The sequence below is a fragment of the Rattus rattus genome, chromosome 4, assembly GCF_011064425.1.
Source record: "Rattus rattus isolate New Zealand chromosome 4, Rrattus_CSIRO_v1, whole genome shotgun sequence".
Taxonomy (NCBI): Eukaryota; Metazoa; Chordata; class Mammalia; order Rodentia; family Muridae; genus Rattus; species Rattus rattus.
Window position 1 is genome coordinate 131,969,073 of NC_046157.1, and position 72,089 is coordinate 132,041,161.

Below are 72,089 nucleotides of genomic sequence, written 5' to 3' on the forward strand. Positions count from 1 at the left end.
CTCCATCACTCATTCGTATTGAAGTTTCCGATTATTCAAGGTGCTCTGGGCACATTTAACATGGGTAAGTGAGACTTGCATGTACTGATACTGCTATATTTCTAGAGGAATGTCAATAAGGCTGCAAATGTAATTTTGGAGGTAGATTTTAAGTGGAGGAGGGAGGTGGATGTTGAGGTTTTCACTAAAGGCTTTGCAGCGACATTCCTACTTAGGGCTTTTATAATTTGTTTATAAATCAACTATTCATTCTCTCAATAAATATTTATTGAGAACTGCTATGGTGTGCTAAATACAGGTTTCACGAGAGTGAGTATGACGAGCACGGTCTCTGACTCTCTAGAAATGAGTCTAGACTACGGGTTGGTAAACTGCAGTCCGTCGGTCAGATACGGCCTGCTGCTTTGTTGTTTTGCCTGAATACTAAGAATGGCTTTTGCATTTGGAAATGGTTAAGAAGACATAGTTAACCAAACCAAACCAAAACAAAACACAAAGAATGGCAGGATGGGGAGACGGCTCAGTGTTTAAGTGCTTGTCACTCTTACAGAGCCCAGGTCTCAGCACACACACGATGACTCACGACTGAGAACTCCACCTCCATCCTGATGCCCTCTCCCGGCTTCCTTGGGACCACATGTGCATATATTCACACATACACATATATACATATACACATTAATAAAGTTAAAGTCTTAAATGCAGGTCTGGGGAGACGGCTCAGTGATTAAACACACTGGCTGCTCGTACAGAGGACCCAGATTTGATTCTCAGTACCCACATAGTGGCTCACAACCATTTGTAACTTCAGTTCCAGAGGATCTGATGTCTGATTCTGGCTTCCACGGGCACCAGGAATTACAGTATTATGCTGACATACATTCAGGCAAAATGCATACACACATAAAATAATAATTGACAAATTTTCATTAAAATGTAATTACATAATTTCTCCCCTTCCCTTTATTTCCTCCAACCCTCTTCTGTCCCCATATTCTAACTCCTCCCGATCTGTCTTTACTCCCTCTCAAATTCATGGCCTCTTCCTTTGATTATACACACACACACACACACACACACACACACACACACACACACACCCTGATGAGTCTGTTTATTGTCAGTTATATACACATGATTTCAGGGCTGGCCACTTGGTATTATATAACCAACTAGGGGCTCATCCTTGGGTTAGACAAAAATCCTCCGTTCTCAGTATTTCTTAGTTGCCTTTGTTTAATGATAGAATTCTGTGAGATTTCCTCCTTGCATATTAACACGTCTATTGGTCATTGTTTGGGTCTTGTTGAGACTGCCGTATTGCTGTGGTATCATGTACATAGCTTTCCTGTCCTCTCTAGGAGAGACAATCTCACAGCAGACTTCCCAGCCTTCTGGCTCCTATAATCCTCCCACCACCTCTTCTAGAATGTTGAGTCTTAGGAGTTGAGTTTTATATATGTCTGTTGGGATGGGCACTCTATGAATAGTTGGTCTTTGTAGTTTGACCAGTTATGGTTCCCTGTGATAGTCTCTGTCAGCTATGACAAGAAGCTTCTTTGACAAGGGTTAAAAGCTACACTTACCTGAAGATATGTCTTAGTTACTTTTCTACTGTTGTGATGAAGCACCATGACCAAGGCAACTTATCACTGAATGGAGGCTTAAGTGTCAGAGGGTGAGTTTATGACTTGCAGCAGGCAAGCAGACATGGCGACTGGGCAGTAGCTGTCAACAAACTGAGACAACAAGCATGAGGAGAGAGAGAATTAACTGGAAATGGTGTGAGCTTTTGAAACTCACCTCCAGTGGCACACTTTCTCCAACTGGTCCATAACTCCCAGTCCTTCCCAAACACGTCCACCAACTGGGGACTAAGCATTCAAATATATGAGCCTGTGTGTGTGTGTGTGTGTGTGTGTGTGTGTGTGTGTGTGTGTGTTGTGAGGTATTGCATTCAATTTCACAGAATATGAGGGTAAGTATTTAGAACGCAGTTAGAAATTTTGCTGGTCTAGTAAAGTGGTGTATGTTTTCTTCTACTATCCATGACCTCACTAGCCCCAGAAAGCTGTCTAGGTTTCCAGAACCAGGCATGATTTTCCTCCCGTTGAGCTTGCCTTACGTTCAGTTAGAGAGTAGTTGGTTACCATCAAGATATGAGAGCCACCACTGCACCTTTAGGAGTATCTTGCAGAGCTGGTCATTGTGGTTTATAGGCCTCCCGTGCTGTGGACTTGAGGAGAGGCGACATGATAAGCTGGGGATTTAGCTCAGTGATAGAGCGCTTACCTAGAAAGCGCAAGGCCCTGGGTTCGGACCCCAGCCCCAAAAAAAAAAACCAAAAAAAAAAAAAAAAAAAAAAGAAATTTTCTTGACACCCTTTCCAGCTCTACCATGGATCTAAGCATGAGGGCAAAGAAGCCATTTGAGGTATCCAGTTGACAATTGCAGCCCTGTCTGGCATTCTGCTGCAAGCCCAGAAGGGACCCTGAGTGAGAAGCACCCAGTTAATCAGAGAAGCTTTAGAAGTAATAATATATATTCGTGTTAACCCTGAGAGTCTGGGGGATGAGTCATTACACAGAAGTGGAGACAGGGTTTGAATGGGGACTTTAAAAAGTTCTGGGGATGGACGTAGGCTCTTCTGGGTTATCTACATCTGTGCAGGTAGCTTTAGGGTACAGGTCCATGCTGATATGGAGAAAAGTCTGCAGGCAAGATTGATATCCCACAGGTACATTGATGTAGTTTTAGTAATTATTGAAATATGGAAATGTTTTTGTACCAACTGGGAAATAACAGGACCAACTTCAATAAGCAATAAAATTATAGTTTAGCAAAATTCCTTCATATGTGATTTTAAAGCAGACTTTTTGGTTAGGAAACTTGAAGTGCAGATCTGTGGAGCATACAATGGCCATCAAATGGTTTATTTTAGGCATTGAGAAGTTGTGCCAGTTCCTAAAGTCTTGGTGTGTGGTGTGTGGTGGGGACAGGGTAGGAGCATCCTATAATGATCTGAGGAAGACTAATTCTGCATACTGCCAAGAACTAAACCTAACTATGCTCATGGGAAGAAATAAACTCCATGCTCAAAGGAAGTTGCAAAGGTTCTGCAAGACCCTGTTTAAGAATTAGGAAGCCATGAGCTTAAGCAAGTGACCATGAGAATTCTGTTACCTCCTCTCCTCTGAACCCACACTCTGGACCATTCGTTCCTTTTTTTGCTTTGTTCCTGGTCCTCCTCACAGTCACCAGAGCCGACAGTGTAGCCAGAGCTTCAGAAAACATAAGGTGAAAGCACTGACCTAGCTGCCAGTCACTGCTCTTTGTGTCTTTTTCTTTCTTCTCTTCTGTTCTTTTTCCTTCTATGGTGATGCATCCTCCCCCTGCTCTTGTCATCTACTGGTATAAGCCAAATCTCCTCAGCCTGTCCTCCTGCAACCTCCCTTCACCTATGGTGTGCCTATCCCAGGAAGGTGAAGGAGGTTGGCAGGCCTATGCAGAGGTCTAGGAAGCACTGGGAACAGGTAGAATGAAATGAGGGTGGGGGGAAGGACACCATTACTCACCAATTCCCAGTGACCTCACTTGAAGGAGAAGCCATTGAAAAAGTTTGACAATTCTCAAAATTAGTCCTCGGTTCATTAGATATAGTTTAGACAATAAATTAGTTTTGGCTTTTCTCAAAACCAGAGCCATAGGCAAGGATTTTGGTGCAGCTAGAGTGTTTTAGAAGGTTTCCTAGGTAAGTAAGAGTGAAGCCACAGGGAGATTAGTTAATACACTAAAGCAAGAGAAGATGACATAGGTATGTGCTTGTTCTGCTCTTCACTTTGGGCAACTGGGACCTTAAACTGCCAGTGACCCTTTGAAAAGCCACAGAGAATGCTTCCCCTAAACCAAGCCTACTGGACTTAGCCCCTGATTCCAGCTACTTGGAAGACAGAAGGGTGGCAAGTTCAAGGCTTTCCAAAAGTTAGAGTCTAGGGCTGTGGACATTGCTTCCAGTAGATGCCAATTTACTCTAATTTGACGTTGTTCCCAAGAGGTTTGCTTCTGGGCTTTGCCTTCAAGGAATAAGCTCCCGGGGCCTTAGAGAAAGCATTGGGGCAGAAAAGCAGATAGCTGTCACCACACTTGGGACAAGAGCAGAAGGTATACCTGAGAACTAACCAACAAAGCTATATTTGAATCCAGAGGCTGGCAGAGGGTGGAGGCTGGCGACCAGGAAAATCTTCCTCCTCTAGCAGTGGACACAAGATCATACCCTATGACCCAAGGATGCTTTAGATTTTACAGTGAGTTAATGAATGATTTATGCTACAACTTCTGTATATAGCAGTTTTATATCAGTTAATCTAGATAATTTGTATAAAAGAAAGTATGTTTTGGAACTTTTATTTGTATACTAGCATATATTTATTTATATACTAACCAGTATTATCAATTAAGCTGTAGTGTATTTTAGGTGGATTACTGTCTGAGTGGTATCTTTCAGATCTCCATGCTGCTGGCTGAAGATGGCTTGGTTGTGTCCTGATGCAGAGTCCACTTTTGTCTTTTATCTGATCCTCAGGACAGCATCATTTCTCCTCTCCACTCCCATTCTTGACCTGCCCATTAAACTCTCTCAGCTTTTGTAGGAAGTCAAAGATGGGTGTTAGATGCTTCTTGTCCTTATCTAAAATATTCCTTGCTTGTTTCTGGGTAGATGAATGTGTTTGATTAGGGAAAAGTTCATGTGTTAGTTGTGCAGGGAGAATGAACCCCAAGATGAATATTTTAGGTCATTAGTGCAATGCACTAATACTTGTGTTAAGAGCTTCCCAGCAAGAGTGGAAGACACTAGGAAAGGATTTGACCATCGAGTGGGAACCAGAGAATGCTCTGAAATGACTCAGCTCTAAAAACCTGAGAAGAAATTAGGGAACGGTCAGAGTGGACTGTGAGGTAAAGGAGTCAGCATGTGTTAAGGCTTTGAGGATCAGAGGGATGTGAGGGACATTTGAGTATGGATAGCAAGGGAGAAGGGAACCGACTTAGCTTCCTCCTGCCATTCTACTAAAATGATGAGAAAGGCATGACAGCCACTGTCACATGGTAAGGTCTAGTCAAGGATAATTCCTAAAGAAGATAAAAAGTGACACACACACACACACACACACACACACACACACACACTTGTTTGAAAGATGACAGAGCTGTTCACACTCCTGAGGAAGAGTTTACTACTGACGCTGCTGAGAAAAATCAAGCTGATAGAGACACATGGCAATGATCAATTCTGTGGAAAATAAAAGCCATTCAGAGAAGGAAGATTGTGGGCTTTGCTTCTCCGTGGCTCAGATGGGAAAATGCTGGCTTAACCGAATGGAGACAAGGGCTATTGATAAGCTCCCGATCTAATCATGATCATCATGTATGTGTGCAAAATCTCAAAGACTATCTCAAGATAGTTGAACATGTACACTCAGGGGCGTGTACATTTCACAATAGTTTTGTATGTGCATTCACATGTGTGGGGCACACACATATGCTGGTGCTCATGGATGCTTCTGGAAGCTGGAGGAGTCTTACTTGACCACTCTGTACACTTGATGTTTGGGGATAGGGACTTTTGCTGAACCCAGAGCGTGCCAATTCTGTTAGTCTGCTGAGGTCACTTGCCTTAAGGATCCCTTATCTTTATTTCTCAGTTGCTGGTATCACAGGCAGGCTGCCTCACTCACCCTGTCGTGCCCGTGACTTCCAGTGATCCTGGTCCAGCTCCTCATGCTTGTTTAGCAGGCACATTACCCACTGAGCCATCTTCCTGGTTCATGCAAACTTGTTTGATTTCCCTATGTAAGCATACCATCCCCGTAACTCCTGACTGCAAATGAAGCCATGCCCTGGCAGGTGTTTAGGGAGGGAGAGCATGGGTTGAGTAGAGTTGTGGGTCCTCTACAGGGCAGCGGGCTCATGGCCATAGACAAGGATTTTAAGGAAAACAAAGAGAGCGAAGGGAGGATTTTTTTTTTTTCAGGGAAGCCATATTTCAGGGAAGTTTATATTTCAGAGAGATGACTCTTGTGCTGTATTGAGATAGGAGAGAGTAGCCACAGGAGAGCAGCTTAGAGCCACCACTCCCACACTGTGATGTGGAAGGGGGGTCATTTGGGTGACGGTGATAGGGAGGGAGCTGTGGAAAGGAAGAGAAATGGAAAAATTCAGGATGTGCTTTGAAGAAAAACGATTCCATCAACACCGTATAAAGGAATGGAGGAGGAGGGGAGAGAGGTTTTTTCTATTTACAACCACCATATGTAACCTCAAAATCATGGATAGTAACTAAAATTTTTTCTGTTAAAAAAATAAAGAAAGAAAACCATTCAGATTACTGTTGAATGCAGTGTTGCAAATGGGCAAAGATATTCATTTCAGCTGAGTGCCTTTGCAAACTGCGTTGACTGCCCTGTCGTGGCCTTGCAGCCACCAGGCCCATTTTCTTCAATTAAGCTGCTGTTTCAAAGATGTCTCATCTGTTTACCATTAATACATATTAATACAGCCATCCAAGCGTCACCAGCAGAGGCAGGCCAGAAACCTGACATTACATTTAGATAACTTCTATGCTTTTCCAGATGCGTGCACATTTTGATTCCAAACCAGCATTTTCAGAGTGAAATACGGCAAAACAAGAGGAGAATAAACTCCGTGCTGCTTTTAAAGAGAAGCATTGGATCTCACGCTGTTAAAAATCATTCCCTTAGGGCTTTTGCTTCACTGTTCTTGAGAATGAGAGCCCAACTACCCCCACAAGCCAGTCCCCTCCACCCTGCACCTCTCACTGTAGCAACCCCACCCCCACCGCCACAACCACTATTTACTTCCAGGCCATCTGGCAGTTTCTCTTGGCCATGATTGAAATTTTTCTTAATATTTGCTAACAAAATTTGGGGTTTGTTTTCTTCCCATAATAGTCCCTTTCATTTCCCTGAGGATGAAGAGACTCTGAGATGCTTTGATAAAGGTTTAATTTAAAAGGAGTGGAGGAGGGATCGTGTACACTAACTCCCACCAAGCTCAGTCCTCCCCACAAAGGCACCTTGATCCTGTGTCCCTGTAACCTGATTTGCTGACTCAGGAAAGAGCCAGACAGATATCCGTGCCAAGCAAGAATTTGTATGTCTTTGGTTTAGAACCAAAGCCAGACAGTTTGGGAGAGCTGGAGTGGGGGAATCTCTTTCTGTCTAATTTTCTTTGCATATGCGTCTGGAACAACTTCCAAGCATTGACAGGGGATGGGATAGGAAGTGGTTGGACTGGTCAGAAAGCCCTGTTGTGTGTAGCGGGCACCCCTACACTAGGACCAGACACTATTTGCTTGGCTCAAACCCCCAGACTCATAGAAAAAGCATTATGCAATTCAGCACTCAGATTCTGCGTGTATTAGTACTTCTCCCATTTCCTACCATATCCTCTGTATTAGGAAGTTCGGTGCCACAGACATAGTGCAGCCCATTTTGTCTCTCTTCAGGACCCCACTGCTGTCTTCCTTTAGAGGTAAACATTGCTGTGAGAGTGAAGTGAGTCTCCCTTAGTCACATTTAGCACATGTCTGCATATCCACAAAAGCATGAGCAGCATTTAAAGGCTCCTCAGGAATGATTTAATAGTCTTCGTTTTTATTTTGAAACTACTTTTCCAGCACCGTCTTGCTTTGCGAGCTTCTGCATGCTGCTGTAGTATCTGTGGCTTATTCATTTCCGCTGTTACCCAGGGAGTCAAACTCTACAATCTATCACCCACAGTCTTCCATGAACACAGGTCATGTCATCTCTTTGTTCTGATTAGTTCTGCAGTGGCTGTCACCGCTGTCACTAAAGGCTTCAGCTCCTTACTGCTCTCTGTATCCATGTCCTTTACCCTGTGACTCTGGTCCCTCCCACTAGAGTATATCTTCCTGCTCCTTAAATTTGGGTTTGACTATATGCCTTCCTTTGGCCAATGGAATGTTATTAGGCAAAGCATAACCCAATCAGGGTTCAGTATGTTCTGAGGTGGCATACCTGAGTCCCTGTCATTGCCACAAGAAGAATGTGTTCGGGCTACTTGCTAGACCCTGGATGAGGATGAATAAGGCACACTGATCAGAAAGAAGCACACAGATGGATTAAGACTGCATCAACTGATCCCCAGTTAGGTAGACACTCTCCCAGCAGAGATCCAGAGATGCATGGCTCACCTACCCCTATCTGCCTACAACTAGCCCTATGGGCTCAACCATCATTGTCATGGAGATGCTGATATTTATTATAAAATGAAGAACATCTTAGGTAGTAAAAAAAAAAAACTGCCAAGATTTTGTTCAGACCTAGAACTGCTGAGTTTCAAGGGAAGCGAGTTTTCCATTGGGATTCTCCATTCTGTTTTCACCAGTGAAGTATCCTGTTCTCCTACATTCTCACCAGCACTTGCTATTCTGTCCAGTAATGATCCCTTCCCGGTTTCAGTTATTGTGATCAACCAGAATCTGAAAATAATAAATGGAAAGGTCCAGAAATAACTCATGGGTTTTTAATAATTTCCATTGAAAGTATTATGATGGTTTTAGCTTATAATTAGCTACTAATAATGTCCTGCCATGCTCAATTTATAAGTTAAAGTCTATCATAGCAAAGCTGCAGTCCGTATGGGTTCAGTTATTCATACTCTCAGACCCCTGTGTAAGGACAAGGAGCCCTTGGAGGAGGGCCCCTGCAGACAAGGGCGGGATGCTACGACGTCTCACTTACCATTTCCTTTGTACTTTCATGTTTTCTTCAGAGGTTTCCAGTCCCAGCTGAGACCATCTCCAGCCATCACATCTAGGGCTCCAAATGAAGCCATTTTGAAAATGGATTCTCCTGCCCCAGCTCTTCTACCTGTCAGCCTGGTGAGTCTTTCCACTAAGCTCTTCAGCCCTATAGAGAAGACTCACCCTTTGCCCTTTCAGAGACCCTGGTCTGCAGATTCCATGAGCATAGTGTATCACTGTTGCCCTATACCACGGTAATTTTGAGTGTTTTTCTCAACAGCAATATGTAAAGGAAACCTACTAGTCCCTTCAGACCGTGTGGAACCATTACAGCTGTATTGCAGTGTAGGGATTAGCCTCTACTTGCCTTTGTCTGCTGTGTACCTTGAGCTTAGCAGGCCTGCAGCATCTCTCCATACTAGCTGATTTGAATGACTTCTTTACTTTTAGCCAAGAAAAGAAATTCTGTCTTTGTTTTAGAGTTGCATCTTTAAACAGTTTTTGTATATATCATTTCCTTGCTGTGTGCCTGGGCAGATCTCAAACCAGTGCTGTTCTGTCTGGTTGGCATCTGCAGCACAAGAGCTCATCAAGCGCATGGCCAAATCATGCTCTTACATCATAGTCACACTTAATCTGCTCATTTATCATTGTCATCTACCGAGCACAGGCACTGCTTGAGACACACGGGATGATGATAAAGGCATTAGATCCTGTGCATGCTTACTCTCAAACTTACGGTGTGGTAAGAAGGGTGAGATCTACATAAATAACCACGGTATCACAGAAGCTGTGTAAGAGAGATACACAGTTACTGTGACTTGAAGAATAGGCCCGAATGAACCAGGTTGCTGGAAACCCCAGAGCCAGCACAGGCAGCTCTTATCAGTGTGTGCTCCAGAGCAGAGCTACACCTGTCATACCTTCGCTGCCCAGAGTCTAGCACCATAGCCCAGGTGACTCTGTATTTGCTATTTCTAGTCTGGACTCCACAAGAGTCTCTTTCCCTTCTTACTCCAATGACTCTGTTTGTTTGGGGGCATGCTAATATGTTGATAGGAAAATTTGGAGCCATTTTCCATGTTTCCTCTTGTTCCATCTCCAGAAATGTCTGAAATGTCCCGATGCGTATTCTACATATCCTATACCCTTCATCAGCTCACTCTTCTTTCAACATATATTTGGCATCTCTAACTCTAGGCTTTCATGGTTCCCGGCTGCTAGACTGAATTTTTTCTCTGAAAGCTCCTTTAAGATCTCCTTCTTGTGTGCTATATCTCATTTAAACCTCTCATCTAGACCTCAAGTTTTTTTCTTTCTCTTCTTTTATTGGGTATTTTCTTTATTTACATTTGAAATGTTGCCCCCTTTCCCAGTTTCCCCTCCGGAAACCCTCTAGGCCATCTTCCCCACCCCCACTTCTATGAAGGTGTTCCCCTCAACTCCCTCCCTCCTCCTTGCCCTGGCATTCCCCTACACTTGGGGCATCGAGCCTTCATAGGACCAAGGGCCTCTCCTCCCATTGATGCCCAACAAGAGCATCTTCTGCTACATATGCAGTTGGAGCCATGAGTACTCTATGTGTACTATTTGGTTGGTGTTTTAGTCCCTGGAAGTTCTGGGTTATCTGGATGGTTGATATTGTTGTTCTTCCTATGGGGTTGCAAACCCCTTCAGCTCCTTCAGTCCTTTCTCTAACTCCTCCATTGGGAACCCCATGCTCAGTCCAATGGTTGGCTGCCACCATCTGCTTCTGTATTTGTCAGGCTCTGGCAGAGCCTCTCAGGATACAGCTATATCAGACTCCTGTCAGCATGCACTGCTTAGCATCTGCAATAGTCTATGGGTTTGGTGACTGTATATGGGCTGGATACGCAGGTGGGGCAGGCTCTAGATGGCCTGTCCTTCAGTCTCTGCTCCACACTTTGTCTTAGTATTTCCTCCTGTGAGTATTTTGTTCCCCACTTCTAAGAAGGATTGAAGCATCCACACTTTGGTCTTCCTTCTTCTTGAGCTTCATGTAGTCTGTGGATTGTATCTTGGGTATTCTGAACTTTTGGGCTAATATCCACTTATCAATGAGTGCATACCTTGTGTTTTGTTTTGTGATTGGGTTACCTCACTCAGGATGATATTTTCTAGTTCCATCCCTTTGCCTATGAATTTCATGAAGTCATTGTTTTTAATAGCTGAGTGGTACTCCATTGTGTAAATGTACCACATTTTCATATTCATTCCTTTGCTGAGGGGACATCTGGGTTCTTCCCAGCTTCTGGCAGTCATAAATAAGGCTGCTATGAACATAGTGGAGCATGTGTGTTTGTTGTATGTTGGAGCATATTTTGGGTATATGCCCAGGAGAGGTATAGCTGGGTCCTCAGGTAGTGCAATGTCTGATTTTCTGAGGAACCTCCAGACTGATTTCCAGAGTGATTGTAATTCCACCAACAATGGAGGAATGTTCCACATCCTCACCAGCATCTGCTGTACCTGAGTTTTTGATTTTAGCCATTCTGACTAGTGTGAGGGGAAATCTCAGGTTTGTTTTGATTTGCATCTTTCTGATGACTAAGGATGTTGAACATTTCTTTAGGTGCTTCTTGGACATTTGTTATTCCTCAGCCGAGAATTCTTTGTTTAGCTTTGTACCACATTTTTAATTGGCTCTCTGGAGTCTAACTTCTTGAGTTCTTTGAATATTTTGGATATTAGTCCTCTCTCGGATGTAGGATTCATAAAGATCTTTTCCCAATCTGTAGGTTGCCATTTTGTCCTAATGACAGTGTCCTTTGCCTTACAGAAGCTTTGCAATTTTATGAGGTCCCATTTGTCAATTCTTGATCTTAGAGCATAAGCCGTTGGTGTTTTGTTCAGAAAAATTTCTCCTGTGCCCACATGTTTGAGGCTCTTCCCCAATTTCTCTTCTATTAGTTTCAGTATATTTGGAGGTCCTTGATCCACTTGGACTTGGGCTTTGTACAAGGAGATAAGAATGGATTGGTTTTCATTCTTCTACATGCTGACCTCCAGTTGAAACTGCACCATTTGTTGAAAGCTCTGTCTTTTTTTGCACTGGATGGTTTTAGCTCCTTTGTCAAAAATCAAGTGACCATAGGTGTGTGGGTTCATTTCTGAATCTTCAATTCTATTCTATTCATCTACCTGCCTGTCTCTGTACCAATACCATGCAGTTTTTATTTTTTTTTAATTTTTATTTTTATCATGATTACTCTATAGTATAGCTTGAGGTTAGGGATGGTGATTCCCCCAGAAGGTCTTTTATTGTTGAGAATAGTTTTTGCTATCCTGGGTTTTTTGTTATTCCAAATGAATTTGCAAATTGCTCTAGCTCTATAAATTGAGTAGGAATTTTGATAGGAATTGCATTGAATCTATAGAATGCTCTTGGCAAGATGACCATTTTTACTATATTAATCTTGCCAATCCATGAGCATGGGAGATCTTTCTATCTTCTGAGATCTTCTTCAATTTCTTTCTTTAGAGACTTGAAGTTCTTGTCATACAGATCTTTCACTTGCTTGGTTAGAGTCACACTGAGGTAGTTTATGTTATTTGTGACTATTGAGAAGGGTGTCATTTCTCTAATTTCTTTCTCAGCCTGTTTATCCTTTGAGTAGAGGAAGGCTACTGATTTGTTTGAGTTAATTTTATACCAAGCACACTTTGCTGAAGTTGTTTATCAGCTGTTGGAGTTCTCTGTGGAATTTTGGGGTCACTTGAGTATACTATCATATCATCTGCAAATAGTGATATTTTGACTTCTTCCTTTCCAATTTGTATCCCTTTGACCTCCTTCCATTGTCTGATTGCTCTGGCTAGGACTTCGAGTACTATATTGAATAGGTAGGGAAAGAGTGGGCAGCGTTGTCTCGTCCCTGATTGTAGTGGGATTGCTTCAAGTTTCTCTCTTACCTCAGGATTTATTATGCAGCCACACCTCAGCAGGACATGTCAGAGCCTCAGAAATCCTGGGATGTTTGCTCTTTGTCCTATCTTGTGTTCACATCTTTGTCCCTTTTGCCCGGTGTCTGAAAAGCCTTTGCCTGCCAGCACAATGCTCTCAGGAATTTTCTCTGGTAGCTCTTACTACAGATATTTCATTGTCTTTTAAAATTCCCAAATGGCAGGCAGTGAGCGGTACAATGTCCAGAGAGCACCTGTGAGAGTCCTGAAAGAGGGTGGCCATATGCTTTTTATTTTGTAGTAGGACAGGTCACTTATTTAAGGTTACAAAGCTGACCAGTTTCTGGAACTTCACATCTAACTCTTAGAGCCATTTCCACAATGTAACAGAAGTGACATTGTACAGAAACAATGGACAGAAAGATACTGAAGACAGATTTCTATCCAGAATGAAAAAAAAATGTGTCTTTAAACAGTTCAATTTCTATAAGAGCAGAATAAATAATCCTACTTTTAAAACATTACACACCCTTGACTTTAGGAGGGGGAGGAGCAACCTTTATGACCTGTCAGAAGGGTAAAATTTCCTGCTCCCAGCCTGTTTGCAGCAGCTTTTACCTGAGCATAGAAAGCTCAATGAAGTGGAGAAGAGAGGGGTAGGAAATGTGGTGAAGCTAATGTTTATTTAATCAGTAGTGTAGGTGACACCCGAGGGATTTACATTTTTATTTAGTCATTATAGCAGGCTCCTGGAATAGGATTTTTATCATGGCCCAAAATTTGAAAAGAAAAGGGAAGAAAAGAATTCAAGGTTAAGAGAGGCTAATAAAATTGCCCAAGAGCACACACCTGATAATTAGATAAAATAGAATTTAAGCCGAGTAAAGGTGGAGAGGATGACGTTCACCTGTTCTATCAATTCCCTCTGTGTGGGGTTGGCCAGGATAGCTTCTTCTCTAGAACAAAGGATTTTGATCATACATACAAAAGGTTTGTTTCCTTTCCCCTTCTCTCCTTTCTTCCCTCCTTTTCTCTCTTCCTTTTCCCATTTCACTTTCCCTCCTTGTTTTTGGTTTCCGTTTTATGAGCGTGTTTGTATGTGCATATGCATGTATGTGCAAATGCACCTTTGTATGCATGTGAGGGTCAGACAACAACCTTGGTACCATCTGCCTCAGTTGCTTTGCTATTGCTATGAAGGACACCATGATCAAGGTAACGTATACAAGGAAGTATTTAACTGGGAACTTGCTTATGGTTTCAGATGAGTCTATAACCATCATGGCAGGGAGTATATAGCAGCAGCAGCAGCAGCAGGCAGTACTGCATGGAGGTGGAGCAGTAACTGAGAGCTTATGTCCGATCGACAGGCATGAGGGAGGAGTAGGGGAGGGGGGGAGGTAGAGGGAAAGGGAGGAAAGAGTGGAGGAAGGAAGAGGAATGAGGAAGGGTGCCAGACCTGGCATGAGTCTTTGAAACCTCAAAGCCCACCTTTTCCAATAAGGCTACACCTCTTGATTTTCCCCCCAAACAGTCCACCAAATAGGCATCGACAATTTAGATACATATGGGGTCCTACGAGGGCCATTCTCATTTAAAATACCACACCACCTCCTGTTGGTTTGTTTGAGTTCTCTGAGCAGAATAGGATGGCTGCTAATTCCCCACCTCCATCCTGCCCCCCAAAGATCTACCTGTCTCAGCTCCCTCAGTGTTCACTCCAGAGATTATTAGAGCATATCATCATATCTTTCCTTACATATGTTCTGGAATCAGATTCTAATCTTTATACTTAAATGACAAACACTTTCCTGGCTCTACTACTGTAACCTTGGCACTTTTGTCAGTTTTTTTGATGATTTTTTTGTTTTAGAAAAACATGATCTCACCATGTGTTCAAGGCTAGGACACAGGTCATCCTGTATCAGTCTCCTGAATATTGAGATTGTAAGGTTTGACCACATCATGCTGTCCTTGGTAGGACTTTTAGAAATGTTTATTATTAGCTTGTCTAATAAAGAGAACAAATCAATAGATGGGACCAAAAGAAGAAAAGGACTTAAAAATGGGAGTCTATTGTTTCCGACCTAGTCGGCCCTTGACTGGAGAATAGGAGTATTTAACTCAGCAATGCTGGTCCTCAAGAGCAAACTATAATCATAGAGGACATCTAGAATCACCACCATAAAGCTCTTTCTGACCTAACATGGGGTTATGTAAAACAACCTTTAATTCTAATATGGTCTAACTAAAGCCTACCCAAGATAGTGCCCATCTATCATAAAGAGCCAGAAACTCACCTCTCCTGATGTTATTGTGGGCTAGATAGTACTTAAATTACTTTTAAGAAACTCTGGCTCGGGTATAGATCCACGTAACAAATGAAGAGATAATGTCAAGACTCCATTCTTCAAGTATCTCTGGATTTTCATCACCTGTCTAAAGCACCAACTGGCATCTGCCTTCAATCATGATAGCTACTTTGGAGAGAAGAGCTTGGCCAGGTAACTTGATCTCCCTTGATTACTTTTCTATTTAGAAAAGAAGGATCCAAGATAGCCAGCCTGAGAGACATGTTTTGATTGAACATCCACTCAAATAAACTGATGAAAATGCTTGAAAAATAACCCATGTGAGATCTGAAGTGATTTTTGTAGTTTAAAATGGCTCCTATAACTCCTTGGATGGATACCATTAGGTGAGGCTTCTCACAGGAAACCCGAGCAAGGGAGAATTTTATCATTGTAAGAGATCTCATGTGGCAAGAGATTACTAGAGCACATGGCCTGTGTTAGGATGTTAAAGCAAGAAAGAGAAACAACCATTGTAGAAAAATTGACAATAAAATACTCTTTATGGCTTCCTAGTCTGAATTTCACGTGTCCGTCCAGATTCAAGCAAAATTGGATAGTGTGTTGTCTTTGTTATGGTTTCCATTACTGTGAAGAGACAACATGGCTGAGACAACTCTTATAAAGGACAACATGTAATTGGAGCTGGCTTACAGTTTTGATGGTTCAGTCCCTTATCATCATGACAGGAAGCAAGACAGCGTTGGTATAGACGTGGTGCTGGAGAAAGAACTAAATGCTCGTCTTCTTCCAAAGACAGCAGAAGAAGACTCTTCTGCATGGGGCAGAGCATGAGGTTAGGAGCCTTAAAGTCCACCCCCACAGTGACACACTTCCTCTAACAAGGCTACAACTCCTCCAATAAGGCCACAAGTCCTAAAAGTGCCACTTTCCTCATGCAAAGCACATTCAAACTACCACATTCCACTCCCTGTCCCCTGGAAGGCTTGTTCAAAACACACAAGTCTATGGGGACCATACTTAGCCATAGCATATTGCAAAAAACCATTTAGTCCAACTTCAAAAGTCCCCGTAGTCTATCACAGTCTCAGCAATGTTGAAAAGTCTAAAGTTCAAAGTCTCTTCTGAGATTCATGCAATCTCTTAACTATTCCCCTATAAAATCAAAATTTAAAACAATCACAAACTTCCAACATCAAAGGCTATACATTACCATTCTGAAATGTCATAGTGAGTAAATGCTGTACCAAAGAAAGACCAAAAACCAGCTGGACAAATTCCAAACTCTACATCTCCATGTCTGATGCTCAACTCCTTTCATTTTTGTTGACTACAACATACTTCTTTGCAGGTTTCACTCCCTGTTAGTCACTTACCTAACAGATATCCTAGAGCGCTAGCATCTCTAACATATTGGAGTCTCCAAGGCCATTTCAACTTCTCAGCTTCTGGTTCCAATGTCTGGGATCTACATATGTTTTCTGGGCTCCTCCAAAAGGCTTGGGTCACTCCTCCAGCTCTGCCCTCTGTAGCATTCTAGGCTCTGGTAGATCCCACTCCACTGCCTCGGCTATTCTTGGTGGTCAGTCCATGGTATTGGCATCCCCAGTACTTTGGGGTCTTCTGATGCAACTAGGTTTCACCAATAGCCTTTCATAGGATCTCTTTATGGTACAAGCCTTAAAGCCTTGCATGGCTCCTTCAGTCCTGGCCTGCACCTTCACCAGTCACATTTCCTGGCCTCTCACAGTGCCAAACATCAGCTGTTCCCCATAACCCCTTCACACCTTCAAAACCAGTACCACCTGGGTGACTCTCACTTAATACCAAGTCCAGTTGCAGCACAAGGTACGACCTTCGCTATCTTTGGAACACAGCTTCTTTGTGCTCTCAGGAAAGACTTCCGAGAAGATTTTTACCTCAGTAATGTTGGTCTCTTCTCACTGCTAATTTCTTAGCTCCAGGTAACCAGCATCAATTGTCCCAGTAACCCCTTTGACTCTTGACTCTAATGCCATAGCCACATGTGTGAAGCTGCTGAGTTCTGTTGCTTACTGGGGCTAGAACATGGTCCCTTTGTTTTATTACATCATTACCAGCTTTTTGTTTTCCAACTCCTTCATTGCCTCAGCTTGAGTGCCCTGGAGCTTGTTCTGGAGACTGACCTTAAACTCAGAGATCTGTACGCTTTGGTCTCCTAAATGCTCCAAATACAATTTCTGAATTGTGGTTCGTTACAGATTAAAAGTCCAAATGAAAACAATAACCAAGTAATAATGCTTAACGTGATATAGCTATTCCTTGTTAAACTGCAAATACACAAGCAATAAGCTTAGCTGTGTGGGATCTTGCCCCAAGGACACCATTCCCTTGATTCCATTTAATATTTTTGAGCACAGGATTTAGTTATGTTGTATTTCCTGGCGCCCCTTTAATAACTGAACCATACACTTTGTATTTTTCCCTTCTCATCTTGCTCCTTTTCATCAAAATGTTCTTCATAAGAGTGAACCACAAAGCTTAGGAGCCTCAAACACACATCCACAGTGATACACTTTCTTTAACAATGTTGCACCTCCTCCAGTAAGGTCATACCTTCTAATAGTGCTACTTCCTATGGGCAAATCATATTCAAACCACCACATTTGTGCCACTGTGTATAGGGGATGATTCTGATGCTCTGATTGAGAATGAATGCTGAAAGTCCTGTTTCCCAATTGGTTCTTGATCAGTCAATAAAGATGCTGGCAGCCAATGGTTGGAAAGAAGAGGCAGAACTTCCAGGTACCCACAGGCAGGCTAGCAGATATAGGAGAGAGGAAAACTTTGCCATGTTTCAGAGGGAGAAAGAGCCACCTGTCATGTAAGATACCTGGTGGAGTGGCCATTGGTCACTTCCTGACTGGGTCTGGGGTAGCAGGCAGGAGAATAGGAACACAACTAAGCTGAGGGCAGATTTTTAGGGGGCTGAACTAGGACTAAAGGTAACTGAGCAACTGAGTTGAGGACAGAGTTAGAGATGTTGAGCTGGAAGTGAAGAGAAGGGCGGGCTAGCTGAGAGGCTTAGGAGAGACTGGCCATTGAGCTAAAAGCATAATAAAATAGTGTGTGTGTGTGTGTGTGTGTGTGTGTGTGTGTGTGTGTGTGTGTTTCATCTGCGGATATGAGGGAACCTGGGTGCGCCTGGTAACACAGTCCACCTGGCGCATAAAGTGGGGAAGTCGAAACCACACACTACAACTGTGGGTGAATTTGAGCACAGAATTTACTATGTGGTTAACTTTAACTGAGATAGCAGCCTAGTTTGGCTTTTGACTGAGAGATTTTAATCTTTTATTCTCTTAGTATAAATTTAAAAAAAAATTGTACTAGCATGTGTTAAAATAAACTGTAGACATTTAAATTTCTAAACCATTGTCTGTGTGATGTAGAGAGCAGACTAGTTTCTGAAAGGATTACTTTGGATTGAAACTTCTGAAATAGTCTTGGAGTTTAGGAACCAGACAGTCAAGGTCTTGAAGTTAAAATAGGCCCGTAGTCAGTAGACAGATGATTTAAAAAAAAAATAAGAAAGAAATCCAATTGAGGGAGAAAAATAATAATGGTCTCAAGGACACGTTAATTATGTCATTAAGCCAGAATCAAATGCAGAGTCTGAGGGTCTACTGGCAGGCTCGGTGCCTTGTCTTCATCCACACCTGCCCTCTCTGCTCTGCTCGGTGACCCTGGAGCCACACATGTTCTGAAATTGTTGACAGTTTCCACTGCTCTATGACATCCAGCTGGGCTGATCAGTGAGAAGCACTGAAAGAGGGGAAAGGGGAAGGAATTTATCCTGTCAGCACCCTCCTCACAGGTCCCCAAGTGTAAAGGCTGGCTCTAGCTCCTCTCAGGAGCTAATTCCTACACAGCTCACCCTGCCTTCCCCTCTTACCTACCCTTTTCCTGGGACCCTCACTGGGGAATCATACCACCCTTGGTGTTCCTTCCACTGTCCTTAGTAGTCTCTTTTGATCAAGTCACCACTCTTCCTGTTTTGGTTTGTCACCTGCTTTTGTTGAGTTTTACCCCTTGTGCTTCAGTATAAATAGGAAGAAAGAAAAAAGAAGGGGGGAGGATGGAGGAAGAAAGGAAGGAAGGAAAGAAGGAAGGAAGGAGGATCTGTGATTTTTGGAGCTCTGCAACATTGCTGAGGCAGAATGAGTGCCATTTTGCTAATGTTTGTTCCCCCTGACAATTTCTGTAGGCAGAGCTCAAGGCTGTAGAGCTTCAAGGAAGCAGCAGGTAGTTAGGGGAGCCTCAGTCCTTGATTTACTGATGAAACACAGGGAAGCAGTGACCACTGGGTAACTGTCCTCCAGTGAACAACTCATTCAGGAGAGGAGCCTACTGGATTTTATTCAAGCTCCTTGCTTGTTCAATGAATATTTGCCACACATCCTAGAGCATTGGGCAATGGGTACCAAGGTTTGATTTTTGCCTTTTTAATTATTTAAATGATGATTTTTCTTTTCTGGCTAAATTGAGTGTTTTTGGATTTGAACTCAGTGCAGAGACAGACCCATTGGGTAATTCTGAAGGGGACTCGCCTGAGACAAAGATCTTTTTATTTCTTTGCTGTTGGAATTTAAAATCCATGAGGTAAGTTGGACGAAATCAAAGTGACGATAATACATTTAATAGGATCTCTTGTTAAATTTTAGTAATACTTTAGGAACCATCTCATAGGCTATTGTAGAATGGCTTAGACTAGTTAATTAAGTGTTTAAAGCAATCAGCATTATTTTGGGTCTAATTGGTATGTCTGTATACCAGCAAAACCAAAAATAATCAAAGAACCCAGTGGACAGTAAAGTTTTCTGGTGTCAGAGGACATGTGTGCTGTCTAAGCGATGGTAGCTGAGCAAATTTCACTGCCCCTACACAAAATGAGAAGTAAACAGCAGGAACTTTATTGTATTTTGGCTTCACATTCAATCTCCCATACAGAGCTTATCAAATACACAATTTTGTCATTGCTTCAGCGTGGGTGGTCTCAATTTCTCCTCTTGCTTCCTAAGCTTTATATCTCTGTAACTAATCACCTTCATCTTTTGTACAAGAAAAGACAAGTTCCCAGAAACACAGCTTACAGTCTTCACAAGACACTGGTCACACTTTCTGGTCTGTGGACTCAGGACATGGGATGCTTGCCCTAGCTGACTCCTTTCTAATTACTGTCCCTGCAGAAAAGGAGCAGGCAGGGAATACACTTGAAGGGATTGTGGAGAACAAGATGAGCCCCAGGCAACTTCTGCTAGGAATCTTCCTAGATAACTTTCACCATTATCGTCCTTTGACCAGAGAAGTGTTCTGTTTTGCCTTCAAAAGAACTTTTATGAGCCAGATGTTCTCCTCATACTGTACTTTGTGCCTGTGGAAGAAATCTGCACCTGGGAGGAAGGACTTTTTCAAGAATGAGTAAGAAGATCGCTAATTCCACAGCCGGTATCCACATGCTGCACCAAGAAAATGGGTTGCATTGTTAGATCAAACAAAGCAAGGAATGGGGTTTACTTGGTTTTAGCCACTAATGAGATATCTATATAGCTGGGTATTTTTAAAAAAGATCTCAAAAAACGCATGAAAGACTGCTAGATTATATAAATGTCTGTGATGTTTTAAAATCCCTAAAATTCCAACATCTTGGCACTCAAAACACAGTCCTTTTGGGGTTGGGGTGATCTCAGTCCAGCATAATCCTAAAATTCCCTGAACAGTTTAACCTCATTGTTCAGAAAATATCACTAGCTACACTATAGTGTTCACCATTTGGAAGATTACATTTTAAAAAAAAGAACAAAATGGTTTATCCGACCTATCCTTTTCCTACCCCTTTATAACTTTATACTCTGTAACTCTCTGTTCACCAACACAGGTTCGGAAAACTTATAGTGATTGGTTGGTAGCTAGAGCATGAGTACTTTAACTGGATGCATAGTCAGTCTTTATCTGGAATTCAGGGCATCAGGAGCACAGGAGGAAGATGAGTGGGGGCAGTGATCCTTCCTCAATACCTTGCAGCCTCTGTAGGGTGGCTTACCAGTGACATCCATTTGATAAGTCTTTGTGCTGATAGCAGTAAAGGGGCTAGCAGCTGTTAGTGGCATATATGCTAGTTTTCAAGGAAACATATTCCCTTGTCCCTTTGGGATTGGGCTCCAAGTATTATGCCTGATCTGACTATTTTAGAATAAATTAAAATAGTGTTGAAAACTTCCCAATTCTATTTTTTATTCCTGGTCTGCAACTGCACATATATGTATCATAGTATGGTAAGGCCAGATCATTTTCTTCTTCCACTTAGTAGACAAAAATGTCAGTCTGTGGATGTCACAGGAAGAGATGCCAAAAGGTAGAGAATGGTAACATGTCACTTAGTTACAAACGTGAGCTCTACATAAGACTTCCTGGGTCCAAATTCTGAATCTCTACTTATTAACTATGACCATTCTTTAAGTATGTGGTCTAATTAACTGTTCTATGCTTTAGTTTTGTCACTTGAAAAATGGAGAAAAATACTAGTGCTAGCACCAAACCATATGCTTGTAAGCAGATTATGAGAAGAACTGAGAATATTGCCTGGCTTATAGGAGTTGTTGTAACCACCAGTACAATTAATTACAATTATTAATGGAGACTTCTAAATTCCAGGGTCTATTATTATAACAATTCTTGCTCTAAGATGTTCAAATATCTACCTTTTACACACCCATTTCATCAAAATTGAAAGACTTCTTCCTTGAAAGAGATCATAAAACATAGGAAGTATAGAAAACTCACAAGTCTCAGAAAGTTCCTAAAACTTACAAGATTCATAAATTTCTTTTTCAAGGTTACACAAGCACTAACAAATGCTGGGAAGGACAGGCTCTCTGAGCATGCTAGCAAGTCATGTAGGGACCTCTAGGGATGCAGCTTTCATAAGTTGTCCCTGTTACTGTGGTATGCTTTCAGTGATGTAACTGTCTTTGAGTCATCTATGTTCATGTAAGTAACCCCAACAAAAGCACTGGCTCTCTAGGCTTTTGGGTGATATTGTTTGTTGTTGTTTTTGTTTTGTTTTTGGCATGCTGTTGATGTTCCATCTGGGATGAATAGGTGTTTATGTCTCACCAGGAGAAGTCACATAGCACAGTTTCTCTGAGCTCCTAATATACATCACCAGATTCCTTCTATTTATTCTTATGGCCACTACCAGTCATGGAGAGACATAGGTGCCCCTCTCCTCACCCACAGTATCAAGAATCTGAATGATTAACTCATCAAAGAAGGGCAGACCAATGGCCCCATGAGGCTCCCAACACTATGAGGAATCCAACTTTTTTTTCCTTATGTACTACAAGGTATGTTTTTAACTTTGTCCAGCCTCCCTGTTATCACCAGTTCCCAATTCTTTTCCTCTCTTGCTTCCAAAGCATAACCTTGCTTTCTATTTCACAGAAAAAAAAACCAGATATGAGACAAAGTCCCTTCACACTGCCATGATGTCTCTTATATAATGGCGTGTGTGTGTGTGTGTGTGTGTGTGTGTGTGTGTGTGTGTGTATGTATGTATGTATGCAAAGGAAAACAGACTATTATTTTTTTCTGTTTTTGATGTGCTTCCATGACTGATCCTTCTTCATATCTACATCAAGATAAACTTGTGTTACACCTGCTCATGTGCTGTGTGGCCATACACAAACACACATGCACACACATATACATACTCCCACAGCCTTTTCCTTAATCTCATGTCCTTTTTGGTCAGCACCCATTAACTGACTCCTCCTACTATTCACAGCCACACTTAGAAGTCTTGTTCATATTTCCTATTTTCTGTTTCTTTAAGGACATTTTCTTGTTCCAGTGTCCTACATGTTGTAAACTCTTAGGGACATTTAAAAGTTGTTACTTTTTTGCTCTTTGTTTAGAACATTTTTTTTCTGTTACCGTACAGCTTCATCCTCAAATTCTTTTCTCCCTCTCTGTCTGCTGCTTCTCACATTGAGTCCCTATCTCACTGTTTCTACTTAGTCATTAAATAGAATGACTATGGAATCTTCTATGGACTATTTTACTCTTCTACCTCTAAACTCAATGGACAATGAACTCTACCAACAGCAACTGCCAGATGTCTTTCTTTTTTGTACCATGAATTTAATATTCTGAGCAAAACAAATGAACCCTCATACCCCCACCCCAAAAATCATCTTTGTCCTTTCATTTTGGAGTTTACTTCCATCAGAGAATGGTACCATCCTTTGCTCAGTAGGTTGACTAGTACTCTGGAAAAGTTACCTTAAAATGCTAGCTCCTTCATCCCTCACTCATCATTTACCTTTGAGCTGCCTTCATGTCCAAATTGCCTCTTAAATCAGTCTACCTCTTTCTTATCTGCATCACCATTGTCTCATTCCTAGCCTCTCACACCATGCCTCATAGGCTAACCTGTAGTGATTCTGAGTGCTCCAACTTTATCGTGGGACTCTTGCTTCGCCTGGGTGGATCTGGGCAGCAGTTGTTCTTTATGAAGTGGGTGGTTTCAGTTAACCTCCCAACCAGACCTAGCTCACTTCTAGGTTTTCCTCTGCATAGTCTTCACTGTTTAGGCAACTTATTTCTGACTCTGGCAGTATTCCTCCCAGAAATCTCAGATGCACGTGTGTAGTTCCCAAACATGCACAGCAAAGCACAGGACTTCTGTGCTAGTGTGGTTCTTAGATAGATAGATGGGTGAGCCTTGAACTGAGCACAAGTTTCTATCATCTCTATGTTGATGCCTTGCCTGAGGTACAAGGGATGTACTTCATGGGGCTTCTCCACGGATTGATGGTGGGGCTTCAGCTATACTACTTCAATTTCCTGATCCTCTCAGCTGCACCATGATCAGAATTATCAGTCCTTCCTGGTCTTGCACATAACTATGGCAACTTCTGTTTTCTCCTCCCTTTGTTGAAACTGTCACCTTTGGCTTTGACCAGGTTCTCACTTTTTATTGCTAGCACCAGTTCCAATTTCTCCACTAGTGACACAGTCTGTAACCCCCTCTGTTCTATCTCAAGGACATAAGAGATGTTTCTATTCTTGGATGTTCAGGAAGAGAAAGCCAAGCCTTTCAGATACCCAATACTGGCATTGTACTAGAACACATTTTATTCTTCTCAGGTTGATTCACTGTAGCAAATCAGCAAAACAAACAAATCATCAACGACAAAACACCAGGATGCTGGTAAGCAGTTTTCACAGTGTCCCACCATAGAGCACGAGTTATTTCCAGCAGCGCTGTCTTTGCCACTGGACTGTGAGTTTCTCAAGCATGAAGCTTTTTCTTTTACACATTGCTTTTATCCTCACTACTCGGTTTAGGTCCTACTATTTAATATTTGCTCAATAAATATAATTTCAATAAACGAGTGCATTGTGGGTCACTATTCAAAGCATCTGGGGATATAAATTTTGATGCAGCTATTTTTTCAAGGACCGTTTTTCAGAAATAACACACCGTAGACGTCTATGGCTTTTCAGACACAAGAAGCTCAATTTGCCTCATTCCACATAAGTCCTCCTTCAAATACTTACTGGTGATGACTGCAGATGCTATGGCCGAGTATCATTCCTCTTTACTGCAGTCTAGGCCAGACTGTGTTCAAAGCTACAGTCCTCACTTGGCATGCTGATTTCTATCATTTAAGGTTTTTTTTTCTTGAAGTAGTGAATTTGCACTTCTTATCATGGGGACTGAAATTCACTCGATTGTCTGGACATTCCTTGTTTGCTCTGTAGTAGAAGTTACATGGCCAGGTAAATGAAAACAAGCTTTGCCTGTGATTTCCCATTAATCACGATTATCAATTCATGAATTCCTGATAAGCCTGTTTGGTTAAATCTGATCTTTCACCTCTATGCTCGGGAGCTGAATTAAGGATAATTGCCTGCACTCTGCCTCTTGTGACAGTATTTGAGCTGATTAGCTCATGGAAGGACTGATTAAATGACGACTACCCTCGAGTAAGAGTGTGCATTATAACAGGCTATGTAGATGAGCTTGTTGCGATATTATATATGACACGAAACCAAAAGAGCACATTTTCATTCAAATTAGAGACTCTCTTAATCGTACTCCATGGGCATCATGGTACATGACAGTCACTGAATGACTATGTAAATTGAGCCCTGCACTTTACTTTGTACTGACTGTCCATAACGACTTTCCTCTCTTTGCTACAGAAAAGGCGAGAGCATAAATAGAAAGTTCTGACAGGTGGGATGGAATCATACAAGAAATAACTGCACAAAGGCCTTTCATGTGTGGTTCTGCGTGAGGCACGGGATGCAGAATTTGGGTCCATCTACTGCAAAGCTCTATGCACCATCGTTGAACTAGGTAAAGGTCTTAGAGAGATCCGCAATTGTCATACCAGATGCAGAAGATCTCGTCTCATTTCAGATTATACCTCCTACTGTCATGTGTCTTGACTTGGGTATCGTTGATGATTTAATCATTGTTGCTTCTGGAAAGCTCTGTGTGCATGTGCTATTACCTGATGTAATCTAGGCTTCTAATTTTTCTAGAGAGTATGACGTTTCAACAGTAGCTACCCTGAAAAACCATACAATAAACAGGAATGTTCCCAATCCCACCTCCTCCTAACAAACCTTTCATTTGACTCCATGTTTTAAAATGTTGCATGTTCTTTTTAACCTTTAAACAAATTAACAATTATTTGTGTATTTGTGTGTGTGTGTTGTGTGTGTGTGTGTGTTCTAGTATACATCTGGAGATCAGAAGGACATTTTCTTTCTTTCCACCATGAGAGGCTTGGGGATTGACCTCAGGTCACCAGATTTGGCCTTAGCCACCTCTAACCATCTAGTCATTTTATTTTGCTGGCCCTAAAATGACACATCTTTAGCACAGGAAATGAAATGGAATGTGATGCCCTTCAGGGATCCAAAATAAACAAACAAATGAACAGTAGCAAAAGTAAACAAGTAAATAAAATTAGCCAAAATATTAGTAAGGTCCAATTCTGCACAAAAAAGCCTCCAGCGTGTGTATGTGTGTGTGTGTGTGTGTGTGGTTGGGGGGGGGTGATGACAGGAAGAGAGAGAGAGAGAGAGAGAGAGAGAGAGAGAGAGAGAGAGAGAGAGAGAGAGAGAGATTTTATTATTTGTTGAAATAGCTATGCAGCTAAAGCTGTCCTTGAACTCCTAGTCACCCTGTGTCTACCTCCAAAGTGCTGGGATTACAGAAATGCAGTATTATGCCCAGTTATCAAATCTCATTGCTTGCCAAAAGAACACAGGGAAGCACAGATAGGAGAAACCATTCCACCAAGCCCTCCCTCATACAGTCATTCTCCATGAGCCATCATTCCCCCTAGCCATTGAAATAGCTTTGAGCTGGGTATAGAATCTCTTTAGTTTGCCCAGCCAACCATGGCTGCTACTAGAGTTTGTACCTTTGGGGAAAGTCCTCCAAAGTTTGTGAGTACAATGTGTCCAAGCAGTACATGTACCTCACTGTATTTTCATGTAAGGGAGAAATGCACACAACATGCTCCCCAAGAAGATAGTTGTCCATGCCTAGCACAAGAATGATTGTCCTCACCTGCACTGCTCTCTGTTCATATCCATCTACTGCTGGCATTGTCTCTGGTGTTTTGGTGGTTACTATGAATTAGTGTGTACTTGGTACCAGCATCCCCAAAGCCTGAGTATGCTATACACTAAGAGGAGACAAATTTTCATTTAGTATGGGACCTTTGCTTGCCCTGAATGGCCCCCACTTACAAGTGGCCTTGGTTATCCCATTAAGGAAGCAGCTGGGATGGTTTTTTATCCCATGAGATCTCCTTCTCCTGGAGGCAGTAGGGTAGAGATCACCTGTACCTCCAGTCATGCTTCTAGTGAATGTTTGCTCAGGTTTGAAAGCCTTCCAGAAATTCACACATGCAGCATTTGGCTTCCCATTCATTCTTTCCTTAGGGACTATTTGACAGGAATCTTGTCTCATTTGCTTTCCAGTGACCCAGACTGGCGTTCTGTGTTCCTTCTCTCTTTCTCACCTCTTCTTGATTGCTTTAGCATTTTAAAATCCCAATTTAAATGCCAGTCTAACTCATTCTAATCCTGTAAAACCTCTCCTACCTCATTTTCTTCCTCTTTGCTATTCAGTTCTTCCCACAGGTTTGGATTCCAGAGAGGACTCTTTCACACAGACCTTGTAGCTTCTGAGTCCCAAAACCAAGTCGCAGTTACTCAGAATAGACAACAGTGGCTCTTCAAAGTACTTCACCAGGATACCTTTGCAATGCTGTTACTCATCATGAAATGGTGGCCTTGTACCTTCTTTATTATCCTCTCTACCTTCTATAAGAAATATTTTTTTCATTACAAGGATGCTATAATGCTAATCTCTGAGTGTTTTAGAGATTTGTGGAAAGGGATCTGGAAGGATAACAAAATGTAGCAATTGGAAAGCTTAAACACAGATCCCCTGTGTGGGTGCAGGAGGCTTTTCCAGGTCTATAAGGTGTTGGGTGGAAATTCCAATGCTGGTTGCACTACACACATTTAAGTTGTTGCCAGGAAGGCACCTGAGTGCCCACCCCCAACATCCAGGCTATTGCTACTGCTGTGGAGGGGGCAGAAGGTCTGTAAGTAAGGGAAATGAGAGGGCTAAGTGTGATCAAAGATAAATCTGCAGGGCTGGAGAGATGGCCCAGTGGTTAAGTGTATATGTGATTCTTTCAGAGGACCTAGATTTGGTTCCCAGCATCTAACATGATGGTTAACAACTACCTAAAACTCCAGTTCCTGGGGATCTGATGCTTTCTTCTAACTTCCACAGACACAAACACAGTATACTTATATGTACACAGGCAAACGTTCATACATATAGGTAAATACATCTTTTCAAAAAATTAAAAGATAAATCCAGTGTAATTTATAACTGCATTCTAAATACCAATTCTTATGACCATAAATAATCAAAAGAATCAAAGAAATTTTTTATGGAAATTTGTGACTACTACAGATATCCCAACTAGTCAATAATAGAAATAGCTATGAATAGTAAAGGCTTAACAGTTCAGATCTACTTTATATGGATAGTATTTAAAAATTAGAAATCCACAGAATATGACATTTATAATCATTTCATTATTATTAGATTTTTGACTAAGAAACATGTCTGTTTCTGACAGTACCCTCTTCATGGTTCAGAGAATTTATTGAGTGTCATAACCTCCATATGGAGTTGCTCTAGTTATGTCTAGGTAGCCACTTGGCAAGAATTTCCCTAATTCATCTAAAGACAAAAAATACTGTCCAGGACAAGGTGCACATGATGTGGGATAGTCGACAGCTTAACTCTGCCAATATAGGGTACGCTAGTCCTTTGTAGTTCCTGCCTCACTTAAGGTCTGTCAGATGGTTGAGGACAGATGTTCCAATGTTTTGAGTAATAATGGACTGTCCAGGTAGTCAACTGTCTCTGCAATTTTTTAACTTTTAAGAGCTATGTTTTTGTGCTTCCTATATATCAGGTAATATTTAATTTATTCTCGGATATCTGCTCGGTTGAAGACTACTTAGAGTCTCATGATCAAACTTACATTGTTTAACACTAAGGAAGATGATCTAGAGGTTTTCAGATGGCAATGCAAGTTAAAATGAGAACATGATTCAGGTATAGAATTGTAAACTCTTTAAGTTAGGATATATGTTAGAGTAATGTACCTAAATTGACAAAATTGATAGACTAGTATTATTAGTGTACCTCACACCTTATAGTTTACATAACTGTTAATACTATGTTCAGTGTATATCTGAGAGAAAATACCTTTTTAGTGGATGAAAAAGGTGAAATGTTGTGGGTTTGGTTTATTGCTTATTAATTGGGTTCCCAAATCATATAGAAATTCACACATCCACATGTAAGATGCTTCAGGACCCCACACCCAGTTGGCTCTAACCGGTAAGTGAAGTTGCCAGTAGCTAATGTCTGGGCAGGAAGACAGAGGCGGGACTTTAGATTTCCCAGGCAAGGGTACTCAGGGAAGAAGGATTTAGAATCCTCATGCCAGGGAAGCAGAAAGAGAGCTCAAGACGCGAGAGAATCCATGTAAGAGTCATGGAAAAACAGCCCCAAAGAGGCCCTCATTTGGGTCTAGGTTAGCAAAGATGGAATCTAGATTAGGAAGTAATAATTCAGAAACACTAGTGGGAGGCATTGGGAATGTGGACGTTTGAAAGTAGCCCAGCCATTGAACTATTAAAGACATATTAAAATAGAAGAGTGTGTGTGTGTGTGTGTGTGTGTGTGTGTGTGTGTGTGTGTGTGTCTGTCTTTCATTTAAGAATCCAGAGCATGTTGGTGGATGGTGAGCAATGCGCTCTGCCACCAGCAGTGCAATTTGAGTATCGTGCTGGGAAGTTTAGAGTGGATTAACTTGTCACAGCAACATAGAACGACTAACTGTGTCCAGCTCCAGTTGACACATCTGTGACACAACTCCTACACTTAAGGCTTGGGAATCATCATAGAAAAGGAGACCAAGGGATTTTAAAACCAGAAGACCAGGATGTCTTCAGTGATGTATCTGCTACACATGACACTGAAGTTACATCCATAAAATCCTAACAATATAGTTACCTAAATATGAGTTTCCTAGCAACACCAGTGGACATGCCAATATGGGTGGTCAACATGCCAATGCGGATGGGGGAAAAAATCTCACCAGGTCTTTGCCCCTAGGAAAGAGCTACAGTCTACAGTGGTCTTTTTCAGGGATAAGTTCCTTGGGCAGTTTATCCAACCCCAGGTAGTCAGACACAAACACATACACATGTGAACAACACTAAACAAACTCAGCATGATATATATATATATATATATAAACACACATACATACACACACACATACACACACATACACACACATATACACACACACGCACACATACACATACAGTCATACACAGTACACACACACATACACACACACATACACACACACATACACACACATACACACACGCACACACACACACACACATACACGCACACATACACACACACACACATACACACATACACACATACACACATACACACACACACACACACACACACACACACACACACATACATACACACACACATAGACACATACATACACACACATACATACACACACACACACACACACACACACACACACACACACACACACACACACACGCCTATGCCACAATGGTAATTGAAGAAGAGGCCATGATTTTGAGAAGGGGTTGCAGGGGACATAAGAGGACTCAGTAGGGGAGAGAAGGACATGGGAATGATGTAAACACAACACTCATGTTTGAAGTTCTCAAAACATTTAAAAAAGAAACAGCAAAAGAGATAAATCCAGTTTTCAAAAGTGCTTTGAGGAGTCCTTGGTACATGGTGGATGTTTAGAAACCACGGCTACTGTGGAGGATATTATCGTCATAGTTTAACCCTGGGTAAGAACAAAGGCAAGCAGATGACACTTGGCAAGATGAAATGGCAATTTTATTTGAAATTGTTGACATAAATAAATGTACAAGGCTTTGATTCTATGTTTTCCAGCAACTTTAATTAATTGTGATTTCACTTCTGAAAGTCTTTTCTCAACTTTAGGATTTTGCACAAGTGAAAAATGCTTAGCATAAAATTCAAAGTAAATGAAAGCAATATAGAATCCAAGTGTTTGCTTCTCAACACGTTCCAGCCATAACTAACATACGGCCTTGCTTGTAATCAAACTTTTCCCCTTGATATTTCCTCTATTTTATGAGAATTCAGATTAAAATCCTGGCTGTGACATAGACCTTGGTCAGAATTAGAAAACTCTAAAAGCTGATACCTGTCACCTTTCCCTTTACCATGATACTCAATCAAGCAGCCAAGGCCTGCCTTCAAGGTACTGTCTGCTGCAAGGGGTGTCCCTTGTCACAGCTTCCCTCCCCCATCTGTAAGTCCTCCTTCCAGGGTCTAGGAAATTTATCTATTACAGTCTGTTTTGCAGAACGCATTTCCTTTGAGTATTGCTTGACAGACTCAGCCTACTTCTTTCTCCGTTTAGATGATACATCAGTCAGCTATAATCGTGATGGTGCTTTTTAACAAACCATTTAAAAACTTCAATGGCTTTTGATAAAAGTTGTTATTATTATACTCACAAATCTGCTAGGGAGGTGCAGTCATTGTAGGCATCCTGGTGTGGGGTGGCCTCTCTGTTGCTTTGGCACAAGGCAATGTGTTAGCACCACCTCACTTTGTGTGTACTTCATCTTCCTTGGCCTGGTGACTATGCAAGTCAAGTTCTGACACTGAAGAGTTAGTTAGTGCACAAACCAGACCACGCAAGCATAGGTAAACCTTTGCTCACAGTCATTCTCTAGCTCTCCACACACCAAGGCAAGGCCACAGTCGAGGCTGAGGTTAGTGGGCTCTCTTTCCTCTCTGGGAAAGCACTACAAAGTTGTATTGTAAAACAGGTTATGTATCAAATGAAACAACACAAAATTGCTGATGGTTGACCATATTTTTTTTTTACCAAATCCAAAGTGACAATTTTACATAATCTCCCCTTATTATACTTTCATACCCAAGGAAATGAAGAATTAGAATAGGTAAAATGACATTTTTGGCATGTGATATATTCTGCGTTATTTTTTATATAAGGTGTGGACTTCACTCCCTGTGTGTGAACTAGTTTTCCAACTTACCTTTCTTGAAAAGATAATCCATATGAAATTATACTGGCATCCTTAGCAAAAATGGGTTGACTAAAAACGTAATAGTTTGTTTTTGAATTTTGAATTGTATTGCATTGGCTGACTTGCTTATCTTTATGCGAATGCCACACTATTTTGAAGAACACAGCCTATGTCAAGTTTGAAAGAAAGAAGCGTATATCTTCCAACATTTTTTCTTTTCTGCCAAGGTTGTTTGCTTACTCTGGGCGCTTTCATTTCCATATTACTTTTGTTATTGTGCCCGCTTACCAATTTCAGCTTAGGAAACAAAAAGTAAACCCAGAGTGTCAGCTTGGATTTTCTAATAGCGACAGTGTAAAATCTAAAGATTACATTGGGGAACACTGGCAGTCTATAAACAGTACGTCTTCTAATCCACCAACTGGGTGTATCTCTGTCTATTTGCATCTTACTGTGATTTCAGGAGACTGCTTTGCACTGTCCACATTAACTGTGGTCCTGCATGTTTTATTCTTTATTATAAATGGAACTGCTTTCTGAAACCAGTTTTGGGTTATGCATTACCACTGTAAAAAGTTATCGTTTTTCTCTATGTTGATCCCACATCTTCCTGAACACGTTTCTTGGCACCACAGTTTTGTGTGTGCACCTTAGGGTTAGATTTATACAAGACTGCATTTGGGTAGAGGCATCTAACAATTTCCTGTGTAGTCTGGGCTTCTGACTAATTGCCTCCACTAAGACTTCCGGTACAGCAATGGCGAGATGAATCGAGAGCAGATACGTTTGTCTTGCTTTCCTTTTTATCAGGTGATAGACGTGCCCATCTGATTCCTCTGATGGTTTAATCCTGGAGGGTCGTGAATGACTCTTAAAGGTTACAGTAGTATACATCTCTACTGTAACATACAAGGAATCAGTGTGAGGAAGAAATCTGCTCTCATTTTCATGCTTGCTTGGGTAGTTCTGCCCTGTTCAGCTTTCCTAACATGGTAGCTAATAGTTACCACTAGGGAGTATGCTCATAACCTTCTTCTTTAGGTCTTAAGAAAATATTCAGGTTAAGAATGGTACAGGATGACTGAAAAATTCAATTACAGCAGAAACTAGTCTGCTTCTGGTCAGCTCTGTCAACAATTCTTTCCACCGAAGCCCTTGACCTGAAACACTGGCTATTTTGTAATTTTTCCAGGCTCATTAATTTTCTTCAAATCTAATACCAACTGAAAACTCCTATAATCGGTTGACTCGTCCAAATACTTCATATTTTCTTTCATATGAGTGAAACAAGAGAAACGTTGAGGAAAAATCCTAAGGAGATAATTAAAGAAAACAACAAAAATCCATATATTATGCATTTCATATTTTCGGGGCTCTGAATTGCAATCATGACATGGCAAAGCCTCCCACAGAGTCTGCTGCCCTTCCTCCTCTGCCTTTTGTCTTCTAGATCAGTGTTTATTTTCTGGTGTCCTGGCATTTTGATGATGTGGATGATGATATTTTGAGGTTATTTTGTGTGTCCGTTCTTGATCCAAATGAATATCTATTTCATAGACACAATTTGTCTTCCAACCACTAATCCCCTGTAACAGACAATGCATCTTCTAATTGTAGCACACACACATACACTCACACACACTCACACACACACACTTATACACACACACACAGTAGTTAAATGCTATAGTGATAGTTTTTAGTGTCATAGGTCGCAAGCACCTTTTAAAACTCCCATGATTGCTGTGCATTTCCTCCCCAGAGAAGTGCACGTATGCATGTGTAAATAAAGTTTAAACACAGAGAGTATTTAAAAATTTAATGTCACTGAGTCTGTATGGATAACTGCAAAGGTATAGGAACTAACAGCTTTTTTCACATTTTCCCTGTCATTTTTGTGTTGGGTTCAGCTTCCTGTGTCCCAGACTATCACACTAGACAACCAAGATGCTTGAGAGACCATTGGTGGGCAAATCCTAGATGGGATTCTGTCTTGTGGTGCAGCAGAGAAGCAGTTAAAACGCTCTGGCAGACTGGAGAGGACAAGAGCAAGACAGAAAGAGAAACAATATTTCATTTGCTTAGGATCTCTGTTTATTAAATTCCATGCCCCTTTGTTCCCTCCTCTCCTGGCTTCTAGTATTGTCTCAAGGATGGGGAAACACAAGCGGGGGCGGGGGGAGGCTAAGTTTTCAGCGAGGCTCTTCAGTGCCAATGCTGTGACAGATGGGTTTGGAGGTTCACACAATCACTTTTTCCTTAATCATGCTGGCGACCACAGGGTGCATAGACACAATCGGGAATGAAGCTTCATCCCGGAGCAGTGTTTGATGAGTACCTTATCTATTCACCAGCTATGGAAAGTAGACGCCTTCTAACTCCCACAGGGCTCTCTCTCTCTCTCTCTCTCTCTCTCTCTCTCTCTCTCTCTCTCTCTCTCTCCCCCTTTACTCATTCTCTCCCCTTTTCTCCCCTCTCCATCATTTCTGTCTCTCTCCTTCCCCTCCCTCCCCCTCCCCTCCCTCTCTCTCTCTCTCTCTCTCTCTCTCACACACACACACTTCTAGTCAAGCAATTGTCTTATAAAGATTCTCTCTAAAGGAAAACACATCTTTATCTGAAATGCTGCAAAGAACCAAAGCCTCCTGCTATCCATCAATCTCCAGAGCTGGTGTTCAGCTCACAGACAGACTCCTCTCTTTTAATTTTTAAATCACGTTATCAATCAAAGTGCTGCACGGTTCTCTTTTTAGCTATTCTGAGTTGATCCTATCTAGTTTCCTTCTGCTTGCTTTCTCCTATTGTCTGTGTCTTATAGAAACCCTTCAGAGGTTTCTGAGATTCCTGCTTAACAGAAGGTGTTCATTTTTCTTTAATAAACACACAAATTTCCTTAGGAAGCAGTTAGTGTTGGCTCAGTGAAGTTCGGGCCTTCAGTCTCCAACTTTGGGTCATGGTGGAATGGGGCGGGGGAGGGGGCGCTGGCAGCGAACTACAGTGGAGGAAGACAGTTTAAGTTGAAGCTGGAACAAACTGATCTCAGAGGCCATTCCCTTAGCCCCGCCGCCTACCTATCGCAGTTCAGTAGTCTTTGAGGTTTCAGCCCCAGGGAAATACAGTTCATGGCGGCTCTGTCTTCATCTTTCTTGGAGGAGAATAAACAAACAGGTAACTTCTAGTTAAGCATCTCAGCCCTTCTGAAATCCACTTCCTGTGCTGGCCCGTGAGGCTCAGTTAACCAGGGTGGAGCTACGGAGCTCAGCTACCCATGTATCCTAAAGAAAAACGAGTCCACAAGGAACAGTCATTCTCCTTTGGGACGTCAGTAAACCATGCTCTCCCAGCAGGTTAGGACACTGGCGAGCAGGAACATGTTAGAGTAACTGCCGTTCAGTCCAACAGTTTGAAGGCAGGCCAAGAGAAGTTAGGTAGCGTTTTCTTTTTTCATTTCTAACTGGTCGATTTGAGGTAATATTTTGACCACACTTTGTGAACTTCATTGTCCTTTTTAGGGGAGAAAGCAGACATCACCACAATGGGAAGATCCTTGACGTATTCTTGACCAAAAGGAGGGCGGGGCGAGCAGAGGGAGACATCAGCTGTGGTGGGACTCTGCAGTCTCCTCCAATAGGCAGAATGGTACTGTGGGCGGGGACTTGGATGCGCCTCCTGCCTGTGTGATTATGTCAGATCCGCTCCTGAGAAGCAAAGGGTAGTGCTTGTTATTTAAATATGGCACTCAGAAGGGAACTAAAGTGTTCCTCACGCCATGTGTACTGCTGCACCCCATTTTATTTCATGGGCTATGGAAAAATATGAAAGAGTGTTTGGTATCTATTATGCTTCCAAGTCCTTCAAAATTAATTGACGATAATTAACTGCGTATTGAGATTCTACCAGATCATTACAGAAAGATGCCGAAGAGGATTCAGTTGTTAAAGATTTATAATTTCTGCTCTTAAACATCTTAAAATATTGTATACGCTTGTGTACGTGTTTGCTTGCATACACACACACATATGTATAGAGGCCCGAGGTTGACACAGAGTGTCTTCCTCAGTACTCTCCATCTAATTTTTTTGACAGAGGACGTGCTGGTTTGAATAAAAATGGCTGCTGTAAGCACACAGGGCGTGACATTATTAGGAGGTGTGGCCTTGTTGCGGCAGGGTTGACCTTATTGGAGGAAGCTTGTCACTGGGGTAGTCTTTGAGGTTTCAGAAGCTCAAGCCAGGCCCGGTGTCACTCTGTCTTTCTGCTGCGTGAGGATCCAGATATAGAATTCTCAAATACTTTCCCAGCACCAAGTCTGCCTGTATGTCACCATGCTTCCTGCCATGATGATAATGGACTAAACTTCTGAACTAAAGCCAGCCCCAATTAAATGTTTTCCTTTATAAGAGTTGTCATGGTCATGGTGTCTCTTCATAGCACTAGAAATCCTAACTAAGACTCAGGGTCTCTCACTTAACCTGGACCTGGCTGATTAGGCTAGACTGGCTGGTCAGCAGGCCCCGGGGATTCGGCTGTCTCCATCTTCCCAGCACTGGGATTACATGTGAGTGTGCACCACCATGCCTGGCTTCTTTCTTTGGATGCTGGTGATCTAAGGTCCTCGTGCTTGTATGGCGAGCAGCCCTGATTAAACCAAGGATAGGTTCTTGCATGTTGTTTAAAGATTTGTGCCTGGGTAATTTCACAAGTCCCATATTTGAATGTCCATATTGGAAGTGGAGGGTCCAATGCAGATTTGAAGATGGAGATCGATGTACACGCATCTTTCTGGAAGTACAGTCTTTCACACATTGTGTCAAGTGTACCTTCACACTAGAGGCATGCTGGTTTATTAACGAACTGTGGTTTGGCCAAGCTCTCTGGTTCTTTTCTCTGCCCACTGCCCCACACTCTAATTGTAGAAAGGTGAGTCCTGAACAAATGGACACAGAAAACGTTCAGACACTTGATGAGTGTGTGGTGCCTCCAGACTTCCACTTCTTAGCTGCTCTTCTGGTCACAGAGATGCTCCAGCAAGGATCCCAAGGCCCAGAGCTGGGGAGGAGAAAAGAAGAGTAGGAAGGAAGGCAGAGGATGGGGGTGGATGGGGGCAGGGGTGGACAGGGCAGAGGGGACACTGAAGCAGCAATGGGGAGAATGTGGGAGTGGGGCTGGGCGGGGCAGGGGTGGGGGCAGGGAAGAGGTGGGAGCGTGTCTCTGAAGCAGCCCATTTAGGCAAGGGCAATGGCCAAGAATAAGATATAGCCTTCTAGGGGATGGAAAGGTGGCAGTTAAGAACATAGACTTCTTTTGCAGAGAACCAGTATGGTTCCTGGCAGCCAGGACAAGAAGCTTTTAACCTTCTGTAATTCCATCTAAGGGATCCAAGTCATCATCATTTGGCCTCTGTAGTCACTTGCTCTCACGTGTACACACCAACACACAAATGCACACATGTACACATAATTTAAAAATAATGAAAAGAAACCTTTTTTTTAAAAAGGACAACACGTTTTCCTATTGCAAACCTCTGACAAATCCACTTCCACCAGTGAAACACCTCCTCTCAGTCTCTACTACGCTCAGCAATGCCATCAAGTTCTGAACTATGAGTGGATGAGTCCACTGATTAGGTAAGATTCTTCCAGGTCCAGTCACACCCACCACACCCCAAAAGCTGCACATCTGAACACACCAGGGGTCAAGTCCTGAGCAGGTAAGGCTTTCTGGAGACATTTGTTCAAACTGTAACAGTACCGAACGGCTTTTACATTCCATTTTACAGATGGAACCAAGATACTGGGGGTAAGGGAGATAGTTGTTATGGCCACGCTCATGCTTGAATCTCAGACCCCAGAGCTGTTATCTTTTGAATGTAGTCTCCTTTCTGGGCCCTATTTATAGCCGAAGAAGGAAGTTGAGTCTGAAGTGGGAAAACAAGTCAATATCTATTGCATTTTAAGTAAAAGCGGGACATGAAACAGGGTAGCTCTTTCCCCCAAATTTTCCAAATAATGCTTTTAAAAACCTTATTTATTCCTGTCTGAGCATTATAATATAACATTTCAACATTTTCCATTAAAATAAGAAATTGCCACATAGCCAAGTAAACCATAGAACACTGTTAATTTCTCACCTTTCAGAAGTGTTATTGGATCTGTTTGTGAAGGGCTTGCTATCTTCTACATGCCATAACTTACTGCGTGAGCACATGCATGCACTCTTAAAAGTTCTAATCGATGTTTTCAAGCACTCAGACCCTCAAGGACTGCAGCTTCCCTAAGTATTTTGGTTGCTGCTTCTTAGGACTAAAGCAGTGCTCATGCTTCAGTCTGGACAAACCACAGTTTCCGAGGTTCCAGAGTCCCAGGTTTCTCTGTGTTCCTTCACATGATGTACATTCCTATCCTGGCTTCCTACAAACAACATGGCGGGGGGGTGGGGGTGGGGCTTTCTCTTTTGCAGTAACAGGAACAGCAGTGATCCGTTTCGTTTGCAGTACATTTTTTTTTATCAAGTGTATGGACCCAAACTCTTGAAATGTGGTGATCCCTGCCCTGCAGCTTGCTTCTCTGGTGTGCAGCTGGGAGAGGCAGCAACTCTGAACCAAAGGTCTGTTCTGCAGTCTCAGCTCTCCCTACGGGAGGGACCATTGGAAATCTAAGGCAGCCTCCAATCGCTCATGCTTGCCAGCTGATTTTAACGATACTAAAACTAGACCAGGCTTGCAGTTGTGCAGAAGGAAGTGCAATTTACTGTTTTCCAAGCCCATTCGTAAGCAGTCTTTTAACTTCCCACAAGCCAATTCAACCAACTGCAACTTGAGAGAACCTGGGAGGGAGAAAGTAGAACTTTGGTTTTTCTTCAGCTATTCACTGATATAACACACTTGGAAATTACACTGAGTAAGAAGGTCCTCGTGCCAGCCTTGCTGTCCCTCCACCACTCATCCATCATTTGATTGATGCCATTATTCATAGATTGAAAATTATACAAGGCTACAAGGATAGAAAGATGCTCAGCATAGAGTGCTGCCAGCAGCAGAGAGGGCAGGTGAATGAATGCTCTGGGCAGCACAGCACAGTGGTGAGTGCTGCAATAGAGTATGCAGAGAGTGTCCACTGGGCACAAAGAAGAAACCCCTAACTCCAGTCCTTGTGGGAGGGGCTAGTGGAGTGGACTAGTTCAAGCTGGATTTGGAAGAGACAGGAACTGAGTCTTGAGCCTGGAAAATTGGACAAAAATAATTTGAGGGGGATGGGTATTCCAGTCAAGGACAAAGGATCCTTTAATGTAAATGCTAAAACAGGGACATCTCCTGGGAAAGCCCACAGAGAGACCTGGATGAGGTGGAAAAGCCTGTTCTCTGTGCTAAGTCTAAAGTAGGATACCGTCATCAAATCCCTAAGGAATCTCACCTTCCCCACCCTCTCCCCTAACACTATATCCTGGGAAATGGCGTGTGCCTATGGATTGAGATCAAGGGTACCCAAAGAGCATGCATTGAGGGTCAGGTGCATAGTTCATAAATGGAAGTTAGGGGGCAGTTCCTGGGAGATTGGCTGCAGAACTGTGATAATACATTTTCCACTGAGACTCAAAGAGCTGGCAGGTGGACAGCATCAATCCTGGAGAAAATTACCAGGTGTGAAATCTCAGTCTATCACAGGCTAGCTGAAAAATTCCAGACAAATTACAGATTCCTCTTAGCATGGATAATAGAGTTAGTAAAAGCTTTCTTCCCGGAGCTGCTCTGAGACTGTATACATAAGCTCAGTAGCAGGCATGTAATGGGCATTTGGATAGCAGAAGCTGTCTTAATTCATGTCTGTGTTCTGCTACAGCTTCCTGTGTCCTGGAGCAGAGGACTGCCCTCCGCATTCCATGACCTCTCCTTCATCTGTGCTCCAAGCAAACAGTGCGATAGCGCAGCTACGTTCTACCAACACCTCAATGTTGTATAAAGTTTTAATCCCAATTCTGGGTTTCTGCCCAGCCTTGACCATTTAGTTCCTGGATAAAAGATGCACACAACTTTTGTATTCATGATAAGCCTTAAACAGCACAAGGGCTGGGCAGATATCTACTCTGTGCTGTTACAATCTACTTTCCTATAACCCTGAGTTATTACTTACTATGTTTCATCTGGGCTGCTCTTAACTCCAGTTGCCCAGCCCTTAGGGCCATGTTTTCATGATTCACCTAACTCATGGTGGTTTCTCTCTCCTCCCTTCTTTCTCCTTGTGGTCCTCCTCCAACCTCCAAACCCAAGAATCCTAAATCCTGCCTTTGTCTCTTCCACCCAGCTATTGGCTGTCAGCATCTTTATTTGCCAATCAGAAATAACTTGAGGGCAAGGCCACTTTGTTCTGTGTGTAGATTCTCTGATCTCAACCAGGTATTGGAGGCCTGAACTTAGCATTATAATATATAGCAAAAGACCAAACCTCAACACCTCAAACTCTGGTGACTTAAGCAAGAGAGAGTTACGATTTGGTCCAGTTTACGGCTGGACTGGAGTTCAGCTGCTTAGTTGTGATGCTGGTCTCCCTTGGGTTCACTCACAGGACTTGCAGTCAGATGGGAGGAAACCTGACACCTGGTTCCTGGCAAGGATGACCGGAAGAAATGACTTAAGTCAAACCCTGGGATGGGACAATTTGTGGACTTCTGCATTACACATGGTTTGTTTACCAGGGCAGGCAGATTTCTTTATGGGCCAGGTTATCTGAACTGACAACATTGGAAGCTTCTAGAAACATGTTCAGAACTGGACCAGCACCTTTTCTGCCTAGTCTATTGACAAAGCACCCAGATTCAGTGTGAGATAACATGCAAGAACACAGGGTTCAGTGGACCTTCCTTCAAGGACTGGCTACTTCATACTTCAACTTTTATGTAGCTCATGTATAGAATCTCTTATTTCCAAAATTTCAATATATTTCAAAATATTTTTTATATAATTCAGGGTATTACCAGGCACTAAGGTGTTAATTTAATGAATATACCATATATTACATTTTGTTCTCAGTAGGATTTGGAAAAAAATACCCCAACCAAGTACATCCCTGTTTTTGTAACAAGATATTTGAGTAAGTGGAATACCCAGAGGAAACAAACAACCTTGTATAAGGTAAGATCAAATCTTGGTGTTTTCAGAGAGTTTTAGAGTTTTAAATTGTAGAGAAAACAGTAGGAACCTAGAATTTTTAAGCCAATGTAACTTCTTAAAGACAAAATGCATTCCTGTTATTTTGTGTGTATGACTAGTGTTTGTTTGGGTTCTCTGGGAAGCACATATTTAAACAGGGTTGGAAGTGGGGCCAGGGATACCCATAAGATGAAGAAAAACATAGTGCAGGTGGGGATAATCCCCACACTATGAGGCAGGCCTATACACTCATGAAAGGGAAGGAGAAAGGAGTGGGCATTGGGACAGTTCAGGCTCTCAGCCTGGGGAATGGTGTCACCCACAGTGGGCAGGTCTTCCTACAATTAATCTAATCGAGATAATGACCACAGACGTGCTCAGAGACCAGTCTCCCAGGTGATTCTGGATTTTATCAAGTTGACAGTTGAAATTAGCCACTATAACTTTCAAAATCTTGTTGGCCACTACATGTTCTACAAGCACCCAACCCTGAACATATAATATTAAGTAAATGGTCTTTGTATTCATGAAGTCTTCCGAAGTAATTGCGCAGCAGTGGCTGAGTATTGTGAAGGGTATGGACAAGACATCTGCAATAACTTGCACCAAAAGTTCTATTTAACATATTAGATTTTTTTCTCAAAAACAAAATTTTCACAAGCTCTAACGTCCATTGTATGCCAAGGTTCTGTGTAAATCAGTGTGCGATAACCATTTTTCTCTAGCTGTCGCTGTAGGATGTGATATGAAGGAAGAAGATACTTTGCAAGGCTCCTTGGCTGCTGAGGAAGAAATTCTACCACCCCAACGGAAGAGAAATATGGTTTAAGACGGAAGAAAGTGTCTAAAATGAGCATTGTCATTCAACAGGTGAACCTTGTTTCTGGATGTTGTTTTTACAAATCCTCCAGCTGAGCCCGAGCTCCATCAGTGCTGATTCATCCTTGGTAGAATGAGCCCTGAGTGAGGCTACTTTCCTCATAGTAAAGTTCATCATGGTGGGATAGGTGTGGTGGTGGGAACGTAAGGTCAGGAAACAAAGATGGAAGCTATTTCTCAGCTCCCCTTCTCTTTTCTCTTCAGTCCAGGGCCTCGTACCATAGGATGATGCTGTCTAAATTTGGAGTGTATCTTCCCTGTTTTCTTAAACCTTTCTAGAAATACCCTCACAGGCACGCCAACTTGACAATAAAGTTTCTACACGTTTGCAATGAAGATGAAGCAGCACATCACGCTGCTTGGGAATCAAACCAGACTTAAGAGGCATTCAGTGTGAACATGGCTGCCCCATGGTGATCAGCTAAGGGCCAGAGATTAGAGGAAGTCAAGCAGGGTTCTCACTCTCAAACAGTTCCCTCGTGGAAGAGGAAGCCTCGTAAACAGTCATGGCTTGGCTGGAGAGACAACCTCACTGCGGTACGAGGCTGTGAAGATGCATGGCCGATACCACGTGGTCAATCCATGAAAGGTGAGCCTGAGATGGCATCGCTGCTCTGGGTCAGCATCTTCGAGATAGAAACGGAACGAAGAGGTTTCTATAGCAATGGAAGCGTGACCGTGCGGAGGCTGCGCAGGAGGAAACAAGAAGCTGTTGTGTGGAGATGTGGGAGCTGGAACCAAGAAGTAGCTGTTCTGGGAACGCTCTAGACAACGTGGGGGTGGGTTGGGGGCTGGATGCCTCCTGTGGGCCACAGGTAGCACAGGACTGTGTCCCAGAATAGTCACTTTGGGCTGGCTTCTCTGGAGTGGGTGGGGTCAGGTACCGAAATCTCAAAGCAGCCTTTCCTATGAGGTCCTTACACACAGCCAGCCATTTCTGCCTCTTCGTGGTCTTCTTCCCGCTTGTTCTACACCTAGACTGCTGCAGCCAGCTGGAGTGGGTGAGGGAGTCAGCACAAACAACCCTTGAAGCCAGCATTTTACCCTCCAGCCTACGAGTTCCCAGGCAGGAGCTTCTAGCAGCTGCTAGTGCTTCCCAAGGGAGCCCGGGCAGTTGTCTTTTTTTGGCGTGTGGTGGTGGAAGAGCTAATGGAGACTTGCCATGCCAACCCACCAGACTTAACCAGTGCAATGGCTTCCTACAAGAACCCTAAGTGGGCTGGAGAACTAAGGCAAGAGAGCCCTTCCCCCCACCTCCATCCACACACGCAGGATCCTTTTCCGGTTAGTTGAAGCCTGCCACTGTCTGAGGTGAAACCTGAATTTGCACAAGCCTGGAGGAACAGACCTAGAAAAGAAATGAGTTTCTGTGTCATTGAATAATGTCTTTTTCTTTAATGTGTAAAGGGAAGAATGTGAATTTTGAAAGCTTTTCCAAGACACAGCTAAGACTCAGAGATGTTGGATCCATTGCTTAGAGTGAGTGGGACTTAGGATGGCCCCAGGAGAAAGCAATGGGGTTCAGGTCCTAAGATATGGTTAATATTGTCATCTTGACAGGATCTACGATCACCTAGGACACATGGGTATGCTTCTTAGGGGTCATCTAGTTAACTTCTGGGAATGTCTGGAAAGGGTTATCTTGAGGTGGGAAGACCTACCCTAAAAAATGTGGGTCACCACATTCTACAGACCAGGGTTCTGAACTCAATGAAAAGGATAAAGGTGGCCAACCAGGAGCATCCATCTTCCTCTGGTTTACGAGCATGGATGTAATTTGACCAGCGGGCTTTAAACTCTTGTTACCGACAGCAGTGGTGGACTGCACCCAGGACTGTGTGCCAAAATAAACAATTATTTCCTGAGGCTTGCTTCTTGTCCAGTATTTTGTCACAACAAGGAAACAAAGTAACTAATGCTCAATCTTTGCTGTGTGTAGAGGTGAACTGATACAGGGATGTGGGGGCACTAATATCCAGACCAGAGAGGCTTATATTCCCACTAGGTGTGGAGTCCTTGGCACTAAGGACAGTTTTGGAGAAATGTCATGGGCTAATCACAGATGCTTAGTACTTACAAACGATCTGACCCGACACTCATCTTTCCCGTGATGAGATGGGCTAGACAATGGCGCAATAGCACAGCTGGACTGGGCCTTCCGGTTCCTCCTGCCTCCTCAGTGGACAGTCTTTCTCTTGACACCATGCAATTTTCGCTCTGTGTCTTCTCATGACTTAGGCCTGGTCAGAAAGCCTGCATGAGAGACATGGGTAGATCTCAGAGGCTTGACCAGGTGGGGAGAATCCATGAAACCAGGACCAACAGTGAACTTTTTTCCTAAACCTTAATCCCACACATCAAATATACAAATGAATGCCATCCCCAAGTCGCAACAACCGCCAACTTAAAAACATTTAAACCACCCTCCTCACCCAAAAGTCTAACGTCCAACCAATGTCAGCTGAGGGCTTTTGCCTCAGTCTGTTCTACCTCAGACGTCTGAGTGCTCAGAGAGCTATGAGGAGAGAGTTACAGAATGTCTGCCAGGACAAAGCCTTCTGCTTGACTTTAACTCTGTTGATCACATCAGCTATGCGCATGGCGATGACCACATGGAGCAGGTGAGGTTATCTTCCTCCTGGCCAATAGTCTCGTGTTTGTTTCCCTCCACCTCTGGGGAAATTTCTCAGAACGAGACATAAAACTCACTCAGTCTAAAGTGTAAATAGCTAACGATGCTCAAAGCGATATTTCTCTTAGGAGCGTTTTCATGTTAACATTTTAAGCAAGATAAATTAAGCTTTATTAGAGAAACAGCAGGCTTTGTTTCAAGGTAGAACACCTTTAAGGGTAAACAGAACATTATTAGTGTTTCTTCAATCACACTATATCCTTTAATTTCCTCAGCTAGATAAAGTGCTTTTTTATTTTGTTTTGTTTTTAATAATCAACCAATTCTAACTGAATATAAGTTCGTTAGGTTAAGTAGACTTTGGGTCTTGTTAGTTTGGGTGTGTGGTGTTTTCTTTGTAAAGTTTCTCTTTTCAGTAATAAAGGCTACGAAAGGGAAAGCAACTAAGCAGTCCTTCACTTGCTCTGTCCAGATAGTGGAATAGTATTAAGCCCTAAAGAGAGATGAGATACCAAATCATGAGGAGAACCTTGAATAAATATTATGACATTGGAAGAAGAGACTACATATTACTTGCAGAAATGGTAAAATGGTGGAGAAAGTAAAAAAAAAATCAATCAATGTTTTCCATGGTTGGGGGTGGGTAAGAATAGGAGGAACACAGGATTTTACCAAAGTGAAAACTACCCTGTGTAGCATTAGGATGGTGAATGCATCATTACAAGTTTGTCCAGACTCAAGAAAGTGTAAGGTACCATTCTGATAGGAGATATTGACCATGTGCAGGGAAAAGGGGGTATGTGAAATGCCGAACATTCAGTTCAGTCATGCTATGAGACTATAACTTCTCTTAAATATTGTATGTGGTATGTGTGTGTTTTAAATAACTACAATCAATTAAAGTAAATCGAACTTTCTGTGTGGATGGCAATAATGAGTTAAAATGTATTGAATGTTCACTAAACACTAGGCATGCACATCTGAAAGTAATTTCATACTCCATCTCCTTTATGAGTTGGGTATTATTATCATGTCAAGTTCATGTACAAGAATCCAAGTTTATCGATTTGCAGTTAGTGTCTAAGGACGCTCTTAGCATGCTCACGTTAGAGCTAAGGAAACTGAGGCTTGGAGTCAGACACACATACTCTTCACACACCCTCCCCCATATTGTTTTCTTTGTAGCTCACAGAGAAAGCAGTATTTGCTCATTTAAATTCATTTTGTTATGAGATTCTGATTTTTATGTAATGTTTAGCAAAAAGCTAAGTCCTTACATCTGAAACGAGTACAAACAAGTCCAATTTGGCTCACATCACAGAGCAAGACTGATAAGGGCATTCTCCTGTGAGGCTCATTTGTGGACACACATGACTATATTGTTTCTTAAGTGGACATGGAAACCACAGTGATTATGATCTTTTGAAAAATTCATGGTTGAAACAAATCCAATTTAATTATGAGATTGCCTCACGAGGTTGTGTGCACAATTCATCAAGGGGAGGAAGGGACAGAGGTCATGGGATTCACACGCACACAGGCATATGGATCAGGGCCCCTCTCACACGCACATGGCCTCACATCTGGCTTGATTCAGAATCAGGAAATTCATGGTTAAACTACAAACGAGTTTTATTTGTGTAGACTATCATAGAAGCACAGCCATGGAACGTTCAGTTAAGGGCTAAATAGTGACAGTGCCTGAACCTTGTGTGTGTATCATCAAGATCCCATATCTTCCCACCTTATATGGGACAAGTGCTTCAGGAGGAGAGATCACAGAGAGTTGGGCTACATGTTTGCTCTGATAATAGCAAAAACATTTTTGAATAATGCCTAAAAGAAAATGAAAAACTATTATTTTATCATGGTTAAGAGGAAAACCTCTGATGTACTTTGGTGAACCATATATCTGGCTTTCATGTGTGTGTGTGTGTGTGTGTGTGTGTGTGTGTGTGTGTACATGTGCATGCATGTGTGTGTATCTGTAGAGAGGACAGCGCATATACCTTCATATGTATATAGAGGCCAGGAATGTCCTGCTCTCTACCTTCTCTCTTTGATACAAGATCCCTTGATGAAACCTGCCACATGCCTAGGGTAGTAGCTTGGATAAGAATGGACCTCATGGATTTAGGTTTAAATGTGTGGTTCCTAGTTAGTGGAACTGTTTGGAAAGGATTTGGAGGTATGGCCTTGTTAGAGGTACATCACTGTGGGTGGGTTGTCAGGTTTCAAAAGCTCACTCCAGGCCCAGTATAACAAACTCTTTCTCTGCCTGAAACTTGAGGAGCATAGATGAGCTCTCAGCTACTGCTCTGGCACACCAAATCTTCTGGGGCCTGCCACCATGCTCCCCACAGATTGACACTTTGAAACTCTAAGCAAGCCTGCAATTAAATACTCTTCATTATAAGTTGCCTTGGTGATGGTGTTTTGACATGGTGATAGAAGAGTAACTAAGATACCTGGCCTCAATAGCTTTCCTTAACCTCAGAGGAAGATTCCAACTCCTTTACTAACCCCTTAGTCCACATGTCTCTTAGTGCTGCTATCTTCCAAGCTCCTGCTAGGGCGACCCATTAAGTCCTGCTTACAATGTTCAAATTACTTTTCTAGTCCAAAGTCCCTTCCACATTCCTCCATGAGTGAGCATGATTGGGTCTCTCACAGCAATAGCCCACACTCCTTGGTACCAACTTCTGTCTCATTTACTCTTCTATTGCTGTGAGGAGACACGATGACTTACAAAAGAGTTTATTAGTGCTAGGCTTTCTGCAGTATAAAAGTATCATGGTGGATCAATCAGGGCCATGGAATGGTGCAGAGATCACACCACAAGCGATCTCACACAAAAGATTTATGGATGGGCAGTACGTAAAGGCTGCCTCTGAGTGAGGGTGGAGGGGAGAGAGAGAGAGACAGAGACAGAGATAGAGACAGAGAGACAGAAAAGCAGAGAAAGGCAAAGGGACACAGCTATAAACAGAGCAAGAGAGTGGGCCATGATGGAGGGGACCTTTTAAAGGGTAGACATGTTACATTTGCTGGGTGGTAATGATGTGTCTGCTGGCACTGAATTGCTAAAGGTGGGCTTCAGGGTTTTACCTTATTCTGTAATGTGAGTGGTTCCTAATAATTAAGGATCACAGTTCCAGAGAATTTGAGTCCCTCTCTATCATGGCTGGGAGCACCTCAGAAGACAAGCAGGCATGGTACTGGAGCAACAGCAGAAGATTTGCATCCTTATCCACGAGTAGGAAGAAAAGAGAGCAACTGGAAATGATATGAGCTTCTGGAATTGTGGCAAGCATTTCCTATGATCTGTAAGTCACCCAGCTGCTAGGATGTCTTTCAAATACTTGGCTTATAATGTCATGCTAATACTAAAGGCTAAATGGATAGCTCACTAAGTGGAGATCAGTTGTTTTGGCAGAAATGCTACTGCAGGGTTCCACTGGGGAATCTTCTCCAGTCAGGATCCTTCAGAAGGCTCAACTGCTGCAGGCTCAACCTTTGTCTGCTGTGGTGTCCTTCAGCCATGAAAGGCTATGGGCAGTGGAACTGATGGAGTTCCAGAAGGTTCTTAAGAGTATAGGCCAATAGCTAGTGCTAACAAGCAGGCCTGTGTGAGAACAGTGACAGTGTGGGAAGGTCTAGGATCTCACTGCCATGCTTCCTAGAGACATCCTCAATATTCTAATTTCTGCATCATTTTCTTGGATGGTGACTTTGTCCTATCAGGGTTCACAGCTTGGGGTGGGTCCACTAGTCCATCAATGCCATCTTGTCTTGGTCTGTCTTGTGCTAGGCTATGGAGCTGCTAGGTGGCCTACGTTGGGCTGGCATCAGAGACATAGCTCTTACTGGAACTTTTCAGCAACTAATTTCCTAGGTTTCTTCATTCAAGTCACATGAATGGCTTTTGACTTACACAAAATGGCTTCCTCTATGTCCTAAAAAAATGTCGAAGCTCATCCCCAGTGCCTCACTTCCTCCAACACTTCCTAATGCTTCCTGAATAGTTCCACTAACTGTGATTCAAAGAGTTAAACACATGAGCCTGTGGATGCTATTCCCACTCAAACTGCCATGCTGGCTCCAGGAACGCAGCCACCATACTAGAAGGAACACCAAGCCGCTGCATGGGGAGGACACACTCAAGTGCTCTGGCTGGGATGTCAGCTTCCATGCCATACCAGTGTCCTTAAATTCCCAGACACCATGCCATCTCACCCATCCTTACTGTGCCCTGTCTGACCTGCTGGATTCTTCATCATAAGGGTTATTGCTTTAACCACTGTCCTTCTAAGTCATTTGCTAGACCACAAGCAGAACTGCGACAGAAGGCCACACTGAGAAAATGACCATGTGATAGTTAGTCAAGATAGGGGAAGGGTGGCTACAAAGGTCCTGATGGAAAGGTATATAGTTCAGAATATGGCAGAATCCTACAGAGCAACTGTAGCTGCGCACATGATAGGAAGAAGGTGCAAGGAGAGTTCCGGGGCAGCATAGACTGTGGAGGTATTTGTAAAGCATTTGAAGGATATGGGCCTTTCTTGTGATTGAAATGGGAAGACACTGCAAGACTCTGAATGGACTAAGATGTGATCTGAGTTTCCCAAATGATCACCCCTCCTGCCATGTTCAGTATGCACTGCAGCAGGACCAGGAGGCTGGAGGTAGTTAGGAGAGTATTTTCTAGTTGAGGGGGCTTTGGATGAGGATAACAGCATTAAGAGTGGTGAGATGTGGTTTTATGTGGGTGTAGTTTGAAAATGCAGTCAACAGATATTTAGAATATGTTTTTCAGGGTCAAGATATTACAATAGATAGAGGGTAAGTCAAAGACTGGTCACATGGTTTCCCAAGCAATCACCATGTCTGAGATAGAAAAGATGGGTATCAGTTTGACATGAAGAGCAGGCTGGGTCCGAAGGGCAGGTCTAAGTCCGAGACTGCGTTTTAGAGTACTAGCCTCGAGGTTGGCTGGCATTACCCAAGGACAGAACTGAGGAGGAAGACAGGACCATCCAAGCCAGGTCAAGTCAGTAAGGGCCAAGGAACCAGCCTTAGGACAAGAGGAAGGGCAGTAAGATAGGATTTCCTACAGGCAATTAAAGAAAGGGTTTCAAGGCACAGGAAGCGAATGGCAGTGGATGGATTCAAGGAAGAGTTAGGCTGGGAAGAGGACATTAGCACGGCAGGGAGGGTTCCTGGCTGACCTTTGCAAATCCCTAGTGTGGCATAGTGGGAGCAGCATGTAGGGCATGGAAATGAATGAATGAATGAATGAATGAATGATTTCTTGTGTGTGTCTAGAGTATTTTCAGAATATAAAACAAGCGGCCCCAGTTGAATATAAAACAGCTCCCCAAGGGAGTTTTAGCCTTGGCTGCAGCATGTGCAATTTGCCTCCAGCTCTGATCTTCACACACTGGAGATTCAAAGAGTTCTTTTCCAGGGCTGGAGTGTGGTGAAACGGGAAAGTCTTATCAAGGTTCAGCCTTGTTACAAGTAGAATATCTTGACGCTAGAGACACGCGGAAGTTTGCTTATGCGTGAAATCTTGATTCCAATTGGGCTATATTGAATATTAACAATGCTGATTCACATTACATTTTCACTGTTAGCCTCCACCCCGTGTGTGTGTGTGTGTGTGTGTGTGTGTGTGTGTGTACAGGAGCGAGAGTGTATATTTTGCAGGATATTAAATGGTGGCTCATGCAGGTGTTATACAAGTACTATGCCTCTGAGCTATATCTCCCAATCAAATATTAGCTCTTATTTCTGTGAATTACTGTCTGGAGAGAGGAGAAGCCTTCCATAGTGGCCCAGGGTAATCAGTGTTACAGTCATTTACGGTCTTCCTGAAGGGAGTTCTGTATGTTTACCTGGTTGCGATGCTATGCGTCTTGTCTTTAGGTCTAGGATTTCAAGGTCTTGACTCCAAACATCTTTTGTTACATAACTAGAGCAGCAGACAGTACAGCCATTTTGTAGATGGTTTGCCTTTTGTACTCCCATTTTAGGATTAACACACACAAGGAAGTTTACAAAGAGTAAAGGACTGTCTAGTTATAAGTCAGTTTGAGTTGACCATCGTGATCTTACGACTTTAGTATTGATTCTTTGGGACTCCATTGCCCTAAGCTATGACCACAGCTGCCCTTCCCACAATCCATCATTAATGTGTGTACATACTTAGTATGAGCTGTTTGGCTGAAAGAAATCCACGCATTGCCAGGCTCCAAATGGAGCTGATAAAACATGGTTGAGATGTCTAGAAAGGAAGACATAGAACTATAAAAAAAAAATCCCTCAAAATATTGTCAATATGAGAAATTCTCAAATTTAATTCATCCACTGCATCTATGTGGGGTAATTCTGGCCTATATGAAAGTATGTGTTGCCCAACTGAAATAATGACTATGATAAATTGAAAAGATAGAGACTCCGCATGGATCTTTCACACATGCAAACAATTGTCCAGATACAAACAAGTGTTGAGACTCCAAATCAGTCTCATCATTCACTGGAGAACAAAATCACAGAAAGTCCACATATCCAAATGTGTAGAGTGTTTACCTAGCATGCACAGGCACCCTGGATTCTGTCCCAAGCTCTGGGTAAGGAGACTGTGGTGGACCTTGCTATAATCTCAGCACTAGGAAGGTGAAATCAGGAGGATCAGAAGTTCCAGGTCATCATCAGAGTGAACATGTCTGGGCCCATCTCAACACAGGAACAGACTGGAAACCTGTGATTTTTTTTCATAGCCAACACGGTTGGATTAAACTCTGGACAGAGAAGATGGTTCAATGAGTGGAGACACTTGCAACCAAATCTGAATACCTGAGTTAGGACCCTCGTGATACAGGTATAGACTTGACTCCTCCAAGTAGTCCTCTGATCTCCACATGCACTTGCATGCCATGGCACATACCTCCTTCCAGTTTAATAATTTAATAAAATGTAATAAAAATAAAATCTATGTTTTATCCACTCACTTCCACATCAAGCTTCTAAAACCAAAGTCAATCACAAGACCATCTTGGAGACTCAAATGCATCCCTTGGATTCCCCCTCAGTGTCCTCACCATTCAAGTGTCTGGCAGTTCCAGGAAACTACAACACAGATGATGGCTTCGACCAGTATTGGTCAGCACAGCAGGTGAACTGTGTACACCCAATGTCCCAGCCCTCGCTCCTGCGTGAGAAGAGCCAGGGAACCCTCTCCTCTGAGTTCTTCTTATCTAGATGCAAGAAAATGGACCCAAAGCACCCGCATCATCACTTGGAGGCCTGTGAGAAATGGAGATCTTCAGGCACTGTCCCACAGCTGGTCGATCAGAACCTTCCTCAGGGGACGGATCTGCACATGACTGAAAGTCTGAGAAACGGTCTCTAAGAAACCGTCCAGGTCAGACCGAAGGGAACTCCCAAACTGCTGCTTCAGCACGGGGATTGTGAGCCTGCATTTGCAAAACTCATCTTGGAGCCATGTAGGTGACTGACAGCTCTGAGGACAACTGTACAATGAGCCTCAGACCGTTATGCATAAATGTTCCTCCTTACTCATTAAAAAGGTTCAAAAGATGCTGTGCGGGAGATAGTCCACATAATGACCTTCCGGATTTCTTGGCATCAATTGTCTTCTCAGAGACTCTGGTGCCTTCGCATATTAAGTTAAGCCTCCTCTCTGCAGATTGTCAGTTCTTTGCTGCTGACTTTCAAGCTGCACCCCACACCCGGGGTTATTGGAGAAAATATATCAGGCACAGCGTGAACAAAATGCAGGCAGGTACTTAACGAAATAAGTTTAAAGCACCTTTGAAAAACTGGTCCAATTATTAACGGGGGTATGGCTTCAGAGTCATTGAAATTCTGCCTTTTATATGTTCTGTCGGTGTAGGGGAGGAAGAGTGGAGCTTCTGCATTGCGGCTGTGTTCACAAGCACACAGCTGTGCCTTAGCCGGGGGGTCACACAGGCTAGAGTCTTGCTTGTTTAGTCTTCCAGGTGTTTTCGAGGCAGCATTAAGGAGAATTTCAATGAGTCCAAGCTCCATCCAATATATAAATTACACCGAAAATCTCCCCCAAGCAAGTGCAAGCCAGATTGTCCTACTCTCCTTATTAGAGGTGGTGTCTAGGAAGGCAACGGAAATGGTACCTTTTCAGTAAGACTCTCATAAATCAGGTGTTACGACACGTTTCTGAAGTGACAACAGAAAGCCAATTGGAAAACATGATAGCAAAAAGACACTGCTTCCAAACTGTCGGCGGACTTCAGAGTGCGTGAAGTGTTTGGCAGGAGAGATGGTATGTGAGCGTCATCCATTGCAACAAGCGCCAACCAAAGGCACCTTCGGAGCAAAGACTAATGAGAGTGAGCTCTCAGCACGTAACCACGTAACGTAACACAGACTCTCTCCCTTCCTTCCCCTCGTGGACTTCTCCTCTCGAGGGACCCAGATTTAGCTTAGGACAGATGGACAGTTCTGAAGGTGTGATGGAAGACACATCATGGTCAGGGGAGCTGCCACAGCACGCAGGTGTCACGGCAAACATCAGTGTGACACTGCTTAGTCCAACTCAGATATCCCATTGCTGTGTAGGAGGACAGGTAGACAGCCCCAAAGAAGGAAAAGCCAGGTGTCCAGGGTCGGCGTCACGAGAAACTAACACCCCATCTTGAAGGAGTCCCAGCTTGATTAGAGTTCGAGGCTCCCCTGGTCTCACTTCCAATTCATCAAAGCGTCAAGCCTCAGACCCACCTTCTTGGCACTCTTATTAATATTCTTTGCCCGTCAGGATTGATCATGTGAAGATCAATCATGGTGTGAAGAACCAGCATGGAGTTATTGTTTGAGAAAAAAAAAAACATGGAAGACTGATTACACTTGCTAATCTATACTTACAGGCAACGTCAATTTTTCTTTGAAATGCAAAACTTTAATTCTCTTTCATTCTTTTTGAATCTGAGGCCACATATTCTAGGCATTCCGAGGCCACACCTCCTTGAGGAGCTGGGCTAGAAGGCTTTTTTTTTTTTTTTTTTTCCTCTTTTCACACCCTTTTATTTTGATTTAAAAGTCACATTAAGTTGCAATTTTGATGTTGCTTTTACAGGCCTGCCCCAAAGCCAGCTGAATGCTTCAGAAAACTATCTAATTCAGGGTTTTTTTTTTTTTTTTTTTTTTTTTTTTTTTTTTATTAACTTGAGTATTTCTTATGTACATTTCTGATTCCTTTCCGGCCCAAACATCCTTCCTCCCCCCCCTTCCTTGTAGGTGTTCCCCTCCCCACCTCCCCCATTGCCTCTAGTTCACTGGGGGTTCAGTTTAGGACCCAGGGCTTCCCCTTCCAACTAGGATATTCATTTGCTAATAACTGAGGTCAGAGTCCAGGGTCAGTCCATATATTTAGGTAGTGGCTTAGTCCCTGGAACTCTGGTTCTTGGCATTTTGTAATATGGGGTCCAAGCCCCTTCAAGCTCTTCCAGTTCATTCTCTGATTCCTTCAACAAATAACTGAGTGTTACTCAGCTGCTAATGTCATTTTCTAATCAACAGCGAATACTGTCTTCCCAGACTCTTCAGAACTTAACCCTATTCTAAAGGAGGCATCCACTGGTGGTATATTAAACCATTCACAGGTGGAGTTTTATAACTTTCAACCTTTTCGAGCATTCGTGTTCCATTTTGAAAATAATATTTTTACCTTTATTTGTTTGTTTGTTTTGTGGGAGGAAGGAGAGTTGCCCATGCCTTGGCATGTGTGGTAAGTTTAGAGGGCAACTGTGGGAGTTGGTTATCTTCTTTCAGCATGTGGAAGTTCAGGCTGAAGGGAGTTCCCAGACGGCTGGTTCAGCATGAGGATTGCATAACACATCTTGAAGCCCTGCATGTGACTGCGTGTGTCTGAGGACAACTGTACACTGAACCTCATATGGATATGCATGAATAGTCCCAGAGATTGAACTCCGCTTGCCAGGATAGGCACCAAGTATCCTTACCTGCAGAGACATCTGGCTGGTCCTAAAGTAATATTCTTTAAGAAATGTTTTTATTGGAAATAATTCTAAAGTTATGGGAAAATTGGAAAAATGAGGTGGTTTCGATGAGAATAGCCCCACCCCACCCCCGTAGGCTTATCTATTTGAATACTTGGTCCCCAAGTGGTGGAACTTTTGGGGAATGATTAGGAGGTGTGGTCTTGTCAGAGGAGGTGGATCCCTGGGGTTGAGCTTTGACGGTTCAAGACCCCTGCAGTTCCCAGTGTGCCTCTCTCTCTGTGTGCTTCATGGTTGAAGCTCAAGGTGTAAGCTCTTGGCTGTTCTCTGACTATAGCTCTGTTGCTATAGTTGACGAATCCACTCTCCCTAGCAGTGGTGAGAGTTCCTCACTACCTGCTTTGATGTTCTGGACTCACAAATGAAACACACACACACACACACACACACACACACACACACACAGAGAGAGAGAGAGAGAGAGAGAGAGAGAGAGAGAGAGAGAGAGAGAGGAGAGGGGAGAGAGAGAGAGAGAGAGAGAGAGAGAGAGAGAGAGAGAGAGAGGAGAGAGAGAGAGAGAGAGAGAGAGAGAGAGAGAGAGAGAGAGAGAGAGAGAGAGAGAGAGAGGGGGCACTCCCAAACTTCCACTTTGGTAACTCCTGAGTTATTACTTACTAAAATCTATATTTCATCTTTCCTACTTCAGACTCAATTTGGGTAGGGGGCTAGGGCTGCTTTTCCTAAGCTCTTGCTTGATTGGTACGCTGTCTTCCACAGCTCTGAGCCTGCACCTTTTCCTTTCTCAGCAAGGCAATCCTGCTTCCTCCTCAGTCCCCTTGGCAGCGAGTCCTAAAGTCCTGCCTCTGGCTCTCTGCTCAGCCATTGGCTGCCGACAACTTTATTTACCAATCAGAACCAGCTGGAGGCAGGGACCCTCGGCGTCTCACATGAAGAATTCTCATGCAATTTTGGGAACCCAAATGACATAATGCAAGCATTAACCTAAATCCACAACAGGATTCCAACCCTCTGATTGCAATAGGACCATCAATTGCTTTCTTTTCTAAGTTGTGTGGTCATGACATTTTACCACAGCAGTGCAAAGTATAACCAGGACATGTAGCCTGACTGTGGTATCCATTCCCAATAGGACTGCCTTGCCTCAGTGGGTGAGGATGCGCCTGCCCTGTCGGAGACTTGCTATGTTTGCCAGGGTTGGGGGATGCTCAGGGGATGGCCACCCTCTCAGATGAGAAGGGGAAGAAGGATTGGGGGAGGGGCTCTGGGAGGGGACAGTGTTAAAAAAGAAAATGAAAGATTTACACAACACTGATTCATTACTTTACCTCATTTGCATTTTATTTATATTCTTTCTCTGTCTTTCTCAATAAATATTTTTATATAAAATAAAGATACTTAGTAACATACACTATGACCCTCAATCCTTAAACATTTCAGCATTTCTGAAGAGTAGGGAATATTTTCGTATGCAAATTCCCATTGCTATGATACCTTAAGCAAATCTATATCCATATTCAGTTGGCCCAGAAGGCCCTTTATACAGCACATTTCTTGTTTCTGGGGTAAGACCTAGGCTATGGTAAGGTGTTGCGTTTGGTTATCACATCTCTGAATTTAGAGCATTTTACAGAATTACTTTGCATTTTGTTACACTCACATATTTGACGAATGCATTTCCTGGCCCCTGTTTTAATAGACTGTTCTTTAGTTTTGGTTTGATTAGATTGAGGTGGGGCAGCGTTGCCTGGACACAGCATAGAGGATGTCCCATTAGGATTGCTTTTAACATCTAAGGATAATTTGCCAACTCTAACATGCTCTGAGTTCAATTTTCTTTCTATGATACACAGGTACGGCTGTGGATCAGGTTCGACAACAGCTACAGTCCCAGGGGCACATGCTGGACACATTACTTGAAGCACCTGTGCCAATCTAACCACTTTCAGGACTCCAGGGAGACAGAGCTTCTCCAAAGTTAAGCAAAAGGACTTTATTGCAGCCTAGCACTGAGGAATATGATGCCTACCATTCAAGGTAAGCCAATTCCTGGAGGCCCAGGGAAGCTGTGTGGGGAGCAGGGAATTGTATCTGTGCATGTCTCACTTACATCTCAGCTGAGGAATCTGGATAAGAGGCCATGAGAGTTCCATTGGCAGAAGCCAAGTGGATATCCTGGGTGGGAAGGACCAATCCCTCTACATCATCCCAACAGATAATGTATTTTTAGCACCTTCTCCAGTTGTTCTTGAGAAATACCAGTAAGACAGAGAGGACGACTGAGTTGGTCCAGAGCTACTCAGAATGACAACCCTGGACGTGCTGAGTGTGTATTTGAGAATAGCGTGGCCAACACGGCAGTGGCCATTTCCTGTTGAGTTCCCTTATTTTGCACTTCGGCCTCTGTGTCACTGCTCATGATATTGTACAATGACAGTCTAGATCTTTGCTCTTCACAAGGACCCTTTCAGAGGGCGGGCGTGGGATGCTCATTTGAAGAACGCCTGTGCACATTCTGAAAAACCGTAACTGACAACACTGTCCACGTGCTCCCAAGAAGCCTCCCTTAAGAGGAGCCAGGAGCATTTATTTCCAGTACAAAGCTTGCTTATATAAAATGACTTCAAGGTTCCCTTTTGTTGAATAATTAGAAGGTTAATGGTTCAATGAAAATTCTCTTTTCTCCTTGGATTTTCAGAAAGTTCAGGGCTACGTTTGATGCTTAATTATTCTAATTCAAATGGAATATATGCACTCTTTCTAAAGTGGTTCTAATTTTTTTTAAAGTTTTCTATTAAATTGCCTCCCCAGGGATGTATTTCAACAATGCAGAACTTGCGGCTTAGAATGACAAATATAAGCTACACCTGAACTTGGTATGGGTGTGGCCTGAGTTGCACACCTAACCAATTCTCCTCTTGATCTCTGGCTCCTTTTCCATTAGATAAGTGTTCAGTCTTTGACAAGTGTGGTGGTTTCAATAGCAATGGCCCCCATAGACTCATGTGTTTGAGTGCTTAGCCCATAGGAAGGTGCACTATTAGGGGGTATGATCTTGTTGGAGCAGATGTAGCTTTTCTGGAGGAAGTGTATCACTGGGATGCAGATGCTTTAAGGTCTCAGATGCTCAAGTCAGGACCAGTACAGTGAGTCTTCCTGCCACCTGAGGATCCACATGTAGAACTCTCGGCTACCTCTCAGGCACCAAGTCTGTCTGCATGTCACCGTGCTTCCCACCATGAAGATAATGGACTAAATTGCTGGACTGTAAGCCAGCCCCAATTAAATATTTCCCTTTATAAGAGTTGCCATAGCCATGGTGTCTCTCGACAGCAATAGAGACTCTAATTAGGACAGCAGGTGCTGGTCCTCGATAGCTCTCTTTCTACCACAGGTCCAGAGATGTAGGTGTGGCTTTGGCATTCAGGCCTACATGTGGGTATAACATCAAGCTTTCCTCATGACACTTGTTATGTATCAGACAAGCTGCCACCTTTACAGTCTTCACACAGGACCTCGCAGGCCACTTGGTTTTGCCTTTCACCCTCTGGCTGTCTCTCGATGCCTTTGTTAATTCAAACTTATGCACATGTTTCTAGGTTTGTGCAATGCTTTTAACAGATCTTGCTGCTTCAAGCTTTCGTTGATCCCAGGAAGAGAACGGTGTTGTCCTATGCAAAAACATTCTCCTGTTATTTATGCAGCAGGATAACTTGCAGAAGTTTTAACTTGGGTTTTGTTTTGACTTCTAAAAGAAATATATCAAGTATCCCTGTGGTATGGTAGAGCATCTTTTAGGTATACAGCCATGAGCGGGATAGCTGGGTCTTGAGGTAGAACTATTCCCAATTTTCTGAGAAACAGCCAAATTGGTTTCCAAAGTGGTTGTAAAAGTTTGCACTCCCACCAGCAATGGAGGAGTGTTTCCCTTGCTCCACATCCTCGCCAGCCTGAGCTGTCACTTTAGTTTTAGGTCTTAGCCATCCTGACAGGTATAAAATGGAATTTCAGATTTGTTTTAATTTGCATTTCCCTGATGACTAAGGACATTCAATATTTCTTTAAGTGCTTCTCAGCCATTAGAGAGTCCTCTGTTGAGAATTCTGTTTAGCACTGTACTCCATTTTTAATTGAGTTATTTGGTTTGTTGGTGTCTAATCTCTTGACCTCAAAAATTCTACCAGAGAACTCCTTCAGCTGGTAAACATCTTCAACAATTTGTCTGGATTCAAGGTAAACTTAAAAAAAAGCAAATAGCCCTCCTTTATATAAATTCTAAATGGGCTGAGAAAGAAATTAGGGAAACAACACTCTTCACAATAGACACAAATAATAGAAAATATATTGGTGTAACTCTAACCAAGCAAGTGTAATACCTGTATGACAATCGTGTCAAGTCTCTGAAGAAAGAAACCGAGGAAGATATCAGAAGATGGGAAGATCTACCATGCTCATGAACAGGTAGGATTAACAGTAAAAATGGCCAAATTGCTTACCAAAAGCAATCTATAGATTCAATGCAATGCCCATCATTGTTCCAACACAACTCTTTACAGTTCTTGAAAGGGCAATTTTCAACTTCATATGCAACAAACAAACAAACAAACAAACAACCTAGGATAGCTAAAATAATCTTGTACAATAAAAAAAGTTCTGAAGTTATCATCTCCCTGATTTCAAGCTATACTACAGAGCAATAGTAATAAAAATCACATGGCATTGGCATAAAACCACTCGTGGGCATACATCCAAAAGATGCTTTAACAAATAACAAGGATACATGCTCCACTATGTTCATAGCAGCCTTATTTATAATAGCCAGAAGCTAGAAAGAACCCAGATGCCCTTCAACAGAGGAATGGATACAGAAAATGTGGTACATTTACACAATGGAGTACTACTCAGCTATCAAAAACAATGACTTCATGAAATTCATAGGCAAATGGATGGAATTAGAAAATATCATCCTGAGTAAGGTAACCCAATCACAAAAACACACATGGTATGCACTCACTGATAAGTGGATATTAGCCCAAAAGCTTGGACTACCAAGATACAATCCACAGACTACATAAAGCTCAAGAAGAAGGAAGACCAAAGTGTGGATGCTTCAGTCCTTCTTAGAAGGGGGAACATGGGAGGAGATATGGAAACAAAGTTTGGAGCAGAGACTGAAGGAAAGGCCATCCAGAGACTGCCCCACCTGGGGATCCATCCCATATACATACAGCTACCAAACCCAGATGAAATTGCTGATGCCAAGAAGTTCATGCTGACAGGAGCCTGATAAAGCTGCCTTCTGAGAGACTCAGCCAGAGCATGCTAAATACAGAGGTGAATGCTCGAAGCCAACCATTGAACTGAGAATGGGGTCCGCAATGGAGGAATTAGAGAAAGGATTGAAGGAGCTGAAGGGGCTTGCAACCCCATAAGAACAATACCAAGCACTAGAGCTCCCAGACACTAAACCACCGTCCAATTAATACACGTGGACAGATCCATGGCTCCAGCTGCATATGTAGCAGAGGATGGCCTTGTTGGGCACTAATGGGAGGAGAAGCCCTTGGTCCTGCCAAGGCTCAATGCCCCAGTGTAGGGAAATGCCAGGGCAGGGGGGTGTGAAGGAGTGGATGAGTGGGTGGGAGAACACCCTCATAGAAGCAGGGGGAAGGATGATGGGATAGGGGGTTTATGGAGAGAAAACCAGGAAAGGGGATAACATTTGAAATGTCATTTAAAAAAATCCAATCAAAACAAAACAGTAGCAGCAGCAGCAACAGCAGCAGCAGCAACAATAACAACAACAACAAGAACAAAAAAATTATACAGGTTGATTAATGGAATGGAATCAAAGACCCAGAAATAAACCCACACACCTACAGACACTTGATTTTTGATAAAGAAGCCAAAATCCGTACAATGGAAAAAAGAAAGAAAGAAAGAAAGCATCTTCAACAAATGGTGCTGTTCTAACTGGATGTCTACTGATTAACTGGTGCCCCTACCTTATTCTCCTCACAGAGATGACTCAATGTCATGTGATGAAAGCACCAGAATTCAAACAGCAGCACCGAGCTCAGCTAAGTGACAGAGATTGAGGAGAACCAGGTGGCAATTTACTAGTGTCCAGTGAATTAAAGGCTTTTCCCCCTCAAGACAGGGTTTCTCCTAGAACTTGCTCTGTAGACCAAGCTGACTTTGAACTCAGAGATCCACCTTCCAAGTGCCGGGATTAAGGGCATGCACTTATCATGACCTATGATGTGATGAGGGTTACAGACCTCTCAAAGGTGCTTAAACTAAACATGGCTAGAACTCAGTATAGTTTGGGTCCATGAGAGGAATCTTAAAACTCTCTAAAGCTCTGAGGTTCTTTCTCTACACACCTTGTGCTCAAAGTCACCGTGGGTTGAGACTAGAGAGTGGCAGTCCCTGCTTCCTGCTCCAGGAGCCTTTTACTGTAGGATTAAGAATTGCTCTGGTTTCATCTCAGATTTTTGACCCAGAGCTTGTGAATCTGTTAGAACTTGGGCCTTTCTGAGAGATAGAGTCTTGCCAGAGAGAGAGTGCCGAGGCCCCTCACAGGTTCTTCAGCATTGGCTTCAAGATTACTACTACTCACTGGAAAGAATAACCATGTGGCTAGAGGGTTGCACTTTGAGCCAGCTCAGTCTCAGAGGGGGAAGAGGGAAGTTAATGGAGGCAGGGAGCTTAGGTACAGCCTGTGGCCGAGACTCAACCAATCATATCTGTGTGGTGCAGTGGGAACTCCAGACCCTCAAGCCTAGGTTCCTGACTGGAGAACACACTGATGGGCCGGGGGCCGGGGGAGGGGCAGGATGCCTCTGGAGCCCTTGGGGAGGGGTGCATATGAAGATGTTGTGTGGTCTGGGCCCTCCCAAACCTTAACTCATAAGTCTTTTTGTTTGACTGAACCTATTCATAGCTTTCGCAATAAAACAGAATTATAATTACAGTCCCTTCCCTGAGTTCTACCAGTTTAAAGGAAGCCATGAAAAGCCGTTGGAGGTGCCATTTGTGGCCAGGTATGAGGATGAATAAGAACTCTACCTGTGGCTGGTGCCTGAAGTGGGAGTAGTCTGGTAGAGGACTAAGTCAGTAACTTGTGGTGTATGCTCTCAGTCACTCTGGGTGGTCAGAACCAAAACTGAACGACACTACACCGGTTTGCGTTGATACAGGTGACACTACAGGCCACAGCTGTGGTGCCAGAGTACACGTCCTAGCTATTGTCCCAGATCCCTGTCTCCTGTGCCTTCTACACTACAATATGCTCCAGGCTATTGGTGCAGAATCTTGTGACTATCCAAGAAGCTGCCTACATGTGTTTGCGTGATGTTCAAGGAAGGGAAAAGCTGTGGCTAGCTTGTGGTCCTTCAAGGACATGTACGAGTGACAAGGCCAAGTCTTGGTTCATGCTCAACTCGGCTTTTCTTTCTCAGTGGCACCTAAAGTCAGGCAGAGGCAAGCTTCCTACTCCACTGGAGAGAGACACTGGTTTTTCTTCCTGCTCTTTACCCTTCAGAAAACAAAGAGGGCTGCATTTCAAGTTATGGAAGCAACTTAGGTGTCTGTAGTGAGCATAAAATGTCTTACAGACATGTAAAACTAACTTAGTCGGGATCTCCACTACACCCAAGGTTGCACCCGATAACTAGAACCCAGTGACATTACTCACTCTGGGTAAACAGGCATAGCCTAGAACCCCGTGATGCCCACTGAACAGCGCATAAGCAGAGACCAAGAGCAATGCTCTGCTCCCCCAGGATCCTGACCCTCAAATCAGAGACATCTGTTAGGGACCGGACCTGACCTTCAGCTAAGATGTCACACTAGGACAGTAGTTAGGAGCTTAGAGTGTGAACCTGGTGTGACAACCCTCAGCAAAGTAACATCTATCTGCTGTTATACAAAGATACACACACACACACACACACACACACACACACACACACACACACACATTACCTTCTTGCTTACTGCCCATCAGCCGGGGAATGAATACGAAGAGGGTGATAAATACATTAAAGAATAAGGTTCTGTCATTTGCGAGGAAAGAAAAATGGACACAGCCGGAGACAGTCATATTTCGTGAATTAAATCAGTCTCAGGGAGATAGATATTAGGCTTTGGCTCATTTCGGGGTCTTTGATTCAGCGTAGAAATAAAAAGAATTGTAGGTACAGAAAAAAAATGTCGCATATACCAAAGCTAGTCATATACATAGAGATGTTGTGAAAATCAAAATGAAATTGTCTGAGGGAACAAGGAGAGATAATGGGGAGGGGGAGGGGACGGGAGGAAGAGAGTAGGGGCAGTGGAGGATGTGCTCAAAGTACACTTACACACATGCCCGAAAATAGTGTTAATGTCACCCAGTGTAATGTAATCATTTTGAAAAGAAAGAAGGGGTTTTGGTGCCAGTGTCTTCCTGTGGACACCACCATTGCTTGGCAGAGAGAGCCTGAAAGGGCCCTGTGACGCTCTCTACCTTGGGTTGCTTCAGGGCCCACCAGTGTTCACCACGGAAAGCCCCCCTCTGCGGCGTTTTCAAGGGTGACTTCACTGCCCCTGTTTACCCTCCCCCACTCCTCACGAGGTGCCCTTCCTTGCCCTTTGGCTGTTGTTCCAGACAGGGTGACACTAAAGCTCCTCTAGGGGAGGGGGTGGGTGATCAAGGAGAGCACCCTAATAAGTCACGTGCACCCCGAGTGCGCTGTCGGCCTTAAAGGTCACACATTTCTGAGCTATGAAGAAGCAGGAGCAGGGCGGAAGCCTCATACATAAGCAGAGCTTCTCCCTGCACTCAGAAGTAATTTAAATGGCTGGGAACTTATCTCTCTGATAAAGGCTGCACCTTTTTATATGTGTTCAACCTCAGGAAAGTGCTTCAAATCCTCCCTGGCATTTGCCTTGCAGTGCTCTTGGGGGGTAATGGGCCATGACGTGCCTGGGGCTGCTTGGGAGCTGAGTGTGATCTAGTGTAAATGTATTATTACCGCCATTAGGAATGTGGGGGGGGGATTAAATACTAAAGATAAAAATCACGGGAATCTATAAGGAGAGCGTAAAACTGGGCCCAGGAAGTTCCACACTTCAATTAAATTAAATGGCCACATAATGCTACATTCTAATCCTGTGTGCATAAATTAACATAAAAACAAAATGACACAAAACTGCTCGCATCAGCAGGAAATTGAGGGGCCATTAGTCATTACCCTTTGGAAGCCCCTCGCATGATTATTCAGTGCCCAGGAACTTGACAACTGCAGAATGCTTAGCCGTCATTTGTGGGTAAATCTGCTTCTCTAAGGCTGACTTCTAGAATCTTCCCATCTAGTTTTGAGCTGAGTTTCCCCACTTATCCCCTGGGACACTGATGCCTGGGACCTGTCCCTAGTTGGTCCCCATGCTTAGAGCATCCCCGGGATTCTGCAGAGATCTGGTGGTCAGCTGATCCTTGATTGAGTCTTAATGAGCCTGTGCTGCCTCCTGGCTCCCAGTTTCTGGTGATGGGTCAGCTCCATGGTCCTGTTGGGAGACCGGCACAGGGCCTGTGTCTGCTTGGCTTATAAACTTTCTAGGTGGGACTCTGAACCACAGCGGTTGGTGTCCCGAGAGGAGTCCTGTGACTTGTGTAAATGAATAGATGCGTTGTGTAATTGGGTGGGGTTGTGCACCCTCAAATGGCCTCCTGAAAAGAAACCTCAGGTTTTCGATTAGACACCCTTATTCATATAGAGAGAAGACAACGGGTCGTGTCTAGGTGTGTCAGTCCCAGAGAAAGGCAGCAAACTGATTTCCAACCAGCATTCACTAAAATGCACTGCTAAAGGTCAGGTATGTCCTTTGGTGTTCAGGGAGCCACAGAAGCAGCCCTGTGGCACACCTGTTTTCAGAAGGCTGCCTCTTGGTGACTCCTCCACAGAGAGGTGCAGACAGGAAGCACAGGGCCTCGTCTAAAGAAGGCAGATGGTTTGAATATGGCACAGTGTTGTTCCTCTGCAACTTCCTGGGAATATCCTGAGCTTCATGCTGGTGTCTGTGACCTCAGATCCTGTGGAAGTTTGGGTGAGAATGGTCCTTATCAGCTCATATCTTCAGATGATTGGTCCCTAGTTAGTGAGGCTGTTTGGGGAGACTTTAGAGGTATGGCCTTGTTAAAGGAGGTGTGTCACTGGGTGTGGTGGGCTTTGAGGCTTCCAAAGCCCTGCCATCCCCAGTTAATTCTTTCTCTTTGCCTTGTGGCTGTTGTCTCAACATGTAAGGTCTCAGCTATTGCTCTAACACCATGCCTGTCTGCCTGCTGCCATGCTGTCTGCCGTGGTGGGCATGGACTTCACTACCTTCTGGGACTGTGGAACCGAAATTAAATGCTTTCTTTTATAAATTGCCTTGGTAGTGGCACTCGGTCATGACAATAAAAAAGTAGCTAAGACAGTTCCTGAACTGTTTAAAGGTCCTCTGAATGATGGAGTCCCACTTTCCAGAGGCACTCCCAAGTCCCTTTGGTTCTAACTGCTGCTGTGGACCCAGCTGGATGATAGTATGCTGGAGTCTACTGGGCCCATCTCTGTAGCTGTAACTGAATCCTGCCTACTTGCAGAAATGTTCATGCTCGGAGAAGTTCTGAGGACCAGTGTTTAAGAGCCAGGAAGGGTAAGTTACTTAGCATTCATAGGCTTGGTAGTGCTTGAGGAAGCTGCAGTTCACAGATGTGTGGTTTATATGCTCAGTGTTACCCCCAGGTCCTTCAGTGAGTAATTACTGAACATCTGCTACACCTGACACTCTGCCAGGCTGTAATGCTAGAGTTCTCCAGGTCTAATGGGAACAAAGAGATTATCAGCCACTAGCTCTGATGATGATGGTGATGAGGACTACGAGGAGGAAGAGTGTGACGGTAACTGTTGTTTGTGGGTATTAGTTTATGTGTATGTGCTACTCGGTATCTAGGATATGTCATCACTAATTTGTGTAATAGCTTATGAGATAGCCCATAGGATCCATCTTAAAAATGTATCAGAGTCAGAATTCAAGTCTGGATTCCCATGGCTCTGCTATGTAACCTGTTACACAGTGAATTTTTTGATAGAAAAATGTAGAGTGAGGAAAATCAACACAAAGCTTGACTGCAGAGGTCAGAACCCTGGCCTCCCACAAGCTTTTGGAGTCCACAATCATTTGGTCGATAACAGCAGAAGACTAGACAAGCACGTCCTGTATCAGTCCTTCACTATTTCTTCCATTGAGAACAATTCCCAGCATTTCAAAATACTGGACTGTCCTGGCAGCTAGAAAGTGATGACGATGATGATGATGACGACGACAACATGTCTGTGACTTCATTTTGTTGTCTTGGATGTCCAGTAGTAGCCATGACAACTCATACGGCCAAGCAAAACATACATGGTACATCTGATACATAGTTATCACATGTTTTATTTATTTATTTTTTGAAAAAGGGAAACTTATACATTACTTACAAAAAGAAGCCAATTGTAGGAATGAAGATTGTCTCAATCTTGAAATTTCCTGAATATTTTTGTGTTTTTAAGATCACCAAGATTAGCATGCAAAACACTTCACAGGGAGTAGAGGACTGAGGAGAGACTGGGAGTTAAGTCATTAGACATTAATTAAAGGTTCAGTCTGGAGGGAAGATATCTTTGATAAGATGATGCAAGCCGGAGGAAAGATGACTCAACTTACAGCCCACCTTTCAAGAACAGATTCCTGTTCTCCTGGGAAGCACATCTTGGTATGGACCAGCACCCACTCAGCTTCTCCAGAGGAAAGCTAAGTGGACCACTAACAGACGCTTCTGTCGTATCAGAGCTGGTGTAAAGTAGACTCAGGTGATAACATGAACAGAGCGTGTGGGCAGCCACTGCTGCTCTGCCCTAACCCTAACTGTGGAGGAAGACAGGCTCTAACCCTAACTGTGGAGGAAGACAGGCCCTAACCCTAACTGTGGAGGATGACAGACTCTAACTGTGGAGGAAGACAGGCCCTAACCCTAAGTGTGGAGGAAGACAGGCCCTAACCCTAACTGTGAGGAAGACAGGCTGTAACCCTAACTGTGGAGGAAGACAGGCCCTAACCCTAACTGTGGAGGAAGACAGGCCCTAACCCTAACTGTGGAGGACGACAGACTCTAACCCTAACTGTGGAGGACGACAGACTCTAACCCTAACTGTGGAGGAAGACAGGCTGTAACCCTAACTGTGGAGGAAGACAGGCCCTAACCCTAACTGTGAGGAAGACAGGCTCTAACCCTAACTGTGGAGGACGACAGGCTCTAACCCTAACTGTGGAGGACGACAGGCTCTAACCCTAACTGTGGAGGACGACAGGCTCTAACCCTAACTGTGGAGGACGACAGGCCCTAACCCTAACTGTGGAGGAAGACAGGCTCTAACCCTAACTGTGGAGGACAACAGGCCCTAACCATAACTGTGGAGGACGACAGGCCCTAACCCTAACTGTGGAGGAAGATCCCTCCCAACCCTAAATGAACTACTCAGTGGCATCCTGTCCTAAGAATGATAAGTTGTCTCCTGACACTTGTTCATTGCTACAACAACATACTGGTTGTAAACTATGTTTCCAAATTACTTGCTCTCTGCAAAACAAACATCTCTCCCTCTAATGCTGCTACCAGGAGGCTCCAGAAAACTGCGTGCAATTTCATGTCATTTTGTTCAGGCAAATCAGCTGACGTCTTTTACCATCATTTTCCCTAGCCGAGCTGGCCTTACTGTGAGAAGACTCCCTGTTTGCAGCTATCTCCTCACAGCACCTCCCCTCCCCCAAGCCTCCCCAGTGTCGGGATGGTTCAAATAGATTCCACAGGAGAGCGGCACTCAAAGGAACAATCTACAACACTGCCACCCACCCCTCCCCCCTCCCCATACCAAATCAGGCTTACGAGAGAGAAATCCAGCGTTTTCCTGCCAAGAGCTTACAGATATCTGATTTAAGTGCCTAATTTTAGGATCCTGAGTGGAGCAGAGCATTTGGGTTCTGAAAGACAACCATGTGCCTTTATTGCAGCCCCCCACGCTGCCATGCTATTAATGCGTGCTTGATTATACATCATGCCTACAATTCCGTTTCTCAGCACAAATGTAGTCCCCAACAAAAGCTCAGCGAGGGTTCCATTCCTTCCTCCTCAATGCACATGTGTGGCTTCCATTAATTTTAATGTGACTCACGTGCCAGAAAAAATATCCATAAATTCAAAAGATAACTACTACCACTTCTAGAGCTTTCTCATTTCAAAACACTAATTTTATATAAAATATGATTGTCTGGGCACAAAAAGTCTTTCCATAATTTTCTTCCTAAACAGACAAGCGAGAATGTGTTGTATTATCATTTCAAATCATTTCAAAGCCCAGTTTCTTCTGTCGATAGATTTACTTCCCGACTCTTGATTTATAAAGCAACATAATCAACTTACTCTAATACCTCTTGTCTTCATCTATTTGAACTATTATATCAAAACAGCAAACACTAGTGGATTCTCAACCACAGAACTTCAGTTCTCACAGTTTGGGGGCGAAGTTTGAGATGGCGGTACCAAGAGAGTTGAACATTCTTCTGGAATGTGGTCTGCTCGCCTCTTATCTACTCATGTGGTGGATGAGACAGTCACATTCTCTGCTCCCGGTGCCCCCCCCCCAAACCCCCCATCATAGTTTGAAAGCACAGAGCTTAGCAGCCTGGCAGCACTGGGGATGATTACAGACTGAATGCTTGTGACCTCTTAAATTCATTTGTTGATTAATGCAATGGCTTTCGGAGGTTTGTCCTTTAGGGTGTAATTGGTGTTGGAGAGTAGACCCACAACAGAGTTAGTGCCCCTGTGAGGGATACATTGGTGTTTCCCTGGCATTCTAACTATAGCAGGGCAAAAGCAGGGAGCATCTGTGGCACCCACCCCCCGCTGCTTAGTAGACCTTGTGGGAATCTGCACCTGTCTCCCTCTGATCTTTTCCTTGCTCTACATGACCCTGTACCATGGCTGGACCATGGTGCTTCCTCCCTGATGCTCACCTCAAACTCTGTTCTCAGAGTGAAGCCCTCAGACCAGCCACATCAGAGCACTTGGGACTTTGTCAGAAACATCAAAGTGAGGATCTGTTGCTCCTGAGCCACGCCTTCTGTATCCGAATCCCAGGAGTCATCGGAATGCCGCTACCCTCTAGAAGCTTTCATACAAGCTGACTTTCAGAACCCCTGCTCTCCAAGGCGTAAGACCCCTCAGTGGTGGGAATGCTGAGACCCAGAACTCTCTGCGCTTTTGTAGGAGGCCAAAGTGTTCCCTAATGAGACTATCCCAGCCCCTGAGCTACACCAATTAATAAGATAAGTAAAGCGCGGCGCCGTATTGATGGATCTCATTAAGTCAGAATTCTTTACTAACTTCAATTAATTCTTCCCAATTATCAGCTGAACTTCAATGGAGGAGCTTTTCAGTTTAACCTGAAATTACCCTTTACAGACAAGCTAATTTACTAAGGTTGACAATATTTGAAGTTTAAGAACCTTCACCTTGATTAATTATATTTCTACATCCTAAATCCATGATTAAAAGTGAAAGGGACTGGGCACGGTGGCACGTTGCACTCTCCTGGAACCCTAGAATCTGGGAAGGTGACACAGAAGGATTGTGACTGTAGCATTGGCTGCACAGTAAGTTCTGCTCTGTGCCAGTCTGGGTAATTTCTGCCTTAAAAAGCAAAATGAGAGCAGGGTTGGTGAGGTTGAAGGTGGTTTCAAGGTTATCTGAAATGAATATGAAGAAGTATTAATATCAGTGGACCCAGTACCAGCTCTACACTTTCTGTTTTAGCGACTACAATGTATTTGTTCTCATACATGTTAGGACACTTGTTTCTCACAACAAAACTAGGATGTGGCTAGTCATATCCTCTTTTACAGATAAGGAGTTGGGTTCATAGAAGTTACACAGTAACCCAAGCTGGAAACAGAACTTGGCAGACAGTGCAAAAATCCTCTGCACCTTACCACTTGAAGGATTTGCTGGGGGTCATACGTACTCCAGTCTCTGATGTGGATAATTGTAACTTTGATGGATCCAGTTCTTCCTGGTCTTTCTTTCTCCATGAAGTTTTTAATGAGTGGGAAGCAGAAACAGGAAACTGAGCAACAAGGAGATGTATGAGTTACTGTGGATGCCACTGAGGGTCCCTGGGGAAGAGTAGGCTACCCATGTGAGGTGGGTGGGGCCGGTCTGCAGGAGGGAAAGGAGAGTCTGAGTTAAAGGAGCAGCAATAGTGAGCCATGCAGAACAAAAGGAAGGTGTGTAAGCAGAGGCAGGAATGTGTGGGAGGTGACATTAGCAGATGAAGAACCAGGAACTCTGGAGAAACTGAGACAGCCTGAGGCTGAATGTCAAGAAGGGACTGAGAGATTGACAGACACGGCCCAGTGATGAGTCCAGGTAAAGACACTGAAAAAGTGTGTGCTGAAGACTTAAAATAGAGTCTGACAGACTAACAGAGTCATGCATTTAATATATTTTATTGTCTTTTAAATGTCAAAAAATTAAATTTGTTTTTTTTAATTTTGTTCATATATAATTTATTTACATAATTTCCAACCCTTCTTCTTCTCCCTCCAATTGCCCCCATGTCATCCCCCTCAAATCCACTGTCTCTTTTTCTTTAAATTATAATTGTTAAATAATGCATATATGTAAATTTATAAATATATAGCTACAACCTGCTGAATAAGTTTCGTGTTGCTCATATGTATATTTTAAGACTGACTCCTTGGTATTAGATAACCATGTAGGAGGCTCATTTCTGGAGAAAGTGGATTCTTCTGTTTGGGGTTAGCCTTGCGTGCTGTGTATTCAGAAACTGGGCTCTTCGCTTCTGTCCAGATTACAACCTGGTCCTGGGCCAGCGTTAACCTATGTACTGTCAAAAAAAAATCCCCAGTAAACCTTGATGGATTAATAAAAGGCTAGAGTCTGTGATTGGTCAGGAGTGAGAGGAAGGCTGGACTAGAGATGGAGTAGGGGTTCTGAGGTGAAGAGGAGGAGAGAGGAGTGAAGAAGGTCACCATGAGCTGATGGACCATGAGGACGTATGTGGCTAAGAGAAGCTTGTCCTGAGGACACACATAGGACAAAGCAAGCTGACTGAGACTTAAACAGCAAGTAACATGGGGCCTATGGCTGGGATGTAGGCTAGAATAGCGAACCTGCCTGATCTAGGGTTACAGAAAATACCATGTTTTAATAAAAATACCATGTTTCTGTGTCTCTCATTCGGGAGCTAGACGGGAATGAGTTGGGCAGAAAACCTCCAATAAAAATATTTTTCCATTCCTCTCTCAGCATTCCTTAACTGCCTGTAGCTCTTCATCTAGGGGTGGAAACAAGCAGCCAAGTGAAGAGGGGGCCCCAGAGTGGGAGGGACTCTTCTCAGTTACACATTCTAATATAGGATTAGTATCTACACTACATAAGGATCTCAGAAACAAAGAGTCAAACAAACAAACAAACAACCCAGAGAAGAAATGGGCTGTGGATCTGAACAGAGCGCTCTCAAAAGAGGAAACAAATGTGGCTAAGAAATATCTCAAAACACATCCATCATCCTGAGCAACTGGGGAAATGCAAACTAAAGCACTCTTGAGGCTTCCTCTCACCCCAAGCAGAAGGGCTGTGACCAAGGAACCAACCTCCAACAGAGGCTGGAGAGGCTGTGGGGAAGGGGGATAGCCTTCACTGTTGGTGAGATACGCAACCACTCTGGAAATCATCGGGAAAAATTCTCAAAAAACTAAAAATATAACTACTGTATGACCCAGCTATACCACTCCTTGACCTATGCCCAAAAGACTCAACAGCCTACCCCATAGATATCTGCTCAGTCCTGATCATTGATGCTGTATCTGAAATAGCTAGGGAATGGAGGAACCCAACTGCCCTTCAACCTGCGAATGGAGAGTAGAAAATGCATGCGCGTGTGCAGGTATGAAGACAACGACGTCATGAATGTAGGTAAGTGTGTGGAACTAAAAGACATTTGTGTTACTGTTTCCTTCAGCCTGTGCTCTTGCTCCGTGACTGTGTCTTCTCTCATCAGATGGTAATAATTACACTACCATGCATATTTGACCTTGTTTTCTCTATGCTATGCATCCTTCCATTTTTCTGATTTGGGTTTTTGTTAATTCCTAGCCACTGTCTCTTTACGTTGGTGGGTTTTTTCCCCAGTGTTTTCCAGCTACCTCGTACTGTAGAATGAAACGCTTACACTTACTGGAACTTTGAGTTGTATGGGGGGAATTTTTCAATGATTGAGCTGTTTTGTGAGCTGTCCTTGAGAGAACGAGTGTCATTGGAATTTCACCACTATCAGTGTCCCTGGAAAGTAGTCTCTTTGAATAATTTTTCTAATGAAGAAACACAATATCCTACCCAGATGTAAGTTTGTTGTCTGATCTGAGTGGGGTCGGGAGAGGCTGACTATCTAGGTTGTCAATATGTAGAATTTGTGGTAATCCTCCAGTAATCTGAAAGGTGTCCCTTCTC